The 72089-nt window shown below is 36.8% G+C and overlaps 1 protein-coding gene across 1 annotated transcript; it reads right to left on the bottom strand.

Annotated features, from left to right (window-relative positions):
* Positions 1-14432: 14432 nt before the first annotated feature.
* On the bottom strand, positions 14433-47542 carry LOC149837531 (uncharacterized). Its single transcript, XM_090007411.1, has 4 exons — positions 47464-47542; positions 47071-47304; positions 37947-39506; positions 14433-14802 (listed from the first exon to the last, which is right to left on the bottom strand). Exons 1-4 carry the CDS (start codon positions 47476-47478, stop codon positions 14773-14775), a joined length of 1839 nt encoding a protein of 612 aa, XP_089863537.1. The 5' UTR covers positions 47479-47542; the 3' UTR covers positions 14433-14772.
* Positions 47543-72089: the final 24547 nt, after the last annotated feature.

The raw sequence follows: 72089 nt of genomic DNA on the forward strand, positions 1-72089 counted from the left end.
TGGGCTGCAATTAAGTGAGGTAAACGTTTTAAAATTGTTTACAATCGGTTCAGCATTTATCATTCAGTATTATAAATCGTTGTAATGTTTAGCATTCTTAAGTAATCATCGCTGCAGGATTTTGTCTTCCTTAGTATATATCGTTGTCGCCATATCATTCTTAAGTAAATTATAATATATTTGTCACTCGTTATTAAAAAAAATTATCAATGTACAAGTTTTGTGGAGACCATATGGAGATGGGGATGACGATGACCAAGACGTTGCAGAGGCTGCTAGATTGTCTGATTGTGATTTGTGGCTGTTTTGCAATTATGAAGCCGAGTTGCAGCATGGTAGTCGAGTTATTCTACAATCTGGCTTGGGGCAGTCTATCCCAAATAAGCCTTTAGAAGTGAGAAGGAAGATGAATAGTGGTAGGGGCAGGAAAGTGAATTGGCGCGAACGCTACAGGAATGAATTATTAATTTGGAACACACGTGGTGCCTGTGTCGTATCATATGATTATAAAGGACGACAATTTGATCTCTTCTATTTCCAAAGGTATTGGGAACCTATGCGACGAAATCTGGAGATTGAGAAAATTGTGAACCCATGCCTCCCAACTGCCCCCTTTCATGTTGCATCCCAGCATCAACAACTCGTTTGTCGTCTCTCTCCGGTTACAACATCGATTCTCTCAGTTACAAATCACGATGAAGAGCGAACATTTGCTACAAAAGAGAACATTGTCTCCGCCGCAAGGTTCGAACTGATGAAGAGGAAGAATAAGAAATTAAAGACAGATGTAAGCAATATGGGGATACAATTGAACTCAGTGGTAGAGATGATGACCAGTTTTTAATAAGATGGATGCAACCAAGAGGCCACCTAGGATAGATAGTCCACTAAGAAAAAGAAAGAGATGAGTCTATCATATTTCATCTGATTCGTCAACTGCCATGGAATAAACCGTAGGTATTCTTTTTTATCATGATAGGTATTTGTTGTAATTCTATAAGTAATTGTTGTAACGCAACATTCTTTTATTATTCAATTCTTTTTCATTACATCTAACAAACATGTTTCGTTTATGAATCTCGTAAATAAATAAACTGTAATTGAAAATAGATGTTTGTTGTTCAAAAATTGTGGCATTGCCTAACCTGCTTGATTGAATGAAAATCGCAATATAACTCGCAATATAACTCGTCGCTTTTTAATGAAAATCGCAATAGATGTCTGAAAGACACGAATATATTGTTCATAAATCGCAATATAACAACCTCCTTAATGAAAATCGCAGAACACATGCGATTTATGCGTTCAACAAGGTCCCGTAATCGACGTTAGGAAATGATTAAGGTCAGCATCGATATAATAGATCATTTGTGTTCAGCAATCGTTGTATTTGTCTCCGCCTTGATAGAAAATTACAAAAAGGATTTGTGATGTATAGCTTTGAGGTATAATCACATATTCAATTTTTTGACAGCCTTAGAACACATGAGCATAATCGAATCACATATATAACTTTTTGCCTGCCTTAGAGCACATATGAGTATAGTAGAATCACATATAGAGTTTTTTGTCTGCTATAGAGCACATATGAGCATGCTATAATCACATATAAAGTTTTTTGTCTGCCTTAGAGCACATATGAGCATGATAGAATCACATATAAAGTTTTTTTGACTGCCTTAGAACACATATGAGCATGTTATAATCACGTATTCAGTTTTTTAACTGCCTTAGAACACATATGAGCATGCTATAATCACACATTATGTTTTTTGACTACCTTAAAACACATATGAGCATGCTATAATCACACATTCTGTTTTTTTACTGCCTTAGAACATGTATCACTCATGATATAATCACATATAAAGTTTTTTGCTTTACCTACCTTAGAGCACATATGAGCATGATAGAATCATATATAGAGTTTTTCTTACAGCCTTAGAACACATATGAGCATGCTATAATCGCATATTCAATTTTTTGACTGCCTTAGCACACCTATGAGCATGATCGAATCACATATATAGCTTTTTTTCTGCCTTAGAGAGCATATGAGCATGGTAGAATCTCATATAGAGTTTTTCTAGTTGCCTAAGAACACATATAGAGTTTTTTTACTGCCTTAGAACACATCATTCATGATAGAATCACATATAAAGTTTTTTGCCCGCCTTAGAGCACATATGAGCATGATAGAATCACATATAAAGTTTTTTTACTGCCTTAGAACACATATGAGCACATGATAGAATCACATATAGTGTATAATTTATTTCAATATATTTTGTTTATCAATACTGATTGTTCTTTTCTTGTGTAGGTTGTTAGCGATAATCAGCGGAGCGGAGCTGAAGGGACAGATCAAGGCAATGAACAAGAAGACGCACAAAATCTTGGTGATGATTAGATTAATGTGTTGAAGAAGTTCTATTTTTTTCCAAAATTGTAATTGTTGAATTATAAATAATTAAACTTGTTAATTTTAAAGTGGAACGATTAATTGTTGTAGATTCCTTTTATTTGAAATTTTATGTGTACTTTGTTTTTTATTTACAGAAAATATAAATTATACAGGAAATAAAAATTGTAGCATTCTCGATATTTAATTTTCAAATAAATTTTTTTATTTTTTTTCCTTGTTCGCGATGGATTAGTGACGGATATATCCATCACTATACATATAATTTAGCGACGGATATAAATCCGTCGCCAAGCTGAGGTCGCCGTTTAGTACCGTCGGATTTGCAAAGGAATCCGTTGTTCGTTATTCCGTCGCAATTAGCGACGAAACTGGCGACAAATGTATTCTGTCGCTAGCTAGCGTCAAAAAATTTGCGATGTAAGCTGACCGTCGCCTCGTCGTCGCTAATCTGTCGCTAAGCCGGTTAGCGACAAAATAGCGATGGAATGAGGTCGTCGTTAATCCACTGCTTTGTTATGGTGCTAATTTCATTAATGCGGAATCTATTTTATTTGAGATTTGCTCTGTGTTTATTAAAACTGTCATATTTATTTGAAAACTAGTGGAGGGTGATAGGACGTTTCATTTATATATGAATGATACATCCCACAAGTTAAGGATGTGTTCCACTTTGCTTCGTGAATAAGAAACCGACAAACCGACGATTCCTGCATAAACGACTTGTTCTTGAATTGAGTCTATAAGCGGCTTCGACGCAATTGAGGTATCTGTCTAGACTTATTTTAGATGTCTGCAAACTCATAATTAAAGGAAACGTTGTCTCACAATCCAAAATTTTTTAAATTATTACACAAGATTTCATGGTAGTAGCAGTAAAGATGACATTAGACCACGATTTCTGAATAGCAAAGTTGTCTTATCGTTGTGTACTATTTCTAATTACGAAAGCAACATTAATGGCTCTTGTTGACCGCATTCATTGCGAATCTCTTTTGCGATTTTCATTATGTGAGTGTCAGCAATAAAGCGATATGTAAACATTCAACATTTCCTATCAATGTTGACTATTATAATTTCAAACATTAGAAGCCTTTGTCGATTGCATACATCGCAATTTAATTCTGCGACTGTCAATTATGCAGGTTGAGGGCACATCTTTTATTAATTAAAAGCTTTCATTACTTGCGCATGCTTACCGTATAAATCCCATGTTTTCCTTGCGAATTGCATTCAATGACGATGAAGAATATTGCGATTGCAGAACAACAAATGTTCATTGTCGTTGTTGAATATTATTAGTTTTGGGCGAACATATACATGTTTTTTTAGAGCATGCATAAATCATGTTTGTTGTAAGATATGCGCTCATGATAAAGGTCAATAGCGGTAAGATATGTTTGTTGTTTAGGAATCGCTCTTTTGCTGAGACACTTTAAATGTAAACTGCGAAATAGGATTGCGATTTATGCGGTCAACAACGGCTTGTAATATTCGGTCGAAATAGGATAGATTACACACAAGTTGGTTGTACCCTCTCTAAAATCTACTTGAAATAGACGAACATGAAATTACTCTGGCGTAGTGGGCACCGTTGTTCGTTGCCTTTTAGATCCTCGTGGCGGTTGCGTTAGTTTCTCCTCCGCAATTAGAAAGGTCGTCAATTTTTTCAGAGTTCTTCGCGGAATCCAGGTATATCAATCTGCAAAAAAAAAAACGGTAATGTGGAACCAATAGACATGCATTTAATCCCCAATAACAGAGGCCAAGAAATGACATATAGCATAGAAACAGGGTTCTGCACCATTGTATATCACTTCAATATACTTCATTACAAATACACCGTAATCAACGCCATTATTTTGTAAAGGAGCATGGTATGTCGTGCGATAGATCCACTCGCTAACATCGACTCCCAAAATGCCTTTGACGAAACCGATCTGAGAATAATGCGAACGAAAGTAAATTCAATACCCCAGTACAAGACACGATACTCATATAGATGGAATCTTACGAGATGGAAAATGTCAAGTCGTAAACCACTGTCAACTTTCAAGGAATTGTAACACCATAATTGTTTTTCATGTAAATCCATCACGTATAAGACCCAATGCTTTTCAGATTGCCAGAGTGTAGGAATCAATATCTGCAAATGGATTGTAAAAATGTTGTTAGCACTGTTATGTTGTAACCTTGCACTCTAGGTTTGTTTACTTACTTTTTTACTTGACAAAAGGTCTCTACAATGATTACCGTTAACCCAGTAAGGTAGGCCGTCTTTAAATCCACTGGAGTATGGCAAACGACGTAAGATAGTCTGCAAACCGAAATATTGTTAACAACAATGTTAAAATACGAATCAACTAGACTAAATCAATAACCAAAAACAACATAAAATACAACCGATATATCATGAAATACGGGATGACGATGCTTATAGTTTTGCTTGGTGCGTTGCTTTTAATATAACTGACGAAATCGGATATAATTTGTTTGCAGCAAATATGATGTTGTTAATGTACGTACACATGGCTTACGAATATAGACAACTCCTACTAGTTTCATACGAACAAAATTACTGATCATGTTGCACTGTGTGAATTCATCGTGTCATTTTCTTAGGATTTTGATTATAGAACTACTACTTTTCATCCTGAATTTTTTAAAACCCCATATCTTGTCCCATATTTTGGATCATCGAATTCTCTCTCTTCTAGTTTTAGAAGAGGTGGACAAAGGAGATTGAGAACCCGCTTGCACATACCGGGTGCCATAGCTCAGATATATAGTGAAAGGTCCAGTAAGAAGGAATCCCAACATATTAAAACTTGTTGAAGTGGCCTCGCAGATCCGTAGAACATTCTAGGAGATTCAAAAAACCTGATTTTTAAAAATTTGATCTAAGTATTGTTTGATTTGTGTGGCCTCGTGTTTGTTAATAGATCTCATACCATGGTTCAGAAGAAGGATTCTATAGATCCTCTTAAGAACCCGATTACATCTCAGCTGAGACAAGGTCCTGAGAACCCTAACCTGCATATGCAACTTGAGTCTATGACCCAAGATTCACCTAAGAATACTAAGAAAAAACCTAGAGGCATCCAAGGATTGTGCGCCTTGTTGGTCGAAAGCTCACTTCAAGAAGTGGAGGCAATCCTTCTGTCTGTAAAGGGATTCCTTCAATCAATTGTTTATGGAGAAATTACATGGCAAAAAGGAAGAGGAAGATGATGCCTAGTATAAAGAATAAAAAATCAGCAAATAGGTAATCCAAGAATTTTCAAGAGGATATGTTTTGAAAGAAGTGAAAACTTTCAATGCCATCTTAAGAATATTAATGCAGAAAATACAACAAAGATTCTTGAAAAATAAAGCCAAGTTGAAAAGCTATAAATAGGTCCATAAACAGAACAATCAAAATGTGTCTGTCAGAAAGGTCAAGTCCATCACTATTCCAAAGATAGTGGTCCTGACAATCAAAACTATGCCATCACGCTCCAATAAGTATAAAGAGCGAGTCTGCAATCTAAAAGAAGAATTGAGGAATGTGACTCGACAGATGAAAGGAACCAAGGGAGAAAGGAGGCCTTATGGAATTCAAAACTTGGTTTTAAGTCAAGATATTGAACCTTTGGGTCTCACTTCCTAGAAGTTTGTTAAGTTCAATAGAGTTGCCCTGTTTTTGAATACCTGCTCAATTTATTTGAGGAATGGGCATGCCTTGATTTAGTGGTTTTCGAGGAGTCTTAAGGGGGAGGCCTTGCCCTAGTTCTCTATCTTGGATGTTCGTGAGATAAGACAATTTTATTTTAGACCCTCGTAAACTTGTTCATTGAGCAATTATGGTTCAAAATGGATGTCCTTTTAATGATCAATCAACTTTACAGTCTTAGGTAGAAGAAATATGACACCCAAGACTTCATAAACATGTGAAGATTAGTGTATCTTCACATGAAGAACCCCATCCACGAGTCTTATGTCATTACCCTTATTATGAACAACTTCAATCAGCCTCTCAAGGGCCTCTTGTCTACTCAAAGATGCGAGACCTTTGTGGATCTTATTAATGTTGCCACTTGGATGGAAAAAAAATCTTAAAAGAAACATGTATGATGAGATTTTGGTTAATACTAGGTCTAAAAAAGATAGATCGAAAATGAAAGAGTTACCTACGAGCTAGGTTAGTATGGCTACCCCTCGAAAAGAAAAGAAAAAGTCTGCTTCCTAGACAAAACAAAAAGCAAACCCAAAATCATAGATGGCCTAATGATAGAGAGTTCAATAAGATCCAGCAAACTCAATCTGAAGTTCTGTATATTTTGCTACAAAATGAGGATTTTAAATTACCTAAAGTGTTAGATCCTCCTTTAATCAATGGAAAGGATACAACAAAATTTTGCAGATATCATCATGCTCTTGGCCATGATATTGATGAGTGCATTCCTCTTATGTACATAATCTAAGACCATATCGACAAAGGTAAACTGATCTTGGAAAATAAAGAAGCTCAAGAGGAACAAAGTTGCATTCAGAATGAGAAAGTTTACATAATTAGCAAAGTTGAACCATTATTGAGAAATTTTGTCATAATTTTTAAAGTCTACATTGACTTTATTAATCAGAAAGAAGACCCACAGTTGTCTAAATCAGCATAGTTTGCTTACATTCATGTTCACTAATGTGAGACTCAAGTCAAGAAGAAAAAAAAATGTTTTTGGCCAAGTTCCAAAAAAAAAAAATGTGCCTGAGTCATCCATTGAGGTTGTTACTATAAAAGAGAAAGAGGAAGGCCCTACGAAAGTTGCAAAAGAGAAAAGTATTGTCATGGATCTAGAAAAAGAAGCTTATATTGTGATAGAATCCCAGTGCTCTTAATTTAGAGGAAGAAGAGGTGTCTAAGACCTTGAATATGTTGATGCGATGAAAGACTTCAACTCCTCAACTCGACAGATGCAAACAATCATGCTTAGATGAATTGTCTATATTATGTTATAGATAATTCAAAAACTGAAATTCCCCATGCCTCTTTAGAAGAAGAAAGTTCTACTAATAAAATTTCTCAGGATAACTCAAAATTTATTGAGAAAAGATGCAACTTTGTCATTCTCATGCTCATGTTGTTCATCAACCTTTTGATCTTAGCTTGGACCATGGGTGGCATCCAAGAAAGAACCAAGATCCTCACATACTCAATCCGAGTTTCTAACTCTAATGATAAAAATATTCAAGGAGTCACTTGCAATTTGCACTATACAAAGCAAATTTATGTTGAGACAAAAGAGCCCAAAGGTTAGCAAAAAAATTCAATAATATGGAAGATCAACATAATATGTCATTTTATAGAGCCACATCTGGGGCAACAATAGAGAAAGGTCCAGATCTCAATATTTTAAAAGATCACGGTTAAAAGGGAGGAGGACACAATAAGAATACGGGTCACACTATGCCTCAAGAGAAAAATGACATGGACTTATCCTTACAACATTTGCAGTCTACTGCTATGGCAGATCCAAAGCATACCTTGTTCTCTATATTGTGTCAGAGAGTCACAGGAGGAAAAAATTGTATCATTTAGATCAAGTTTGTTTTCAACCTCTTACCTTCCAAAGTCATGTAGTCATCATTCTCACATATTTTGAGAATGTGAGTGCTTTGTTTTGATTGTCTTTTGTAAATAGCTATTTAAAAAATTCAAAAAAAATAGAAAGTCAAAAATCTAAAAAAAAAAGAAATGTTTGAAAATTTAAAAAATCAAAAAAATTAAATTTTTCAAAAGGATTGCCTCTTTTGCTGCAAAATTTTTGCCATTTGAAGGGATTTTGCCCAGAAGTCCTTGCATTTATGAGAAGTTCACATGCACTTCATACCACTTATTGTATCAGCAACAATGATCATTTTTTTTCATTATTGTAAAGAGAAAACTTGATGGTAGATCCCTTTATGAGAAGGAAAAATAAAATGATTGAGCTTGCAATAAAATATTAGGAATAATCTCCTTATAAAGTCTAAAATAGCAAAGAATGAATCATACAGGGGCATGATGAGTCTCATATTCTATGGTTGAAGACCATGATGATTTACTTAGAGGAAAAAATCTTCAAATTGAAAGTTGTTAAGACTATCTTTTGCTTTGTCTTTGCCTCTTATCCCCTCCTTTAGTCGTTCTTGTGGACTTATCCATCTTATATTTATCATCCCCTCCTTTGCTTTTAAGTCTAGTTTTCAACAACCTTGAAAATGACTAAGTTGGTCATTTTATTGTACAAAGTAAAACTTACCTATTTTAGCCTTATCCAAGGGAACATTTTATTTTATGAAGAGGAACATCAAGAAAAAAAGTTCAAAAAAAGTATTATTAAAAAAATATGGGAAAGCTCCAAAAAAAATAGTGTTTTCCCTATAATCAAAGATCTCAAGTAAGAGATGCCCAAGATTCTTTAACACCTTTTATTTTCTTTAAGCCTCACATTTAATAATGTCTTCTCTAACCTGCTTTGTTAGCCTCTTTTAAGCCTCGTGATATCCAAAGTTTAATGAAAAAAAGAAAAAAAAAGTTTATTTACTTAAAAAAATTATTAACATCACATCTAGTATCATCATCATTACGTTTCTCAATGTTAAATAACCCATGTCCTATTTGTTTCCTTCAAAGTCTTTGAAAAAATAGTTGGTCACTTAGAAATATTCAACATGGATAAGTTTGATACAAACTTTAGAGTGAGAGGATTAAAGTGCCTTAGAATGAAAAGTCATGCTTTTATGTGCTTGAAGCTCGCATTTTTAGGCTATATGGTCAAGGAGTCTTGATCATTTGAAAGTTTCTAGAGTCTTAATCTTTGTGAGATTAGATTGATAGTTATTAAAGCATGTGCTTATACATGTACTTCTATGACTAGTTTCTTTGAAATTTAAAGGTCAAACAGATGATTTATTATAATGAAGAAGAACGAGCTTGTTTATTTTATGATGACTTTGGTTAGGAGCACAAACTAGATAGTGAAGTCAGATTAACATTAGCAAAGAATCAAATTATTGCTAAAAGATGTAAGTTGCACACACTCACTCACTCTTCTTGTAATACCCAAAATTTTTAAATTCTGAAGAAAACTCAAGTTTTGATTTTGATTCATTCTAGATATGAATTATAGTTTTAAAACCCTGATATTTTTGGTAAGTATTGATTAAAATGGAGATTTGAATCTATAATTGAAATCCTGATAAAATTTTGTAGAGGTTTGTTCAAAAACTGGAATTTAGGGACATTTTTATCACTAATCAAATTGTAAGGATAGCTTAATAATTTTCCAATTCAGTGGCATTTTTTGGTAAAATACCCAACTATATAAGGTTAAAATAGTATTTTTTTCTTTTGGGGGCATTTTCAAGGAATTAATAGATTTGTCAGGGATAAAAATGATAATTTGCCACCCCAATGGTAGACTCGGTAATTTTTTGAACTACAGAAAGGAAATAAAGTAACTTCCGAATTCCCATATGGCATTTCTGAAAGATGGGATTTGAATTAGGGCATAATAGGTATAAAAAATTTATCAATCAAATAAAATATAATATTTTATATTAATTTATTCAAGAGACCATGGTTTTGGAAAACCACTAGCCCAAAACCAAGGGCAGTCATAGTTTTTTCAAAACCATGAGTTGACATATGTCACCTCATAGTGAGGAGGTGACACTGAACCCTCTTCTCTCTCTGATAAATGTCAAAAACAATTAATAAAATATAAAAAAATGACAAGTGTCGTATAAAAATTAATTTTTAATCAAATCAAGTGACAAATGTCACTTGAAATGGGATCCACTGGGGGGCATCTCCTCTCTCCCATATAAATAACCCCTCACCCCCTCTCTCTCCAAGTTTTGAAGACCACTCTCTCTCTAACCTTGAATTTCTCTCTCTAGTTTTTAAGCCTAAACATTTGTTGAATCTCAGATTTTTTCTGAGAAACCCCTTCTAGCTTCTTCTCTCTCTTTTTAGACGCGATCAATTCCTTTGTAGGAGTTTTGACGAGCTAAATCCAGCCCCAAGAGTGCTGCCTGTAGGAATTCTGCTAAATTTAGCAGAAAAACTAGTTTTGGACTGTGAAAGCACTACCCAATTTTTTTAAATCAGGTTAGCACTCAAATTCTTCTTCTGAATTCAAATTCGTAATTATAGGACCTCCTATTCTCCCTCCTATTTCTCTTTTGGATTCAAATTTTTGTAATTTCGCCAAAATTTAATCCAACCCCGCCTCTATACAGGGAAAGTTGTGTTCAAATTTTTTAAAATATTTTTAAGTATTCAAAACTATAATAGCAGTAGTTCTGGCAAATTTTTTTTAAAAAAATAGTTTTTATAGCAAAATTTCTGAAAAAAAAAATATTTTAAATAATTTTTGAAAAGTAGTATTAATATAGCTGTAATTCTGGTCAATTTTTCTAAATAAAAATATTTTGCCAGATCAGATTGATCCAGACCCAATTAAGGTACCCTAAGGTCAGATCTAATTGAGACCTGACCGAGTCTGCCCTATCAAAAGTATAGAAATGCTATTTGGTGAAAATATTCATGGAAGAGTTCAGTGAACGCTGTATATAAAGTGAAGTTGAATTCTTGCTCTCTTGTTCTCTGGCTGAAAAGCCGGATTATAGCTCTGTGATAGTGATTTGGATATTAAAAACTAAAATATTAAACTTCAAACGACTTTACATTCTAAAGCCAGAAAATAAACCGCTGGCTTGAGATAGTGGTTGAGATTTGCTTGCTCAGGACCAAGAGTGAAGAGAACTTTCATAGATGTATTTTTCAGGAAATGACCGTACTATCCTTAAAATTTTGTGTGTTCTCGCAAATACCTACTAATTTGCCAACATTCTCCACCTATCCAAAAATGCCGATTCCTGACATTTTTTTTTTTGCCATTTTATCCTTCACAGGTGCTTTACATGTACCTTCAACATTAGCACCAATATGTTGCAAATCTCCGATAGACCACCCGATCCTGTATAGTGGTTTGCATTTTTACAGAGGTATAGCTGTGGATGTGGGGAGTAGTGGTGGCAAAACCTGACATGACCCGCCAACCCGACTCTTAGGCGGAACGGGTCGACCCGCCTAACCCATTTATTAAACGGGTCGGGTTCGTGTTAGGGGTATGCCAACCCGCCAACCCTGCTGACCTGTTTAATAAACGGGTTATGCGGGCAGGTCAACCCGCCAACCCGTTTACCTGACCCAACCCGTTTAATAAACAGGTTGGCGGGTCATGTCGGGTTACCCGTTTAATAAACGGGTCAGGTTCGGGTTGAGGTATGCTGACCCGCCGGGTTGACCCGCCAACCCGACCCGATTGCCACCCCTAGTCGGGAGGTCCGTGGAAATTAAGTGCACATCTCCCCTCAGAGGTTTGAAAGACATTTTGCATTCTAACATTTGCCATTCATCAGGATCTTGTTGCTAATGTCAAGAGTACTCACACATAATTTAGGACAACTTTAACCTCATTACCCCTTAGTCATGAGAAACATTCGTGATTTTTTAGGGTTTTGCAGTGAATGTAAGAGGATTCAGACATAATTTAGAAAAACTTGTGAATTTCCTTTTTGTTTCAGCAAACGTCGAATTTTCTATGTTTGTGTGGGTCTTTATTAAGTTTTAATTAGAATCGCCTTATTTAATTTTAATACCTTTTTTTTTTAATTCAAATTTTTTGGTCATTCGCTAGATATATATTTGTGTGAATGTCTAGGATTCTACACAAATCTTCTCAATGAGTTTATTCCCTCTCCCATCATCTCCCCTCTTCTCTCTTTCATTTTTCGTGAATATCTCACCACCTTCAGAGTTTGGCTAAGCATCAAGAGCAGTGCAATGAAACCCTAAGAAATCGTTAATGTTCGAATGCAAAATGTTAGGAATAAGGGGTAGGGATGTTAGTGGATGAGGCTCGCAAGTTGTTCTAAACTATGTATAAATCCTCTGAAATTTGCTTCAAAACCCCAATAAATCGTGAATGTTCCAATGTGAAAAGTCATACAAATAAAGCTTAAGGTGGTTAGCAGAGAAGAGGCACGCAAGTTCAAATTTATGTGTAAATCCACCTGACATTTGCACTAATATTTTGCAAATAAGGGTAGGGATGTTGGCAGAGGTATACCTGCGAATGTCAGGAGGTTCACTGGAAAGGCTTCCCAACCTCTAAGGGGAGATTACCACGTAATTTCTGTGGATCTCCTGACATCCGATATATCGTAAAAATGTGAATCTGCTATTCAGGTTCAGTTCTAACAAAGATTCTCAACATTTTTGTGCAAATGTCGGAGGATATGCGAAGAATTTTGACAAATTAGTAGGTATTTGCAAGAATGTACCAAATTTCAAGGATAGTAGGATCATTTTCTGTATGTTTTTTCACCTGTGAAATAGCCTTTTTTAGTCATTTTGCTTTGAAAAAATGATTCATTTGTTTGCAAAAATCCAAAGAACTTTTTCACTTGATAAAAAATGGCCAACTTTCTCGTGAGAAAAAGGTTCAGAGGCGTTGCAAACTGGCCCCTAAGCATATCAAGATAAGTGACTCACTCTTGCTCTCAAAACATTTAAAATGCCAGACTTTCCTAGCATATACAAGCTCCAGCATCAGTTATATCCTATCTTAACCCTAATCCTAATCCTAAATATTATTAAAGCAGAACGGTAATAGGTGCCAAAATTTATAGGATTCATCACTTTTTCTAAATTGACATCAGTGCTATGTTTTCTAACAATGTCATTAAAATTTTTTTTGGCCATTCTTTATATGGTTTTCCAAAAAAAGTAATATGGAAATCTTGTAATTTTTTCAAAAAACTCGAGTTACCATCTCTCTCTCTCTCTCTCTCTCTCTCTCTCTCTCTCTCTCTCTCTCTCCTAAAATATCTCCACAAATCACTCCTTTCTTGTCTTTCTCATTGTCCATTTAAAAAAAATAAACTTTGGAAACCATAATGTCCTCAACATAATGCTATGTGTTTATTCATCTTATTTGTCATAAAAAATTTAATATAATCTAGGCCTGCCCATAGGAATGAACTATTACATTTTAATTTAAACATATAAAAAGGGTATTTATTTTCTTTAGTTATTTAATTTTATATTTTAAAAATAAGTTAAAATATGTTTTTAATATATACATATTTGTATGTCTTTATTTATTTATTTGTCATTAAAAAATTATATAAACATGATTTATCTAGGCCCGGCCATATGGACAGGCTGTTAAATATCTAGCGACTTATAATTCCTTTTCCTGTAAGAAACTCCAAATTGATCTTCAAGCCATTAGAATCAAGGCACAGACACACTAGCAGAACAAGCTCATCCTGCCGTGTTCAAGTTTGGCTTATTTCTCACCCAGTACAAACCCAAATTTACTCCTGAAATCTAGAGCCACCGTGTTGAATAAAAGGACAACTTTTTAAAGATGGACAAGGAGAATAATTGAACTTCCAAGCCTGTTTCTGCAAGCACGCACACGTGCATTCACGCACTCGCATGCACACTATGCCTACAATATACCATGAAGTAGTGACCAGTGAGTGAGGGATAACCATCACGATAGAAAAAGCAAACATTTAATGATTTTCTCTCATCTGTAACCTGTACCAGCATCCTTGTTTGCAACCAAGATGATGAGCATGCCAGTTTTGTTTTTGTTTTTATTGCATGATATGAATTCTCAAGGGGCACGATGCAAGGGCTAGATTCATAGAACAAGGCATCTTCACTAACATGTCATGGTTCAAGTGTATGTGGTGCAACACAGATCAACCAAAGATTGGCCCATCCTGTCCAAGCTTCCAACACTAGTAGCGTCTCATTGGTAACAGAAGTCAAGATCAGTTTGCATGATAAACAAGGTGTCATCCTTAAAGATTCTAGCAACGTCGAATTCTTAACAAAACCTTCCATGCTGTTACATAGGGACTAGTGACGTTGAAGAGAATGATGATGACTTCAGTCGCTCAGATATACTACAAATAAATTACAGGTTGAATCATTAAGATATAAAATGTCAAATACACTTGAGTAATATCTTGAGATGAATCGCAAAAACATATTTTACAAGGCCGATTATTCATGCTCACTAGCTTATTTGAAAAAGAGAACTCAGATTAATATAATCATACATCTCGAGTTGTGCTCACGCAACATTCCTTGGAGAAACTCTCCGCTCGAACTGAGGCATCTTTTTGCTAGGCGATTGGTCACATGGGGATATATTGCAAGGAATTAATTCCCAGATCTCCTGAAGTTTGTGTATGTGCCTAAAACAAGCAGTGCTTTATTTTTCCGATGTAGGAAACTATCATCACCATCGCCTCTCAGACAACGAAATAAGCTGCAAGCCCACAACCAGAAAGCAATTGTAAGAAATGTAGAGGAACAATTCTTAATGAACACAAACACACACAAAGAAATGAGCTGTGTTGACGTTACCAGATTGGAGAACCTAACGTGAACAGAAGAAGAAAAGAAAATAGAGAAAAAGAAAAGAGGGAGAGAGAGAGAGAGATTGCCCTTCATTAACCCTAATCACCTATTTAAATAGGTGATTAGTAATATTACACGTAGGCATACGTAATTGTTCTAAATTACGTATGACCACCTCAAGATGTGAATATTGCTTTTAACAATCCCCCTCAAGCTGGAGCATATATATCTATCATGCTCGGCTTGCTGCAACATCTTGAAAAAACTGCCCTTACAATAGGCTTGGTGAAGACATCTGCAACTTGGTCCTCAGAAGTCACATGACTAGTAGAAATATGCCCCGACTGCTAAGTCACGGATATAGTGGCAATCAACCTCAATGTGTTTTGTTCTCTCATGAAAAATGGATTGTTGGCTATATGGGTCGCTGCTTTATTATCACACATAATCAACATTGGTGATGAAATCATCACTTGTAGATCTTTTAGAATGGACCTAACCCACATCATTTCAGCAGTTGTTTGAGCCATAGCTCTATATTTTAATCCAGCACTCGAACGAGCTACCACAGTTTGTTTTTTACTTCTCCAAATAATTAAGTTTCCTCCTACGAACACACAGAACCCCGTGGTTGACTTTCTATCATCAATGGCCCCTGCATAATCTGTATCTGAGTACGTAAGTATATCAAGGTTGGAGCTTTGTTTATATAGCAATCCCTTTCCAGGAGAGGATTTCAAATACCTGAGAATCATCATAGCTGCCTGCCAGTGCACTCGGGTTGGTCTGTCCATGAATTGGCTTATTTTGCTCACAGCCAAGGAGATATCTGGCCTTGTTACAGTAACATATAAAAGTTTACCAACCAGGGATCTAAAACTACTATTGTCAATTGGTTCTGCATGTTCATCATACATATGAAGTTTAGGATCCATTAGTATATTGGTCGGTTTGGCACCTAACATCCCTGTTTCCTGCAGTAGGCCAAGTATATACTTTCTCTGTGATAAAACTAACCCCTCACTGTTTCTAGCGACCTCTATGCCCAAGAAATATCTAAGAGGACCGAAATCTTTTGTGACAAAGTGCTTCTGAAGATGAATTTTAGTGTCTGAGATGTCCTTTTCACTGCTCCCTGTAAGAATAATATCATCCACATACACAACCATAACCACAATACCAGCGGAGGTTTTCTTGATAAACAAGGAATGATCTGATGCTGACCTGTTAAAGCCAAATGCAGACATAATTTCAAATAACTTCTGAAACCATGCACGGGGCTCTTTTTTAGGCCATATATAGCCTTCTTTAGTTTGCACACCTTGCTACACTCCCCCTGAACCTCAAACCCGAGAGGTTGCTGCATGTACACAGTTTCAGACAGATCCCCATACAAGAAGGCATTTTTCACATCTAACTGGCATAAACTCCACCTACAATGAACAACGACAGATATGACCAAACGAATAGTCCCAAGACGGGCGACTGGGGAAAAAGTCTCAAAAAAGTCAACTCCATATGTTTGAGTATAACCTTTTGTCACCAATCGGGCTTTGTATCTTTCAATGGAGTCATCTGAGTTATACTTAATAGTGTAGACCCACTTACATCCGACGATATCTGCATCAGTAGATGGAACAACCAAGTCCCATGTGTCGCATGAGAGCAAGGCATCCATCTCAACCTGAATTGCTTGCTTCCACTTAGGGTCTAACAACGCCTGATGATGATTAAGTGGAACAGATGTTGCAGATAAAGCAAAGATAAAATTCTTCATGTGGACCCCAAGCCTTGCTTCAGTAACAAACTTGGAAATAGGATGTAATGTGCATTGTCTTGTACCTTTCCTGAGGGCTATAGGTTTGTCATCCTCAACATTAGACATCTCAATATTTTCAAACGAACTTACTTCTGAAGAAGGCAGTGATGTAGGATCTGATTCAGGTGGTGATCTGCGAGTATACACCAACGGAGGATTATGATACCGAGCAGATATGGGAGTCTGAGAATGGGTGAGAACCCCCCCATTCTCTGTCGGTGAAAACGACTCCAAGGGAACAGGAGGAACCGAAAGAGGCATGACATCACCTTATTCAACATGTAGTCTGGATGCAGTAGTAGAAAAGAAAGGAATAGATTCAAATAAGGATACATCAGCACTAACATACTCTCGACGGGAGATGGGATCATAACACCGGTATCCTTTTTTATTCTTTAGATATTCAATGAAGACCCACTTGATGGCTTGGGTAGATAATTTATCCCTGTTAGGTCCAAGTTTATGAACAAAGGAGACACATCCAAGGGAGAAATCGGGAAAAGTGGAGCATTAGGATAGAGAATTTGAAAAGGAATTTGCTCTTCCAATGATGAGGAAGGCATACGATTAATAAGATAACAAGAAGTGAGAATGGCATCCCCCCAGTATGACGGTGGCATATTTGATTGCAACGTAAGGGTGCGAGCAACATCAAGAAGATGTCTATGTTTCCTCTCAGCAACTCCATTTTGCTGGGATGTATGAGCACAAGTGGTTTGGGGGCGGATGCCATGATTTGACTTGAACTCAAGAGCATTATCAGTACGGATAATCTTGACAAGAGAATGAAATTCAGTCTTTATTTCAATGACAAAAGACATAAGAATGGAGGCAACCTCTTACCTTTCTTTTATTAAGAAAACCCATGACAATCTAGAAAAATCATCAACAATAACTACGTAATAACGACACTGAGATCTACTAGGAACTCTACTAGGTCCCCACTTACATCTGAGTTATACTTAATAGTGTAGACCCACTTACATCCGACGATATCTGCATCAGTAGGTGGAACAACCAAGTCCCATGTGTCGTTGTTCATTGTAGGTGGAGTTTATGCCAGTTAGATGTGAAAAGCGCCTTCTTGTATGGGGATCTGTCTGAAACTGTGTACATGCAGCAACCTCCCGGGTTTGAGGTTCTAGCAAGGTGTGCAAACTAAAGAAGGCCATATGGCCTTCTTTAGTTTGCACACCTTGCTACATTCCTCAAACCCGGGAGGTTGCTGCATATACACAGTTTCAGACAGATCTCCATACAAGAAGGCGTTTTTCACATCTAACTGGCATAAACTCCACCTACAATGAACAACGACAGATATGACCAAACGAATAGTCCCAAGACAACGACTGGGGAAAAAGTCTCAAAAAAGTCAACTCCATATGTTTGAGTATAACCTTTTGCCACCAATCGGGCTTTGTATCTTTCAATGGAGCCATCCAAGTTATACTTAATAGTGTAGACCCACTTACATCCGACGATATCTACATCAGCCAGTTGGATCTATGAATTCTGTGTCCGAGCAATCTTCCAGTTCCTATCAGTGGCACCTCCGTCTTGGTCATGTTCCTTTGCCAAAGCTTCGTAGACTTATTCCTCATATTTCTCCGTCTGACTCATTCCAGTGTGACGCATGTCAATTGGGCAAACATCACAGAAGCTCCTTTCCATCTAGTCAGAGTCCATCGAGTCAAGGATTGTTTGAGATTTTGCATGCTGATGTAGATTGTTGAGACTTAGATGTTTTTAGTAAATAAGTTTTTCTAAACTAGAGGTTATTTGAATCTTATTCTTTAATGAGGGACCTGGGTGTAATTTTGTTCTTTGGACTATCTCTATTTAATATAGAGATTAGCCCTAACTGAATAACAAGTATTCACTCTTTTCTAGTGCAGCCGTGCCGTCTCTCTCTCTCTCTCTCTCTCTCTCTCTCTCTCTCTCTCTTGATTTAGGACTCGGTGCATCTTCAACATGGTATCAGAGCCATAGTCGATCGTGGGAGCGTGATCGAGTGTGATCAAAGCACAGTCGATCGTGGGGGCCTTCGTGATCGTGAGAAAAACTTCGATTCAATGAATATTTTTCCAATCAGGTCAGCGATTAAATTTTTTTTGTAAGATCTGATGACAGATCTGGTCGTGGATGCTAGTTGTGGGTTTCGTAGCCCCTTGGTGTTGTTTTTCGTGGAAGCACTCAGATCGTGGCTGATCGTGGAAGCACTTAGACCGTGGGTCGTGTGATGCCGCTGGTCTGATTTAAGTCTCTGTGTTGTCAACACAGATTTTCACATAAAAAAAAATCTGATCGTTGCAAATTGATTGGATGTTGCGTGCTTCAAAACAAATTATCTTTGAAGTGTGGATGGTGGATAAGTTCAGATCGAGTGAAGATCTGATGCAGAGAAGTAGCGAAATCAAATCAAGTGGGGGTCGGTTCTGTTAAAGGCTGTGAAGAATCAGATACAGCAGAGATCTGATCCATTGTCCTTGGGAGCGTGATCTCGTGCCCTGCTCCAAGTTCGAGTGACTTCAGTTTCTAGCAATCAGAGGTATATTCGTGGTGGATGTGCAGTCGAGGTATGCTTCTCTATCTTAGTTGTGATATGCATCTCTATAGTGGTGGATGTAGAGTCGTAGTAGACAGCCTATTGTAGTCGTGGTATTCAGCCTGTCGAGGTCGTGGATGATGCAGTCGTGAAGGGTGAAGCAGGAGGGAACCTTCTGCACAGGTCGTGTGTGCTGGTGTTGTGCCTGTATTACGTTGAGGCTGCTGCTGATCGAAAAGGAAAAAAACAGTCGTGAAATTGCACAGGGAAAATTATTATTTTTTCTCATGTTATAGCTGGTTGTGCTCAGATTGTATTTAGCAAGCAGCTGGGTGCTGTGTCGTGATCATTTTGACTCAGTTGATGGTTGAAAACAGCATGTGGAAAAACATTGTGTTCGTGGGAACCTTGTCTTTTGAAGTGAGATTCTGTGTTGGGTGCTGCTACTGTTTGTCGTAGTGGCGGATGTGTGATGGTAACACATTCTAAGTCGTGTTGGATGTGTGATCGTGATTTACAACCTATAGTCATCCTTGATTGAGGTGAAAGTTTTGGTCAAGTTTCTTAAAATTATATTTAAAGTTTGGATCTGAACAGTCGAAGGTTGTGTTTCTCAGATTTCATTGGTGAAGTCAAAATTTGATATAGTCGGATTTGTAGTTGATTGTGGGTATGCGCGTGTGGTTGCTCCTGCATTTTGTGAATCAAGCTCATTAGTTTATATTATGGCTCAAATGGTTAAATCAGATGTATTCCTTCAATGATTGTGTAACTCTTAGCAGGGCTGAATATGACGAGCTCATGTCTTTACGATCATCCAATTCGAAGTCATTTGTTGCGGAGGTTGTGTGCTCGGCAGGTAATGGCCAATCGACTCAAGGTGGTAGGTGGGTCATTGATTCTGGAGCCTCGGGTCACTTGTGCGGAAACTCGAGTAACTTTTTGAGTTTAAAACCTGTGACAGGTCAAAAAGGGGTACGTCTTGCTGATGGTAGTTCTTCCCCAATTGTAGGGCAGGGAAACATGTCTATTATCCCTACTCTTCAATTGTCGCATGTTCTTCATGCTCCTTCGTTTCCACAGAATTTATTATCCGTCAGTCGAATGACAAAAGAGTTTAATTGTAGAGTGATTTTTGATCCTATGGGATGCACCTTTCAGGACTTGATGACGGGAAGAAGGATTGGTGGTGGCTATGAGGAAGGTGGTCTGTATTACCTACACCAACCAGAGGTTTCTGCCTATTCTGTTGTTACATCGTCCTCAAGTCCTCTATTGTGGCATCATCGTTTGGGTCACCTTCCAGTGACAAAACTTCATCGTGTCATTCCTCATACACCTCCCTCAGTTTCTTTTCAGTGTGAAACATGTCAATTGGGAAAACATTGTCGAAGCTCTTTTCCCTCCAGTCAGAGTCCATCAAGTCAAGGATTGTTTGATCTTCTTCATGTAGATGTGTGGGGTCCAAGTAGGATTCCGAATAGGTCTCAGTGTCGTTATTATCTAGTTATTGTTGATGACTTCTCGAGACTATCATGGGTGTTCCTGTTAAAAGATCGGTCTCAAGGTCCTGTCATTCTTAAATCTTTAATTGCAGAGATAAAAACTCAATTTGACATATGTGTTAAAATTGTTCGCACTGATAATGCTCTTGAGTTCAAATCCAAAGACTTACTTCAATTCTACTCTGTTAATGGGATTCAACCTCAATTTACATTTCCCCATACCTCCCAGCAAAATAGGGTGGCTGAGAGGAAACATAGACAAATCCTTAATGTTGCTCGGTGCCTTATGATTCAATCCAATATGCCTGCTACATACTGGGGCGATGCGGTTTTGACAGCCGGGTTTCTTATAAATCGCATACCATCAAGTTCCGTAGAAGACCAGATCCCAATTCAAATTCTCCATTCAGAGGCTCCTCTCTTTCCTATCCCCCCTAAAGTTTTTGGATGTGTGTGTTTTGTGCATAAACTGGGTCCTGATCGAGATAAACTTGCTGCGCAGTCTATTAAATGTGTTTAACTTGGGTATCCTAAGAACCAAAAAGGATATCGTTGCTATGATCCTATATCTCATAAAGAGTATGTCAGTGCGGACGTTACCTTCTTTGAGTCTATTCCTTATTTTTCGAATCCTACTCCAAGGTTACAAGAAAGTCAGGGTGATGTTTTTCCTCTGCCAATTCCCCCTTTTCCTTTAGAGTCATTCACTCCAAAGCCTGTGGCTCCATCCTCTGGGGAGACTCGATACAGAAACCCTCCTATAGTGTATACTTACAGGTTACCACCTACCTCCATGCCCCCAGTATCTCCTTCTCCTGAGGCAAGTATCTCTGAGCATCCTGAAGTTTCTGCTATTGATGAGGATCTTCCTATTACTCTGCGAAAAGGGAAAAGACAGTGCACCCTTCATCCCATTTCTCAGTTTGTTTCTGAAGTTAATCTTGGGGCTTCTATGAAGAATTTTATCTCGGCTTTGTCTGCCTCCTCTGTTCCGCTTCATCACAGTCAGGCTCTATTCGACTCCAAATGGAGGCAGGCTATGCAGGATGAGATGGATGCCCTATGCTCTAGGGGCACTTGGGATTTGGTTGATCCTCCAACTGATGCAGATATTGTTGGCTGCAAATGGGTATATACCATTAAATATAACTCGAATGGGTCAATTGAACAGTACAAAGCCCGGTTGGTTGTAAAAGGGTATACTCAGACTTATGGTGTTGACTTTTTTGAAACTTTCTCCCCAGTTGCTCGTCTTGGCACTATTCATCTTGTTATGTCTGTTGCTGTGCACCATGGATGGCCCTTGTTTCAGTTGGATGTCAAGAATGCCTTTTTGTATGGGGATTTGCATGAAACTGTCTACATGCAACAACCCCCAGGCTTCGAGGTTCAGGGGGAGTGTAAGAAGGTGTGCAAGTTGAAGAAGGCTATCTATGGCCTGAAGCAGAGTCCAAGGGCATGGTTTCACAAATTATTTGAGGTAATGTCGAGTTTTGGCTTTGTCAGGTCAGCTTCAGATCACTCATTGTTTATCAAGAAAACCAGTACTGGAATTGTTGTTATGGTGGTATATGTCGATGACATCATATTAACAGGGAGTTGTGCCCAAGATATTTCTGCCACAAAAGATCATCTTCAAAAATACTTTGTTACTAAAGATCTTGGTCACCTTCGATATTTTCTGGGTATCGAAGTTGCAAGAAACAAAGAGGGCTTAGTATTGTCTCAAAGAAAGTATGTGTTGGACTTATTAAAAGAGATTGGAATGCTAGGAGCCAAGCCAGCTAATATTCCAATGGATCCCAAAACTCACATGTTCGATGAGAAGTCTGAGTATGTGGACAGTGCCAGTTTTAGATCCTTGGTGGGTAAGTTGTTATATGTGACTGTTACTAGACCTGACATTTCATTAGTTGTGAGTAAAATCAGTCAGTTCATGGACAAACCTACAAAAGTTCATTGGGATGCAGCAATGATGGTTCTCCGGTACTTAAAGGCATCTCCTGGTAAAGGTCTATTGTTTAAACGAAATCCATCTTTGGACGTTGTTGCTTACACTGACGCAGATTATGCAGGATCTGTTGAAGATAGGAAGTCAACATCTGGATTTTGTGTGTTTGTGGGAGGAAATCTTGTTACCTGGAGGAGTAAGAAACAAACTGTTGTAGCCAGGTCAAGTGCTGAATCTGAATACCGAGCAATGGCCCAGACTGCAGCTGAGATTATGTGGGTAAAATCAATCTTGACTGAGCTTCAGGAGAAAGTATCCCTACCTATGTTGATGATGTGTGACAATAGGGCTGCTACATATATTGCCAACAACCCAGAGTTTTATGAAAGGACTAAACATATTGAAGTTGACTGTCACTATTTTCGCGACTTGGTTCAGGCTGGGTATATCTGCACCGATCATGTATCTTCCGAAGATCAAGTAGCTGATGTTTTTACCAAAGCCCTGGCGAAACCAAATTTCTCAAAGTGTTGTGACAAGCTGAGCATGATTGATATCTATGCTCCAGCTTGAGGGGGAGTGTTGAGACTTAGATGTTTTTAGTAAATAAGTTTTTCTAAACTAGAGGTTATTTGAATCTTATTCTTTAATGAGGGACCTGGGTGTAATTTTGTTCTTTGGACTATCTCTATTTAATATAGAGATTAGCCCTAATTGAATAACAAGTATTCACTCTTTTCTAGTGCAGCCGTCTCTCTCTCTCTCTCTCTCTCTCTCTCTCTCTCTCTCTCTTGATTTAGGACTCGGTGCATCTTCAACATAGATAATAGACACCACCCTCCTCATGGCCTCCACCAATCCTCTTCCCCGTCAGCAAGTCTTGAAAAATACAACACACAGGATCAAATATCACCCTACAGTTATGCTCCTTAGCAATACGACTGACAGACAGTAAATTCTGAGGAAATGAAGGAGCATGAAGGACATTAGTCAATTGAAGTGTGGGGGATATAGAGATGTTTCCTTGGCCTATGACAGGAGAATATCTCTCATCCGCAAGTATAACATTGCGAGGTTCAACAATAGGATGTAACTTCGAAAAATTATAGGGAGTCCCACATAGGTGTCTAGAGGCACCGGAGTCTATGATCCATCTACTACCTTGATAACTCGGGCTATCACCTGTAGAGCATGCAACATCAGCAACAGGCATAGGAGCACTCGAACTAGGAAGCCGGTGAGACAACAATTCATCGTACTCTGCACGACTGAGGATAACTGGATCGTTGGAGGATGTAGTGGTAGTCTCTGCCTCAAGTTTAGCAACTTGAGCATTGGACACATTTGGTTTGGGCGATGGAATAGGAGGTCGACCAGTCTTATCCCAGCACCTATCTTCAAGATGTCCGAGTTTACCACAATATGTACATTGAAGCCTTCCTCTTCCTCCTGTACTGCGACCGCGACCTCTACCTCGAAAATTCAAGAAAGTACCTCTTCCACGACCTGAGGGAATAGCTAGAGCTGATGCCTGTGATTCTGATTGGGTCTGAGGAAGAGTGATGGCAAGCCTACTCAGACGATTGTAGGCTTCTGCAAGAGTAGGAACATCAGACCCGGTTAGCATTTGAACTTTGGCAACAGAAAAATCAGATGATAACCCAGTAAGGAACCGGGCAACCATAGTCTGCTCCTGATGGGTCTTCTATTCAGTGCAGCATAAGGGTCTGTGTGCATTTAGCCTCTCAAATGCAGATTTAACTGAGGCATAGTATTGGGCCAAAGTCTGTTCTCCTTGCTGCAACTGGTAAATTTCCTGCTCAACTTGTAGAATATGACTCACATTGGTTTCATGAGAATACGCATCACAAAGATTATCCCACATTTGTTTAGCTGAAGTATAATAAATCAGTCCATCAGCTATATGAGGTTGTATACTATTCATTATCCATGACATCACAATGTCATTGTCTTCATCCCAAGTGACATATTTTCTGGTTCTTTCAGTAGGCTCCAATTTCAACAGAACATGTTTTTTTCGATGACCAGAAACCGACATCATGAAGGTGCAAGACCACCGTGCATAATTAGTATCATCTAGCTTAACTGAAGATCCATACGAAAATGGATTCGTAAAGGCTTTATATTCACCAACTACCTCTGCTTTTTTATCATTATCTAGAGCATGTGACTGAGCCATGATAAAAAAAAACTTGCTTACTAAGAACAGCTAGACAAAAAAAACAGATATTGCTGCTCAACAAAGAGACTCCTGCGCAGTTTGCTTCTAGATCTGAATAGCGATCAGATCGTCTCCATGACCACAGAATAAATAAATAAATAAATTAAGGAGAGACAATCAACTTCACGACTGGAATATTCAGCAAGACTACCAACTTTGAGGCTGAGATCCTTACCATTTAATTTCAACGATAATGATCTGATCGCAGGCATTCAACAATAATAAAAACAATATCAAGACAACACCATTCAGATCCAATCGCAGTCAAGACAACACCATTCAGATCCAATCGCAGTCTTCGGATCTGTGTGCTTCTCATTATGCGTCACAAAGATCAGATGCAATCTGAAAAAAAAATACCTTCTTTTTATTTTTTTTAATAATCCACGAGCAGATTACGATGATCAGCGACACCCACTTCTACCTCACCATTCACGACTGGCAGCAATCTGATCACGTCAAGCAGCCAAGGCCCCTGAAAAGAAATACCTTTTTTTTTAATCCACGAGCCGATCACGATGATCAGCGACACCCACGTCTACTTCACTCTTCACGACTGGCAGCAGCTTGATCATGCTAAGCAGCCAAGGCCCCATTCCACTAAGCAGGAACCTGACCACGATCCACGATCAGAATTTTTTTTTTTAGCCGATCACCCACTTCTTCTTCACCCTTCACGACCAGCAGCATCCACGAGCAACAACAGCAGCAGCGTCATCCCAGAGGGGAGACCCGCTCTGATACCATGTTGACGTTACCAGATTGGAGAACCTAATGTGAACAGAAGAAGAAAAGAAAAGAGAGAAAAAGAAAAGAGAGGGAGAGAGAGATCATCGTCCTTCATTAACCCTAATCACCTATTTAAATAGGTGATTAGTAATATTACACGTAGGCATACGTAATTGTTCTAAATTACGTATGACCATCTCAAGATGCGAATATTGCTTTTAACAAGCTGAAAGGACCAAAATAAAAAAGAATCTCCAAGAAGATAGACAGAAATTTTTAATGCACTCACACACACCAGCAACAACTTTTAGTGAACATTAACTACATCATAAAGTTCTTTTCTCTCAAACTACTGTTGAAATACCATTTTGGAAGGACGACTTACATTATCAAAGTACAACTGACAAAGGCAATTTTTGTTAACTCTGTGTGTGTGTGTGTGTGTGCACGCGCGCACCCACAGCCTTCAATCGACATCAACAAGTTTGCCAAAAAAAATTTACAACTAAAATAGTTTGAATAATGATGGTTACATACATTCATTATCACCATCAAGGGTAAAAAGATAATTCCACGCAAAGGGAATACCATCAGCTTTCTGCCTCTATGCCTGGAGGCATGTGCCTGAACGTGTTTTGAGCCTAGAGAGCATCGTGTATGTTCCACAAGCATGACTTGCCACATAAGACAATTTATAATGACAGTTTTGGTATTTTTATAACTACAATTTTGGTCACTCGTTATTGCCTAAATACCTCCAACCGCACCATTTTGTTGTATTAATATTTTCATGCGTATTGGGATTACTTTTACATTAAATTTCATACAATTGTCAAACTTTATGCATTTTTAATTTTTAATACTTTAGTTTCCTTTCCACAGCTAAGATCTTGCTACTTGATACTTTCCAAAGCTAACTTCTTGCTTCAAATTACTGCTGAGGCTGGGAAACGAGATCAGCTGCTCATGGCTTGAGTCATTTCAGCTAGTAAAGAGCTCGTTCCAACTTGTGAAATAGGCTCGGCAAGCTCGAGCATGAACAAGCAATGTTCAGCATGGTTCGGCTCGTATAGGCTCGTTAATTAATAATAAATACATTTTACATATTTGTATATCATAGAGTAATGGTGAAGTGTTTGGCATGTAAGCAATAAGTTTAGAGTTCAAATCCTATTGCTCACAAGTTTGAAACAATTATTTCTTTTGTAAATGAGCCAGTTTAAGCTTTGGTTAGTAGGTTTAGGGTTCAAATTCTATTATTTTCAACTCTGAAAAACTATATTTTGTTTTGTAAATGACCTAGCTCATACTCAGCTCATTTAGCACAGGCTTTTCATTTGAGCTCAGCTCTGCTTGACACAATAAACGAACCGAGTTTGAACACCCTCTGTTCAGTTTGTTCTCATCATTTACCAGCCCTAAAAGCTGCCATCAAAATGAAATCCATGTGTGCCTATGTGTAGGGTTCATATATTCCTTATTTTGAACCACTTATGCATAGCCATATTGTGTATCTCGATACGAATGTGTATCGTACCTGTATCGGATGTATAGTATGATACACCCCGATACATGGTGTATCTTACGATACACAATTAATGCAGTTTAAGTTGCACTCAGTTCAATTTTTTTTTTAAACATATAAGATCCCTTAAGGTGAGTTCATATTCATTCCAAAAAAACTTGGGAATGATTTGGGGTTGATTTCTTGCAAGAAGAAGTCTCCATTCTTGTTTGAACTTTGAAAAATTTTGGTTATGTAAAATTTTTAAGTAATGAAAAACACGTGATTTTGTTTTTGTTTATGTAAACATGCAATATTATGAATCTTGTGACTTATTAGTTTAGTTTTATTGTTTAATATGCATATTATTTCACAGTTTGCATTTTTTGTGAGATATGTATGTCATTCATAGCATATTATCTTGATTATGGAATGTTCGATGTCTTATGCAACTAATAATTATTTGATATGTGATATTATGGTCTTATTTATCATTGTTTCATGTGTCATAATTTTTTTAGAAAATTTCCTGATTTTATCTTATTTATTTACATTTTTGTGGCTTTTTTATTAAAAGTATGATTTTTTACGATACAATGTGATAAGTGTCTTATTTTGGGCCCAGCTGATATGGGTTATGATATGCTTCTTACATCCTGTCGAAAATTTGAAACTTCTCTGCAGTAATCGGTGGGATCGAAGCTTGGAGGTGCGCAGCAATAGCACTTTCTTTAAAAGTGAATTGCCCCAATAGGATTGAACACAACCTCGCTTCAGGGATATAACGAAACCTGCACCTCACATGCAATACCAGTCAATCACTCCTAGCATTGAGTAGACTAACCACCACGACACGGCTACCCTGAACAACTTCACATGAAATGAGAGAGAGAGCACAAGAAGAAAAAAAAGTAGAGAAAGGTTAAGCTCACTAATAGCTTGACCTGAGAGAGTTGGGGTTTACATAGACCCCAACAGAATGGTCTAGAGGATGGTTTGCATGGGTCCATAAAAGCTAAATTGGTGGCATGTACCCATTAAGGTCCAAACGGGTAGCATGCACCCATTAAGATCCAAACGGGTAGCATGCATCCATTAAGGCCCAAACGGACACCTAAAACAGGCTGCATGCGCCCACTAACATCCCAATGTGTCTAGGGGCTAGTCATTAATGTTAGGTGTCGCCCCCATTAAGGTCGCAAATGACCTTTGACTACCTTTGTCAACCACCAAAATGTTTTTGAAAACAAAAGCTTTTTAAGAGGCTTTTATAAGGTACAAAATTGTCCAAAAATAAGTGATAAAAAGATTTGTCAAAGTCAAATCAAGACCAAACCGGACCGAACCAAACCGAGCCAAATACGAATCCGAATCCAAATCCAAAGTCAGAGTCAAATCCAAGTCAGAGTCAAATCCAAGTCCAAGTCCAAAGCCAAAGCCAAATCCAAATCCAAATTCAAATCTAAGTCCAAAGACAAAACCAAATCCAAATTCAAGTCCAAGTCCAAAGTTCAAAGTCCAAAATCCACAGTTCAATTGACAAACCCCTTGAGGGCCTTTCCCCCTAAATCAACTCTGCAAATTTTAAACCCAATGTGTTTCTCAAAAAAGTTCAATGTGGGACTAAAAAATATTTCACAAAGTAGACTTTCCCCAAAAAAACTATCTCCCAAAAACCAAGTCAAAGTGGGGGTTATTTGGCCAAAGAGCTTGGTTCAAAAAGCTATAAATTTTGAGTCAAACAACACCAATCCCTCACGTGGGTCAAAATTATAACACAAAAAACATGAAGTTGTTTGTGGAAGTCATATGCACAAATGAAAGTACTTTTGAGTTTGAACCTTCACTTAGTGTGAACAAGATTCAGACAGTCTCAAAAACTAAGTAGCTAAGCTTTGAACTTGGTCTCTATTGTAGACTTTCTAGGCTCATTTGCATGTAGATTCCTTTCAGGTAATCATATGTGTCATCAATATATAAAAGCTACATATATTTTAGAGTCCTATATAGTATCCCACTTCATGAGTGCTCTAGAGACACTTCAATCTCATAGAAGGTGACCCACACCTTCACACTCATATAGGCAAGTCTGTCAAAAGTGAAAACCTGCTTAAACCACTTTAGTCAATTTTTGCCTACAGATCCCATTAAGAGTAATGAGACTCGTCAGCATATCACAGGTTTTTGAGCATTTACATCAAAATGGGACATGAAGATACTCTCTATCTTCATATATTCTTTAGTGTTCACCAAATTACTCCAGTGACTTGTTTTTCCCATTGAACTAAGAACTCAATCGGCCCAACTAACTTGGTTGGGTTTCCATTACGGGTAATTTCTTTACTAGGTTTTAATCACATTCTCTTATATGATTTTTAATGATTTTTCATGAAAGGCCTTTCGCAAGTGGATCTACCAAATTTTGGCAAAATTTCTCATATTCTACTTAAATTACTCTTTGTTTGAGTAAATTATTCACAATATTATGCTTTGGACAGATATGTCTAGATTTTTCATTGTATATATTGTTTCATGCTTTATATATAGCAACTTGGCTATCACAGTGAACCATTATAGGAGGCAAGGGTTTGCTACACAATGGAATCTCAATTAAGAGATTCATCAGCCAATTGACTTCCATACTAGTAGATGTTAGTGCTATAAGCTCAACCTCCATAGTGGATTGGGTTATGATGATTTGCTTCTTAAATGCCCAGGATATGGACCTAGATCTAAGGGTAAAGACTCATCCACTTGTGGATATAAAATCATCCATATCTGAATTCCAATTTGCATCATTATATGCCTCAAGGTTAGCGGGTTTCCTCATATAGAATAACTCATAATCCAATGTCCCCTTAAGATACTTCAGGACCCTTAAGATTGCATCACAATACTCATGTCCCGAATTACTAGTATATATGCCTAGTTTGTTTATGCAAAATGTCAAGTCTAGTTTCATTCATAGCATAAATAAGACTACCAATAATACTAGCATATTCAAGTTGGAAAATGCATCTTCCAATGTATTTAGATAATTTAACATTGGGATCAAACAAAATGTCAACAACCTTGCAATCAAAACAATTAAATTTTGTAAGCAACTTTTCAATATAATGTGATTGAGTCAAATCATAACCATGCTCATGTCTAACAAGTTTGATTTGAAGAATCATATCAACAAGCCCCATATCTTTCATATCAAAATTAAATGACAAGAATTTATTGGTGTCATTTATGCATTCTATATTATTGCTAAGTATCAACATATCATCTACATATAAACAAATTATGATGATCAACCCTAATATAAATACATTTTTCATATTAAAGGGTGTTAAATCCATAGCTAAAAATCACTTGGTAAAATGTCATTGTTTTTTAGCTTGTTTCAATCCGTATAAAAACTTAAGTTGTTTGCAAACTTTGTTTTCTTGATTAGGAACTACAAAACTTTCAGGTTGTTCCATATAAATCTCTTCTTCTAAATTGTCATTTAGAAAAATAGTTTTAACATCCATTTTAAGAATTTCAAGCTTGAAGATTAAAGCTAAGGCTATAAAAACTCCAATTGAAGTAATTCTAAAGACTAGAACATATATGTCAAAATAATCAATCCCAGATTTTTGTTTAAAACCTTTTGCTACTAATCTCGCTTTAAATTTAGCAATTGATCCATCGGCTCTAAATTTTCTTTTGAAATTCCATTTACAACTAAGCAATTTAAAACCAATTGGTAATTCTGCTAAAATCCATGTTTTATTTTCAAGAATAAAATCAATTTCACTTTGAATAGTTTTTTTCTAAGATGCAGCATCAGGTGAGAACATAGCTTCAAAAAAGGTTAATGGATCTCTATCAATCATGTAGAGATGAAAATTTGTTCCAAAATCCTTTGGTTTTCGATTATCTTACTTTTTCTAATTTCTAGATTTTCATGTTCTAAAACAAGTTTTTTGGATACGGGTTCTTAAAAAGTAGCGAGAAAAAAAAGAATTTGCATATCTTTGAAAGGTAGATCTTCTCTAAATTTAGCTTCTATAGTCCATTTGAACGATAAAAATAGAACTTACTATATCCACTAGGTTCTCTTCGGGAACTTCTGCCTTGATGCCTTGTCTCTTGCAATGACGACACTATCTCGCATAGTGCCCTGGTTTGCCACATACATAGCAGGGAATAATCTCACGTTTAGATTTCTTAAAATATTTGGGTTTCTTATTTTTAGACTTCAAACCGGGCTTGAACTTTGGCTTACAATCCATCATATTCACTTTGGTGCCAACGTTAACTTTCTCTTTCTTCTCTCTGACGAGTTGCTTATTCAATTCGAAGATGAGAAAGAAGTTGCTCCAAAGAGAAATTCCTCATTTTTATGTTTTAACATATTATGGTAGTTTTTTCATAAATTGGGTAGTTTATCAATTATCGCAGCCACTTGGAAGGACGCATCAAGGTTCATGCCTTCTACCTTAAGTTAGTAAGCCAACAATTACATTTCATTAACTTGAGGTAGAAGTGGTTTTGTCATAAAAAAAATTTTAATCCACATATTTGCTAACAAGAAACTTACGGTTACCCACGTCCTCCGTGTTGTATTTATTTTGAAGAGCTTTCCAAAGCTTTTGCAAAGAGTCCACTTCTAAGTAAAGATTGAACAACGGGTTGGATAGGACATTCAGAATGTGCCCTCGACACACAGTCATCTTCCTTCCACTTGCGACCCTTCCTGTTCTCAACAATAGTTTCTTCTCATTTTGGAAGACAGGGTTCAGTCAGCACGTACAACACCTTAGCCATGGTAAGAAACTTAGTTGTCAAAAATTGCACCTAGGCTCCGCCTAGGAGTAGGGATACCGCCTAGACTTATGGGTCTAAGCGGTAGGGTCCTATTTTTTGACCTAGGTTGTCCCCGCCTAGGATGGCCAACATAATTGTTATGTTTTTTTAATTTTTATCTCCTTTTTTTCTTTTTCTTCTTCTTCCCGCCCTAAAAGCTTTTTTTTTGTTCTATCCTTTTTTTCTTCTTTTGTTTTTCCTTTTTACCTCATTTTTTTTTACCTTATCTTTTTTTTCTTCCTCCTTTCACCCCTCTGACTTCTTCTTTTTTTTCCTCTTTCTCTTCTTCTTTCTTTTTCCTTTTCTTTTTCTTTTTTTTTCTTTTTTCTTCTTCCTCCTCTTGTCCCTCCACTCTTTTTTTTGCTTCCTTTTTCTCCCTTTTTATTTTTTTTTCTTCTTTTTTATTTTTGTTGTTTACATGTATGCATGTCTTTTTGACACACGTATAAAATCTGTTTTTTCATCTCTCTCTCTCTCTCTCTCTCTCTCTCTCTCTCTCTCTATATATATATATATATATATATATATATATATATATATATATATATGTGTGTGTGTGTGTGTGTGTGTGTGAGAGAGAGAGAGAACGGGGTTCATCCTATCCCCTTTTTCTTTACGTCACTGTTAAGGCCCTCCAAATATCGAAGTTTTAAGTGTTTTATGCTCAATTTGAACTATTAGATGTGTTTATCAATACTTATTTATTGATAAACAAGCTTTGTTTCAAATTGATATGATGTAAAAAATGTGAACATTTTATCATGAAATTTTAGTAAGATATCATCCGATGATTTTTTTACCTCTTTAAAATATACATCTGAGCATAAATATCAAGGTTGTAAGTAGCATATCATTAGTCGTATCGATCGTGCCAATAGTAACACTGTATAGTATTGTATCGTATCGTAAATTTTTAATAAATAATTTTTAAAAATCCAAAAAAATCAAGAAAAATCAGAAAAAAAAAATAAAAAATCTAAAAAAAATCATCACATCAAATAATGATGAATTGCACAAAATACAATCATAAAATCACATATGAAGCATTTATGTCTCTATGAGATGCATAAGACATCATCAAACATCAACTATCTCACAAGAACAATGCAAAATATTAAATATCTTGCAATTAAGAACATGCCACAAAACTCATACTTCCATACTAAAACAAAATTATTATGGTAATAGTTACACTTGATTTTTAATCGGTTTTCATTCATTACTTGAGTGCCCCATTGCCACGCCGGATCATCTAATGTCATCTTTGTTAGAGGAGTGTGGAGCCTGATTTCTACCTTTATATAAATCTTTAATTTTCGCAAGAACCCCCTGAGGCAAAAAAAATTAGAAAGTAGCTTTGTAATTTTACTTATAATAAAGATTTTTTACCATAACCCATTTTCTTGAGTGAAAAAATGGTAAAAATGCATTTTTTTACCTTAACCCACTTATTTGGGTGAAAAAACAGTAGAAATGCACTCTAATGGCCTCTAGACAAATGGAGAAATTGGCCCTCAAAAGGTAAAACCCAAAATAAAAAATAATTTTTGGCCTTTTAAAAGTGCGCCGAAGGCATATGATAAGACACGATACAAGGGTGTATCGTATGATACACCAGATACGGGTACGATACACACTCGTATCGCGATACAAGTGTGTATCATATCATAAACCCCAAAAGTAACGATATGTATCATACCTTATTGTACGATACGGACAACCTTGATAAAGATGCCTAATCAATTACATGTTCTCCACTCAACAATCATAAACACATCCTAACGGTTCAAAACCAGTATAAAACATCTAAAAACTATGAATTTTGGAGGGTCCTAACAGTGACCTAACGAAACAATGGCAGAATAATCCCCATTCTCTCTCTCTCTTCTTCTCTTTATCTATCTATCTATATATACGTACGTATGTATGTATGTATATAAGTAATCGGATGGTGTGCTCCAAATTTTGGTGTATGTTTAATATTATGTCATTTCATGAATTTTGTAACATGTAACACTGAATTACACATTTCATCCCTAGTTACAATCATTATGTTTCTTACTAAATTTAACTATTTATTGTAATATTTTTGTTTTTCTTGATGTTTTATTTTTTTTTTTTTTGTCCCGCCTAGGCCCCAACTAGTCCTTTAAGGTGTCTTCCGACTAGCGCTTTTGACAACTAAGGTAAGGAAAATCATTACTTTATTTTGTCATCGCTTGAAATTGGTCCCATCAAACTGGGAGAGCTTAGGAATTTCCTGGTTTTCGACCTTCATCGTTGATGTCATTGAGCTAAGATGTCGCTTTTAAATTGTTGGAAATTTGGAATTTCTCTGTAGTAATCGGTGGGACCGAAGCTTGGAGGTGTGCAACAATCACACTTTCTTAAAAGCAACAGTTGCCCACTAGGGTTGAACCTAGGTGAGTAGGGTTGAATAAAATCTTGCTTCAGGGATATAACCAAGCCTGCACCTCATGCGCAATACCAGTCACTTCTAGCACTAAGTAGACTAGCCACCACGAGACGGGTATCCTGAACAACTTTACGGGAAATGATAGAGAGACAGCACGAGAAGAGAGAGTAGAGAAAGGCTCAACCCGCTGATAGCTTGACCTGAGGCAATTGGGATTTATATAGACCACAACAAAACGGGACCGTTTGCATAAGTCCATAAAAGCTAAACGGTTGGCACGCACCCATTAAGTTCCAAACAGGTAGCATGCACCCATTAAGGACCAAACGGCCGCCCACAATGGGTTGCATGTGCCCATCAACATACCAACATATCCAGGGACGTTGAGGCTAGTCGTTAAGGCTAGGTGTCGCCCCCCAATAAGGTCGCAAATGATCTTTTACTACCTTGGTCAACCACCAAAATATTTTTAAAAATAAAAGTTTTTTAAGAGGATTTTATGAGGTATAAAATTGTCCAAAATAAGTGTTAAAAAGATTTGTCAATGTCAAACCAAGACTGGACCGAACCGAACCGAGTCGGGACGAGCAGAATCCAAATCCAAGTCTAAAGCCAAAGCCAAATTCAAATTCAAGTTCAAGTCCAAAGCCAAAGTCAAATCCAAATCCAAATTCAAGTCCAAACCTAAAGTCCAAAATCCAATTGACAAGCCCCTTGAGGGCCTTGCCCTCTAAGTCAACCCTACACATTTTAAACCCGATGTGTTTCTCAAAAAAGTTCAATGTTGGACTAAAAAATGTCATAAAGTAGATTTTCCCTCCAAAACCTATCTCCCAAAAACCAAGGCAAAGAGAGGGTTATTTGGCCAAAGAGCTTGGTTCAAAAAGCTATATGCACTTGTTTTGGGTATAAAATATCATGAGTTTCAATCCTGTCATCCTTAAATTGGGCATGGAATAATCATGTTGTGTTGAAGCACTAAAGAAATACAATGGAAATGATAGAAGATCTGATTAATCAAAAAAGGGAAGAAGTATTACTGAACACATCTTCTCAGGAGGCCAAATACTGTCACGATAGGTTCCAAAAAAAATAAACCTGTTAGAACTCGTGGGTTGACTTGAACAAAATCTAGAGCAACCTACACAACCTTGATCCATCTCATTCCCATCAAGGAATGGATTCGACTTGAACCCAACTATAAATAACCCCAGAACCCAACTATGGATAACCCAGGTCTTAATCAAATCCTAGATCAATTCATATAAGTCTGACTTATGCCCAATCTGAACTCACATGTGCTTGACCTAGACCTACCTCTGTCTGATTTAGATCTCAGGAATGATTTTGACTTGTACTTGACTAGGGTCACTTGAATACAAAAAAAAAAACTTGACCAAATACCGCTGGGTGTAACCTATACCTGTAACTTTCCTTGATTCACCAGTAGGTAAGAGAACGGTGCATATTTAACATTTTTCTAATGGCACCATTTGAAGCTTTATACCCCAATAGCAGTTAGATCTAAAGCAGCCAAAATACAAAGTACCTATATATATATAATCTCATTCTTGAGAAAATCCCACCAAGTGAAAATCTTGCAATATTTAAAAAAATCTGGTTTTTCTCAGGAAATATTGGTACGTGAAAAATATAAAATATATAATATATAAATATGTATATATAACTATATAGTAAACATATAAATAACACAAAAATTTTGAAAAACGACGTTTTCAGTGTGATACTAACAAGTTGAAAATGTGGTTTTCTGAAATAGGATTTTTTTTAAATAGCACATTTTGAATAGCAAAATAATGGCCATTGTATCCTGTTAAATTCATGATATTTTCAAAATATTGGCAATATTTGTAACATAGACACACTCTTCTCATATAAAAGAAAAGCATACATTTAATTAATTATTACAAGCGTCACCATATAGGGATATATACTAATTTAGCAAGTAAATTTAAAAATGTACTACTATTTGTTAGGGAATTAGGGAGAATGACAAATAGGTTATTGAAAACCGCAATGACATCTGACATGAAGACAGAGACAATTTAGGAAGGGGAGATTAAATATACAAATGACTGATATACAGAGTCCTAACATAGCAAGTCTTTCTATAGAGAAGGGAGAACGAGATACAAGTGACATAGCAATAGAAAATTCATATTTGTTGGAAATCAAAATGACCGCTAACATACAGAGATAGGAAAACATATGTTGATCAAGTGTTTAAATTATTATATAGGATGTCTGTGTGTGTATATGTGTGTGTGCTTACATGCACGCGTGTATATAGAGAGAGGGCCAGGGATGAGGGAAGATGATTTAAATTTGTTCATAATCACAATGACCCCAACACAAAGATTTAGGAAGGATGGCCATTTTCTTCTCCTTGATTGAGAACTAAAATTTTCATAAGTAACAAATTAATGAGTCTTAAGGGATAGGAGTATAGGAAACTTTAAGGGATAGCTTTCCTATACAGAGCTGATCTTTGGTTGAACATCGTCTAGATCTAAGAATTCATATCCATCATAATGCAATTTCTTATTTGTCTACTGAAAATTATGAAGAGTCAATGGATTCAGTATCAATGTCATCTCAAAGACCATGAAAATAATACAATTATATCTTAAAGCTCATATTATAATCCCAAAGGGAAAGCAAGATAGGGAGAGTTTTGAAACATTCAATGACATGGCATCCACTAGCAAGCAAATCTGTTAAGGGCATGCTATACCTACTCCTCTAACATACAACCTTTTTTTTACCCATTCTTAGTGGATGCTACTTTGCTTGACAATTAACATTTGTTGTGGACTGATGAAACCCATCAATCCTCTTTTCTAGACTTACTATTACTCTAATTCCTAATTTTCATTGTTAAAATCTCAATATCCAAATGTTTATTTGCAAAGCTCTCAAAAATTCAAAAGCTTCCATGTGATTGAATATTGCATATTTCTCATCCATCCAAATCTAACTTGATCCTTGTGCCCTACGCACAGTCAGGACCATGACTCATGCCTGAAGATGGATCTGGGGATCTTGTTCCTGGCAACATATGTAACGGATCCAGATTTATGATCAGTACATTTGAATTTTCATTCTTAAAAACATTGGTACCCAAATTATAATGCTGATCTTCAAATTCTCAATGTTGCATTTTGGATTTTACACATCTAAAGCCCATCTCTAAGGTGTGCAGTGTCTCTTTTTAAGGCAGCTAAGCTAGTGATAATCCCATATTATATCAACTAATAGTACTACCCAGCATAATTCTTAGCTACCAATTAAAGATAGCAGGAAACTAGCAACTTACAATTACCTTTGCATATAATGGGCACATGCCATTGTAACCATTAAAAAATCTAGCAACATAACATACACCACTTCACAATTACGTGGTTGAAATAAACAACAAAGGAAGAAAACCTAGCGAACTGCACAATAGCTAATATATTCAAGAAAAAAGAAATTCACTAACCTGACGAGCAACCTGTACCAATCGCCTGCTGTCCCTAGATGACTCCATCACTGTGCCAGAGTTACATGGCTTGTGCATGATACGGCGTCTTCTGGCTGTCCTCTTCTTTGAACATGGCTTCTTCTCCTCAACAATACTTTCAGTCTTGTTACAAAAAACTCCCCTCTTACGTTTCCTATGAAAAGTATACTTCAGAAGCTTATCATTCACAGGTTGGACAGGAGCAGTAACAGATTCATGTTTTTCATTCACATCAGAATTCTGTAATAAAGCATCAGAAGTATTGAAGCTCTCTTTCGTAACAGCAACACCTAGACCATTTGCAACTTCAGAATCTTGCTTGTTGGATGCTATATCATTACTAATTTCCTGTTCTTGTGCATTGCTGTGAATATCTCCAGTTTCAACCACTGGGTTCTCTACACTGTTATTTTCACATTCAACACTTCCACCACTTTGGGAACCAATAGCAGGACATCTAGAGGTATGTTCTTCCAGAACTTTATCCGTCTTTGTAAGAAATTTAGAATCAAAGCAGTCAACGGACGTGGTCAGATTATCCAATTGCATAACCTTAATCTTGCCCATGCTCCCACAGTAGTCATCACCTGACAGAACTCCCACATGCTCGTTACAGACTTTAGGGGTTTTTTTATTACTTTCAGCAGATATCGATTGTAAATTAGACTCGGAGTTATTATCAAACTCTTCTGTAATGTTTGTCAAAATATTTTCATCTGTTGCAGTCATATTAGCACTTGGTATGGTTTGAGAAAATGGTTTACTATAGCAAAGATCATCAATCAAGAGTTGATCAAAAGGATTCGCCTTGTTAACCTTGCTATTCTGACAGAGAATCTTTCTTCTCCTTGAAGAAAAACTCTTAAATGACTTATCAGCTTGTCTCTTGTCAGTGTTGCTATCAACATGGACCATATTCTTGGGACATGTTAGATTTGCATCCTTGTTTCCTGTGTCATTGTGTTTGTTCATGCCAGATGGAATAGCAAAAGGTTGTTCTCTTGCACTAGTTTCATCAAACTCATTCTCCACAAAGGAGAACTTGTTACTATTTCTTTCAGGATGAGGCCAACGTTCAACAAGTAAGTTCTGTTCAAATGCATGAATCTGTTGAGTACACCCATTCTTATAGGATTCTGTTTCTTTATGTCTCATAATTATTGAGGCTAAGTCTGGGTTATGTGCATTAAAGTTCTCGATAGATGCATTATTCACTGGAACGCTCTGCAATCCTGAAGATCTTGAATTCATGTCCATGGCCTTGACTTCAGAATGCACCAGTGGTTCACATTGGGAAGGAACAGAATCTAATGATTTATAGTTGCCTCCATTACATGCAGCTTGAAAGAAAGGGGTTACCTCTTTTAAAATCCGTTCATCTAATGCCTCTAACATGTCATTTCTCTTGTCAGACTCTCCTGAGGCTGTCCTCAACTCAGATCTAAGGTTCTTGATTGTGTCTTCTGCTACCATGAGCTGAGATTCAAGCTCCTTAATCCTTCTGCTTTGAACTAATGATAATTTTTCTGGTTCAGCAATCTGAAAACACAATGATCTACATAATCATGCTTTGTGCAAATTATCACAAAAAATATTTACGCAGAACCATATTGAAACTCAAGTAATAAGCTCTCATGTTATTAACTAAGTTGAAGCAAGACTCTTACCAGCTGCAGTAAGCAATCTTGCAATAGAATAAAGAATAACAAGAAAATGGAAACTATACAAAATCTTCCTTTTTGACTTATAAGACTAATCATTACCCAATCACCAACAATAGAAACTCCTAATCATATCCAAATGAAAAGTTCACTCTTCAGTATTACCACAATAAACCAAAATTCTACAGAATCTCTAGAGATACAGCTGACTTTCGCTAAAATAATAGATAAGAATGAAAAAGCACATGCATTAAGAATTAACAACATAATAATAGAAAGATTGGGCACACTTTAGCCACCATGCAAACTCTAGAAAATAAAGCTAGCTCAAAATGTACACCAAATTAACAACAATTTACTCGGTCAATAAGTGTTAAGAAGAAAAGGAATCTAGAAGCCTAGAAAACTTATCAGGCACAATGTCTGTAAAAAATACAGCAACAGAGATGGAACCAAAGTTACAAACTATGTATTCAAGCACAGGCCAACCTAATAATCAGATGGGCAACAAATCCAAATGATAAGTGGATCAAGCTGAGGCATGTACCATGGCTGGATAAGTAGCAAATCAAACAGATTCCATAACTGTGAAGCAAAAAAGGATTACGCAAGACAAAGCTCATATTGCAATGCTACAACAATGTATAGTGACATGTATAGGCCTCCCCAGAGTTAGATCATCATCTCTTATCCATAGAGGTCCCTCTGATCCATTGAAAAGACAGCAAACATGGTTGATAACATATAACTTCAATATGAATATACAATTAGAATTGTCCAAAGTTCTTCAGAGCGCAGGCTTCATAAATTGCTTCCAGACATCATACTTAGACCAGCATGCTTCATCGCATATACATCATCCCTTTGTCATTCTTAGCTCATCATGGAGGCATGTTAGTCTCTACTATACATTTTACTCATACTATTAAGATGTACAACATGAAGAATGGTGACTCAAGAAGCTGGCTGGCTCGTGTTAATCAGTTAAACATATAAAGCTATTTTCTGCACTTGCTTTCATTCCTAGACAAACTGAAAGAGTGTCCCTCCTCAAGGTACATTACAGATAGGAATATGTTTCAGTGTTTTGCAAGAAATATTACGAATGTGAATTTCCTGTCTACACTGTTAAAATGTAACCCTTCATATATATACATATACACTATGTATATATGTACATCTCTCTCTCTCTCTCTCTCTCTCTCTCTCTCTCTCTCTCTCTCTCTCTCTCTCTCTCTCTCTCTCTCTATATATATATATATATATATATATATATATCATTGTAAAACCCGACAAGGGTATTTTTGTCTTTTTACCTTTTACACGTATTTCAATTGAAATATGGTTGTATTTTTACATTTCTTTTTCTTTTCTTTTTTTCCTTTATTTCTCTTTTTTATTTTGTCTTTTTGTATCCACTTGGAGGGGCTCCAATGTGGTCGTTGGAGCCCCTCCAATGGTCACATTACAAAAAGACAAAATAACAAAGAGAAATAACTGGAAAAAAAAGAAACGAAAAAGAAATGTAAAAATACAACCATATTTCAATTGAAATATGTGTAAAAGGTAAAAAGACAAAAATACCCTTGTCGGGTTTTACAATGATATAGCAATATATATATATATATAGAGAGAGAGAGATGTACATATATACATAGTATATATGTATATTTATGAAAGGTTACATTTTAACACCCCCCCCCCTCAAACTTTGTGTGGGAAAACAAAAAGATTGAAGAATACAAGAGGCAGAATCTCAAGGCTTCAAGAGTCTTCTGTAAGAATGCCATTGAAATTTGTAAATGTCTTCCTCCAATTGTCTTTAATGGTGAGCACCTTCCATGATCTATCCAAGGTATTTCTTTCTATCTCATCTTAAAGATCCTATAGAACAAACCAAAAAAAAGATCCAAGTAAAAAATATCTTTGCACTTTAATCAAGTAGAATATTCCAAACAAAATGAATCAACAAGACCATATCATATGATTCATCAAAAAACAATGATGCAAAAAGATATTCTATGCATTTTAATAAAAGCATAATAAAGCACAGGATCTACCAGGACAAGATAATTACTTATGCATGCAAAATGTTTTTAGAAGACCAACTTTCAAAGTCATATACTTGAAAATAGGTAAAAGGAGAAAATTTTAAAATGTATGCGGAAATGTATAATAAGAATGCTTAATACATTCACACGATCCAATAATGGACAATCAAGAACCCACAATGGGAAATATCGAAATAGTCTACGGAGGGACAACATAAAGAGCCTTCAAAGAGGCAACACAAAAAATATATGAATCTTTGTTGAGTGAGGGCTTAAAAAAAAAGGCCATTATGAGCATATGCATACGATATTATGTAATCAAATGAATCAACACTAAAAGAGTCATTAATGAACATGCTCCAATCATACTTTAATCAAGTATATTACTTAAGCTTGCAAGATGAGAGAAAAAAACAAGTGTTATTGAATAGTGCAATTCTCTTAAAGGAGATTTCATAAAAAAAATGCTCAAGAGCATATGATAAAAGAGAATGTATGAACCATAACTAAGTGTATAAACACAAGAGTTCAAAAGTTTTACGTCCACTTATGAGACAAAAAATAGTCAAAAACAAAAAATATATATTCTTTGATTCGAAAATCATGTGCACGTAACAATTGTGCTATAAAATGAACATGAGTTAGAAAATCTCATATCAACATCCAAATTTCAAGTTTTCATAAATATGGAATTTTACAAGTCTCAACAATAGTTCATCCACTACAAGCAATCACCTTATTAAACCTCCAAAACCCACAAATCAAGTGTATAAGCGACTAGAACAAGAACATAAATATAATGTCACCAAAAGGCCAAAGACACACACAAAGGTGTGTATAAACACCTCTTGTCTACATATAATAATATTTGAAATGAGTGTATCAGCGACTAGAACAAGAGTACAAAAACCAATCATGGGCTAAAAACACATAAAAATGTGAATAAACATCTCTTGTCTACATATAATGACACTCAAAATCAAGTATGTTCAGCTACTAGAACAAGAGTACAAAGCCAACCATGAGCTAAAACACACACGAAGGTGTGAGTAAACATCTCTTGTCTACATAAAATGACACTTGAAATGAGTGCATCAGCGATTAGAACAAGGACAAAAAAGTCAACCATGGGCTAACATCACACACAATGGTGTGAAACAGCAAGCCTTGTCTACATATAATGACACTCAAAACAAGTGTGTTCAGCTACTAGAACAAGAGTATAAAGTTAACAATGGGCTAAAAACACACACGAAGGTGTGAACAACATTTCTTGTCTACCTAAGATGACACTTAGATAAGGGGCATAAAAAGGATAAAACACTTGAGGTAAGAAAGCTTGTAATGGAAATACAATTAAACAACATCAATTTTTCAATATACCTCAAAACACTATGGTTTCAAACCTTAGACATCCATCACAGGTATACATAATTAAAAGCATACATAAAATCAACGGCCAAAAAACAAACGAGTGACACACTCATAATCAGAGATCACATAACAAATCATTTAGAGTCAAACTACAAGTTGACAATCTAAAATGACATAACACGAGGTGCACATAACTCACCTTAACAAACATCTCTGATATAACAATAACAAGGCCATAAAAGACTGATGCATCATATAACAACTTGTGATGGACAACAATACTCTTTAAAAAACAATATTCTTTTTTAATACGCAATGCTTATGTGAAAGAACCATTTTTGGGATAATCAAGAGTAAAACCAAGCTTTAATATTCTTTGATTGTAATGAGATATGTGGAAACATAAAAAGTGTTATAATCACTTACAATGTCCTATAATGGACAAATAAAAGAGTCAATAGCCAAGTCCAATACATACACAAACCTTGAGAAAGGCACTAAAATATAAAAGTCTCTTTAAAGAGTATTCAAACAAGCATTAATGCTTTCACAAAAGATGTGCACGAAGGCACTCAAGCTACACTTGAACAAATACGCACAAAGGCGTAAAATAGTGCAAACATGCCCAAAGGCATGTAACGAAATATATTCGAAGAAAGAGGAGAGCTTGAGACTCTCAAGCTTTAATTATGCAATTATATGCTAAATAAGTATAACTCAATGCAAGAAAATGAGAACATATTACGACCAACGTAGGCATCCTTTAATAGAAGTGATACAATCAAGAGGTTTGGAAATCTTATGTGAAAAAATACAAACAAACAAGTTTATAAACTTGCACCATTTAGAAGAAAATCCAAACTAATAAAATCTTTTATACCAAAAGATCTTATTATGCAATAAATACAATATGAAATTTTAAATAATGCATATTAAGATTCTATATAATGTGGGAAGTTCTTTTAAAAGATCTTTCTCAATGGTTCATACAACATACTACAAAAAAATTTCAAGATTCTTTAAATACACCAAAAACATTGAAGGACCTTTACAATCCTTCTTTTCACAAGGATCGCGGAATTCTCACAAATAGTTATCATTAACAAGAACTACTTAGGTTCATACAAAAAAGAAAGACAAAGACTTAATTCAAATGTGAGAAATTCATATTCAAGAATTACCAAATTCATATATCAATTTTTCGCAAAAAGTGCACTAAGACACACAAACAAGAGAGAACCTCAAAACAAATTAGGTTTCATATGAGAGTCAAAAGTATTAAGCAAAGACCAATAATACTCATTTAGCAAGAAAACATATATAATTTTATAAGTTAACTTATAAGTTAATCATGAAACAACTATGCAAAAATCATCAATCTTGTATAATCGAAGGCAATTTTGAAAAACATCACTATATAAAGGATTCTTCATAAATTACTATTATATGTGATGGGTAATCGATGAAGTGTAGAGAAGTATGTGAATTATCATAATCCTTCATATACTAAAAATTTCAATCTCAACCCAACTTTCTTTAAGAGCTTCGTACATATATAAACGAATTTTATCACAACCATGTATGTTTATTCATGCAAAAATCTCTGTATATAAAAAATGTTTGTGTATAAACACAATGCTAACAAACAAGAAGTGTGCACAAAGGCACAAGGAGAACTCTCACAAATGCACAAATGCACAAAAGCACGGATACACATGCACAAAGACATGGAAAATATGAACTTCAAGCTTTTAATACTTGAAGTCAACATAATGATAAAAAACTCCTAAAGTCATACACGAGTTCAAATAGGATTGACATCAAATTTTAAAAAATATGATATATGACCCATTTTTTTAGCAATCATATATCTAGAAAAAAAAAACAAGTTTACCAATTTTTAAAAGGAAATATTTTAGAACATGCGAACAAATGAAATGTGATATGTGAAAAGTAAGGGTTCTCAAGTACCACAAACACTAAATGTGCAAAACATAATGATAACGAAAGCACATGCAAGAAAATAATTTCATAATGCATAATACTTTAAGAAAAGGGATACATACCAAAAAACTTCAAGAAAGAGAAGAAAAACAATGAATACTTCACCATTCTTTAAGGTTTCTTGAGTGAGACGCTTTCTGATGCACCAAGGGACAACCCGATCATGACCTCGCTCTGATACCATGTAAGAAAACAAAGGGTTTGATAATGAACCCATAAATGCACACTTAGGTGCAAATACACAAACCCACTAAGGGGCAACCCAAAGCACATAAGGTGCTAAACCCATAAACCCACAAAGGGGTTAAGCCAAAAGGCTAAAAGAATATTTCTTTATTATGAAAAATAGGGTAAAAACCCTTTTACAATGGAGCTAAAGCTCCCTCAAGTATTTCTTAAATACAAGGGAAAGTCCCTATTTATAACAAAAGAGGAGCCACTTGGGTGGGGGGGGGGGGGGGGGGGGGGGGGGGGGGGCAATGTAGTCGTTGGAGGGGCCCCCCAAGTGGCTCCTCTTTTGTTATAAATAGGGACTTCCCCTTGTATTTAAGAAATACTTGAGGGAGCTTTAGCTCCATTGTAAAAGGGTTTTTACCCTATTTTTTCATAATAAAGAAATATTCTTTTAGCCTTTTGGCTTAACCCCTTTGTGGGTTTATGGGTTTAGCACCTTATGTGCTTTGGGTTGCCCCTTAGTGGGTTTGTGTATCTGCACCTAAGTGTGCATTTATGGGTTCATTATCGAACCCTTTGTTTTCTTACATACACCATGCCACAGCGGCTTCAGCATTGTTTAAGGCATGAGTCTGCATATTCTAGCATTTTAGGCACATCTAACCACAGCAATAATAATACCTTAAGAGATCCCTCTAGGTAATTACTTATCTAGCATTCATAAACAGAAAGGTTAAAAAAATCTTATGATCATTTATTTTTCATCTTAAGTGTGCTTATGAGACTCATCCGCTGAAATCTCACAGGGTGTATAGCTATTCTATGGTACAAATATTCACTAATGAGACAATGTTTGCCTGCATTGTGGGTTTGTCTTCAGTATAACCTTTTACACCTGGATTAATAAATGCCAACATGGCCCATTCTAATGAAAGCATATTAAGAACTGACCAACACGATTGTCTCTCGCAACTATTGACTTGCATTCAGAATCCAAAATCCACAGTCCACATTCCTTGATACATTATTTGCAGCTTCAATCGAAGCATTTGTATTAAACTTGCTGCCAGTACGTATTTCCAGTTTTCCACCAAAGGAACATGAATATCACACCAAAAGAGACGCAGACCACGAAAACAAAGTCACACCAATCAGATCATAAAACCACATGAAGTATCCTCCAAGATTGAAAATGAACAACATATTAGCATCCAAGCTGTCACATCGGATTATAGGATACAAACACTTGACCCTATCCATTATCAACAACCAGGAAGCAAAACCTCTCAAGAACAAACCTTTATGAGCAATACAACAGATGATGGTGAACAACAAAGAAAGAAGGAAAAAACCTATAAAATATCGGATAGATCCACAGGCCTATACATTATCACCAATCAGAAAGATTAAACCTTTCAAGACCAAACCTTCACATCAGATAACTGTGAGCAACAAAGAAATAAAGAAAATACCAATAAAACATCGGACAGATCAAGTCCCGAATAACACAACTAAAATTCCACTCTGAGAAAACACACCACCCAAACAAAAAGATATGCGTAACGTTCCTAAATGCTCACAACAACAATTATGTTCATCACACAAGCTGAAACTGTCACACCAAAATACCATGAAAGAAAGACCAAACAACAATACATTAGCAACCATAAACAAACCCATGAAAAACAAGAAGAAGAAGAAGAAGAAGAAATATCCACAATCTTCACAAAAAGACTCACAAACAACTCCATCACCATCAGCCAAAAACGCACCCCAGCAACCAAGTAGAAGTAAAACAGCACAAAAAACCCAATTCCGAGAAGACCAACCATCTCTCACCTTCAAATCCATCATCCCCTTCAACCGAACCAGCATCGTGACAGCCTCCTCCTTCACATCAGCCACGTCCTGCTGGAACCGAACCGCCTTGCGCTCAGCGACCAGAATCCTGGCCTCCGCCTCTCTGGCGACGCTCTGGACGGTATCTGCGGAAACCCATCTTGGAGGAAGCCTCAGATGGTGAGAATCCATCGTTGGTGATGCAGAAATGGTGGGTTGCAAAGGAACCATCACCTACAAAAACTTAGAGAGAGAAAGTGAACGCAACCCTAAGAGAATGCAATGAAGGGATAGAAATCTGAGTGAAGAAGTGGAGAAAACATGAAAATACGAAAAGGGTCTCTATCTTTCTGAGGATAGAGAGACAAAGTTGGGAGCTTTTTATCAGCTTACCTCTGCTTCCTCCATTGAAGGGGAAGAGAGAGAAGGGAGAGGCTGATTCAGTTCTCAGGCCAACCGTGAAATGGAGTTCGGTGGTTGTTTTTCTTGCTGCTGTTACGTAACAATACAATTGGAGTGAATTTACACAAGCACCCTCTTTCACGTAACGAAGTAACCCTCCCCGCCCCCCGCCGCCTCTACAAATGGCTTATAGGTTTAGGGTGTCAGGCTCTGACCTGGGTTCATATGGGCCACTGGATCGTTGTTAGTGAGTGTGTTTTTGTAAGACCCGTGTTTTTCTTCAAACATAAAAAAAATTGTTTAGATTTAGGCTGGACCTCACCGGATCCAGGTTGGATCCTGCCCCCCCCCGTGTTATTCTATATAAACACGCAGGGGGTTCTCTTTTTACTCAAAAAGGGAACCCACCTCCCACCCACCCCACTTTCTCTCTCCTCCCGCTCGTTCTCTCCCTCTACGTTGTTTCCCTCTCCGCCCCTTGTCTTCTTCCCTCGACTCGTTAGCGGACCCGACCCCCTCCCTCGTCGGAGCCCTACCTACGTCGGCGACCTCTCGTCTCCCTCTCTTCGACGCTATCTCTCTCCCCCTGCACTCGCTCCCTCTCCATTTGTCGAAGTCGTCGATCGTTCGTCGAAGCTACCTAACCCCACAGGTATGCGCCCTCTCTCTCTCTCTCTCTCTCTCTCTCTCTCTCTCTCTCTCTCTCTCTCTCTAGGTTAGTCGGCAGGAGGGCGCCACCCCTCCTGCTCTCTCTTAATCTTTCTGGTGAAACAATGGCAGGGGAGGGGTGTCGCCCCTCCTACAGTCTCCAGCCCTCTCTCTTCCCCTCGTTAATAGGTCGGGGCAATGCCCCTGCCTCCTCTTCTCGTTAACAGGCAGGGGTGATGCCCTACCTCCACTTCTCGTTAATTGGCACGGGCAACGCCCCATCCTCTTCTTCACGGTTAGCCGGTAGGAGAGATGCCCATGCCTCCCCTACTCGAATAGCAGGCAGGGGCGACACCCCCTGCTTCCTCCTCTTCGCCATCAGCAGGTAGGGGCGACGCCCCCTGCCTCCTCCTCTTTTCTTCGAGCAGGTCAGGGTGATGCTGAAAGTGCAGTAGGATCGAGGCAACGAGCACTAGAGGGGGGGTGAATAGTGCTTTTAAATATCGTCTTCGGAATTTTGAAGAATTTTAAAATTCGCAAAGCAATCACACAAAGAACACAAGAATTTATCATAGTTCGGTCTTTCCCGACCTACATTCAGTCCCCAAGCAAAACCAGCTTGAGATATCCACTATCAACCTTGTGTAACTACAAGATCATAGAGACCAAATCTGGTCTCACTTTCAGTAACACACCTACTGAAAGCAAACAACTCATTTAAACCAAGGAGTCCTTCCCCTTTACAGAAAAAGAAATAAGTAACAACTTACAAACAACCTACGAGCCCTTCTTATGAATGCAATTAGCTTTTGAGGTTGTTGAAATACTCAACTCACGAATTCACTGTCTCTCAAAAGAATTTGAGTGAAAAATATCAAGTGAGTGAGAAAATGAATATGAGTGAAAAGCAAGGAGTAATTCAATGTAATTCAATTGGATTGCATTCAAATCGATGTTTTTGCATGTAGAATGCACTCATATTTATAGTTGAATGATTTCATACGTTGAGGGTATGAAAGGGTGTCAAAACAGTCCATTTTGAATGATTAAAACGTTTGAAAAATGAAAAGACACGCCTTTTAAAAGTTTTAGGAAAAACGACAAAATTAGTCGACTGGAACAGTAGTTAGTCGACTAATTTTCAAATATTAGTAGACTGACAGTTATCGTCGGTCGACTAATGTGTTTAACATAGCCGTTTGAAAATCTGAAGTTTAAAACTTAGTCGACTAGAGAAAAAGTTAGTCGACTGATAATATCATCAGTAGACTGAAAACCTTTCAGTCAACTGCTGCTAAACTTTTCTAAAAATACATGTTATGTTCGGTCGACTAATAAAATCATTAGTCGACTGCTGCTAAATTTCTAGAAACCAGACATTCTGTCTGGTTGACTGATAAAACCTTTGGTCGACTAATTTGACAAAAACGATAATTTGCTTAGAAAATTTGGCGTGAAAGGATTAGTCGACTGGTGAGTTTATTGGTCGACTAATAAACATGAAAAATTAAATAAAGAGTTTTCTAAAATTATTTTCATGAATGGTTCTTTTAGAAAAGTTTTTCTAAAGACTTTCTAGGTGAAATGCAACCGAAATATGCACTATAAGTAAGGCTCTTACAAGAATCTAAGACTTTTAATGAATTTTACATTTACACACTAGTCTTCAAAGATTCTTCATCGAATTCTTCAATTCTTGTCATATTTCTTCATTGCCTTAGCTGAAATGCAGTTGATTCACTTGTTCATCATCAAAATCTTGTACTTGAAGTATCATGTACGGCTTCATTGTCGTAACAATCTCCCCCTTTTTTATGATGACAAACTAGTTAAAGATGGAGCATTTAGATGCATAGATGGAGATTTTACTCCCCCTATCAATATGCTTCAAAACATTAAAAGTTAGTATAATCAAAGCACATATATCACATTTAGATTGTTTTGCATTTCCATCATTACTGCATGCATTTCTAAAAAAATTTCATGAATGCAATTTTCAATGCTTTCACATGATGCAATTTTCATGTTTGTCCTTTTCTCCAATTTTCAATTTTCATGCAAGTTCTATCTTCTATGCAAGTTCTATAAGTTCTATCTTCTATCTTTTCTCCCCCTTTTGTCATAATAAAAAAGAGTAAGGGCAGACATAGCATAAGCAAAATGCAAATTCAAAATATTACAACTCATAAAGTATCAAAGTTCAGTAAGGACAGTAAACAAAGATCAAGAGAAGTGTTGTTTGATCATCTCCTTGAGTTCAGCAATATCTTTCTGAATTAAAGAAAGTTGTTGAGTCACATCTTCACAAAAAGTCTGTTGATGCAGCTCCAAAACTTTCATTCGCTGCAAAATTTCATCATTGTCTTGACTAGTAGAAAATTTATTTCATTTTGCTTGAGATGAAGGTGTCACAGAAGATGGTGAGGGTTCAAAGGGTGATGGTTCAGATAGTTCAGTTTGATCAAAGTTTAAAGGAGGCAGATATTTGATTTTCATACGTTTAAAAATAGTTTGATCAAAGAACTCCTTTTGTTCAATATATTTCTCATTGGTGAATGGTACTTTGAAATATCTGAAAATACGAGTAAGAAGACATCCATACGATAGAAAAGGTTTTTGTTTCCACAAATTAGTAAAATACACGTTGGCCCAATTTACAGAAATATTTCCAAATAAGACATAAAGAGTCGTAGGGAGATCTGTGGAATAGTAATCAAAAGATTCAGTTTTAGGTAGAACATTGTGGGCAAGAATTCGTCCAGCAATGCGTGCGCGAGTTTGAAGATTGGTATTTTTGAAAGGAGGACAATAAGGTGCACCGGGAAGAAGAATTTGTTCAAAAATTCTTTCATCATTAAGTTCAATAGTATTGAAAAGAGTTTCTGAAGGTGGAATATCTAGGATTTGTTCAAGCAGTTTAGAATCAAATTCAATTTCAACATTGCGAACAAGAGAGGAAAGAAATTCAGTTTCATGATCAATTTGTAAATTTGTGTAAAATAAGTGGATCAGTAAAGAATAATGAAGGGGGTCTGCACCGGCGTCAAAAAGGTGTGAAATGCCTTAGAATAATTATCTGATTTTGTAACGAGAAAATAGGTGAAACAGGACATTTCGGTCTGGTAAAATAGGAAGTGCAGAAATCGATCCAAAAGTATCATATAAAAGAGGATTTCTGAGTAGTTCGAGAGAAAATCCATGACGTGCTTGTGGTGTAGTTGGAGGAGAACCTTGTGCGGATGCAGTCTTCTGACGAGGCATGGTTGATTAAACACGAAACAGATTCACCTGAAAAAAGAAAATCACAGTTGCAGTGTGTGGTTGATCAACACAGTCGTTGAGAGTAACAAGTGGAGATGTTGTTGATGTCGGCTTCCAAATGCTTTAAAAATGACTTCCGGCGGGAGGAAGATATTGTCCAGTCGACTGCTGCTAAACTTTTCTGAAAATACATGTTTTGTCCGGTCGACTGATAAAATCATTAGTCGATTGCTGTTAAATTTCTAGAAAACAGACATTCTGTCCGATCGACTGATAAAACCTTCGGTCGACTAATTTGACAAAAATGATAATTTGCTTAAGTAATAAACATGAAAAATTAAATGAGTTATGCGTGCGTGAGTAGTCGACTGGTGAGTTTATTGGTCGACTAATAAACATGAAAAATTAAATAAAGAGTTTTCTAAAATGATTTTCATGAAAGGTTATTTTAGAAAAGTTTTTCTAAAGACTTTTTAGGTGAAATGTAACCGAAATATGCACTCTAAGTAAGGCTCTTACAAGAATCTAAGACTTTTAATGAATTTTACATTTACACACTAGTCTTCAAAGATTCTTCATCGAATTCTTCAATTATTGTCATCATTCTTCATTGCCTTAGCTGAAATGCAGTTGATTCACTTGTTCATCATCAAAATCTTGTACTTGAAGTATCATGTACGACTTCATTGTCATAAGAGATGCCCCTTGCCTCCTTTTTTAGATCAGCAGGCAGGGGTGATGCCCCCTGCCTCCTTCTCTTCTCTGCCTTCTACCTACTAGACGGACGTAGTCGAGCTGAGCCCAGCTAGCACCGAGCCCAACTTAGTTCACTTACGACATGAGCCTGACTCAGCCCAGTCTGCTTGAACCATGTTCAGGTTCGCCCCCTAAGATGCAAGCATTTTTTTGTCCAATAATGTAAAAAGATTTCATCATTTTTTTTAGCACATCCCATCGGCGCAACAGACTCTACGCATGCACCAAGAGTCATTTATCACTTAAACTCAAAATCGACAGTTGAAGCCAACAATCTCTCAGGTATGGGAAAGTTGCATATAAGACAATGACAGGACAATTCTAAAACATATGTATATACATATTATATATATACGCTTTTAACTTAAGGATGTAGTTTTGTGAATCTTTGTTCATTTATCTTTATGTCCTTTACTACGTTGTTGCGCCGTAATGTGCACAGACTTATGTTTTGATATACATATACTACGTCATTGTGATATAATGTGCAAAGGCTTACGCTTGCTTTAAAGACGTAGATTTGCGCATGACTCACCCAGTCTTTTAAAAGGGGATTTCATGCAAGATTTTAATGTTTGAAATATTCGTTGTTTCAAAAAGCAAGAACGGATATCTGGTGGTTGCCTATTCGCAATCAAGTCTTTTCCCTCAACCATGTGTTTCCCTAAGAGGTACATACGGTCTTTTGTTATGATATCTAAATGACTCGGATATCCCTGACCCAAAGCATGAGAGTTGAGATTTCAAAATAATGTTGGGGTTTCTTGCTGAGAAACTGATATCCCTTTCATCGTAGCAGTACTATCACATATGCGCAGCATGTTAGTACTATGATGATTTGGATGAGAGGTTTATGGTAACCTCGTAGCATGAAAATACAAAATGATAAAAATAAAATCATATAAATAGTGATAAATAGAACATTGAAATTTATAAATGATGTTGGGGTTTCTTGCAGAGAAACCAATACCCCTTTCATTGTAGCGGTATTATCAGACATACGCGGCATGTTAGTACTATGATGATTGGATAAGAGATTTATGATAACCTCGTAGCGTGAAAATGCATAATACAACAACAACAACAACAACAACTACGCCTTCATCCCAAAACAATTGGGGTCGGCGATATGAACCAACAAAGAAAATCATTATGGGTCTTCCACATGAATCCTTCTGCTCCATTCATTTCTATCCAATGCCATGTCCTCGGTGAGGTTCAAAGCATTCATATCCTTTTTTATCACCTCCATCCATGTCTTCCTAGGCCTACCCCGACCTCTTTTAACTAATATATTTTCCCATTTCTCCATCCTTCTAACTGGAGCATCATTAGGCCTTCGTCGAATATGTCCAAACCACCGTAAACGATTCTGTCTCATCTTATTTTCAATGGGTGCAACACCTACCTTCTTACGTATCTCCTCGTTCCGAATCTTATCTTTTATTGTATTTTCACACATCCATCTCAGCATACGCATCTCAGCTACACTCATTTTTTGAATATGATGTCTCTTGGCAGTCCAACATTCCGTACCATATAGTAAAGCGGGCCTAATAGTCATCCTATAAAACTTTCCCTTCAACCGCAATGGCATTCTACGATCGCACAACACTCCAGTTGCACTCTTCCATTTCATCCACCCAACCTTTATCCTATGATTTACGTCTCCATCAATTTCTCCATACTTTTGAATGATAGATCCCAAATATTTGAAAGAATCATCCACCGGTATTTCGTGCTCACCAAGCTTCACTACACTCCCATCACTACTTTGTTGCTTACTAAATCGACATTCCATGTATTTTGTCTTACTCTTACTCAACTTAAAACCTCTTGCTTCCAATGTTTGTCTCCATAATTCTAACTTAGCATTAACCCCAACTCTAGACTCATCAATCAAAACAATATCATTAGCAAATACATACACCACGGCACATTTTCTTGAATTGATCTCGTAAGCTCATCCATCACTATAGCAAATAGGAAAGGGCTTAAAGCAGATACTTGATGTAACCCAACCGTTATAGGAAAATTGGTTGTCACCCCTCCACAAGTGCGGACATTGGTTACTACTCCTTCATACATATCTTTAATTATACTAATGTACTTGAGAGAAACACCTTTCTTCATCATTGTCCACCAGAGAACGTCCCTAGGTACTCTATCGTAAGCCTTCTCCAAATCAATAAAAACCATATGCAAATCTTTGTTCATCTCTCGATTTCTCTCAATAAGTTATCTAAGAAGATGCATAGCTTCCATAGTTGATCTTCCAGGCATAAAACCAAATTGATTCTCCGATATCATGACAATCTTCCTCAACCTAGACTCAATCACCCTCTCCCAAAGTTTCATAGTATGACTCATGAGTTTTATACCACGATAGTTTGTGCAATCTTGTATATCACCCTTATTCTTATATAGAGGCACCAAAGTACTCTTCCTCCACTCATTAGGCATCTTATTTGTCTGCCAAACCTTGTTAAAAAGATTTGTCAACCATTCTAAACCTTTCTCTCCCAAGCATTTTCAAGCCTCGATAGGTATACCATCTCGGCCAACTGCCCTTCTTGATTTCATTTTCTTCAAAGCCTCTGCAATTTCTTTCTTTTGAATCTTGCGCATGAAGTCACAATTCATCTCATGAAAAGGAATTGAAAAGTCTCCAAGATCCTGAGCATGACTTTCATTAAATAGCTTATCAAAATAATCTTTTCATCTCTCTTTAATCTCCTCATCTTTGACTAAAACCCTTTGCCTTTCATCTTTGATACATCTAACCATACCCAGATCCCTCGATTTCCTATCTTTCATCTTTGCAAGCCTATAAATATCCTTCTCACCCTCTTTGGTATTCAACTTGTCATAAACCTCCTTATATACCTTATCCCTCGCGTTCCGAACTACTTTTTTAGCTTCCTTCTTTGCTATCATATACTTCTCCAAATTCTCATTATCACGATTTTTACTTAGATTTCTATAACACTCCCTTTTAACCTTAATAGCCAATTTGACATCCTCGTTCCACCACGATGTATCCTTACCTAGCGGTGCACCGCCTTTAGACTCACCCAATACCTCCTTAGCCACCTTTCTCATGCCACCCGCTATCTTATTCTACATAGATTTTGAATCCTCCTCGAGACACCAATCAACTTCCTTAACTACCCGCTCTACAAACATTCCTTGTTTAGCTTCTTTTAGTGCCCATAACTTAATTCTAGGATCTATCATATGTCTATCCCTTTTGCGGTATTGTCTAATTCTAAGATCTAAAATTAAGACTCTATGTTGTGTAGCTACACTTTCTCCCGGTATAACCTTACAATCGATGCAACAACCCCTATCTCTCTTTCTAAGTAGGAAAAAATGTATCTGACTCGTATTAACCCCACTTTTAAATGTTACTAGGTGAGACTCCCTCTTCCAAAACCAAGTGTTTGCTAAGATCATATCATAGGACAAACCAAAATCTAAAATCCTTTCTCCACTTTCGTTTCTTTCTCCTATACCATAGCCTCCATGGATACTCTCAAATCCATCCCTACTAATGTCTACATGTCCATTAAGGTCCCCGTCGATGAAAAGCCTTTCTCTATAAGATATCCCTTGTACTACTCCATCTAAATCTTCCCAAATTGACGCTTAATGAAATCATCTAAACCTACTTGAGGTGCATAAACACTAATAATATTAATAATATTCGTACCTAATACTAATTTAATAAGTAAAATCCTATCACCCTTCCTACGGACCTCAACTACATTATCTATAAACTCACGACTCATAACAATCCCTACTCCATTCCTATTCCTATTTATTCCTGTATACCAAATCTTATATCCCAAAGGTTCTATCACTTTTGCTTTCTCACCTACCCATTTGGTCTCTTGTAGACATAAAATATCAATCTTTCTCCTACACATAACATCTACTAACTCTACCAACTTACTAGTTAAAGATCATATGTTCCAAGTGGCTAACCTAATTTTATGGTCTTGGACTAACTTCTTTACCCCCACCTGTCCAACAAAGTGAGGGAACCCTTGCCTATTTGACACCACACCCGGGCGCCAGTGTGACGCGTCGCTTCCGGGCGACGACCTAGCAACCCTTGCCCATTTATCACTGCCTCTGGGCCTATAGAGTACAGTGCGTTGCTCAGTAGGGAATGTCCCAACGAAATTCTCATATTGGTTTATATTCATAGGGTATGACTAAGTTTTTATGCTGACTGTCATAGGCCTACCGCAACCCTCCTCCTTTATCCGGGCTTGGGACCGGCAGTGTATAACTAAACAATTATACACAGGCGGAGTTAGCGTGAAAATGCATAATGATGAAATAAAAATCACATAAACGGTGATCATCGCCTTCATAGGCAAGATGCTCAAGTTGGTTTGAAAGACCAGAGTATGTAGAATGAGTCATCAGTTAAAATAGAACCTGAGTACCCATTCGTCTCATGGTTCCGTCAAGAGAGAGGATGAGATGGTACAAAACTCTGATTGACAGGTTGTTAACAACCACTCTTCGAACAAATGACTTAATGTCTCCAATCATTGAAGTTAGGAGACAGGGCTACCAAAAATTATCTTAGGTGGTAGTTCTCATGAATTTTTGCATAAGTTGGATGCATCCCTTGCCACAAATGCCTCTTGGGAATTCTTTATCGATTAATGGTTGTCCCTTTAAAAACAGACTCAACTAGTTATCTGAGGTATCAAAATATATAACATAATAAACCCCAGAACAGTCTCAGTTGTTTCTACATTTTTTTTCTGCGTACCTTCAGGACAACTAATATCGAAACAAAGTTATCATGTTCATTTTAATTATTTTGACTTACACACTGCAAAAGGAATAACGTATATATTAGTTTGGTTTTGAATTTTGTTAGCATACTCATTATGCTCATTTTGTCAACTCTTCGAATACTTCTGATAAAAATAGAACGATACATAAACAAGATTAGCATACTCATTTTGCTTATTTTGAACAACATATCATGAATAGAATTACACATGTGTTAGTCTTATGTTGAATTGTTATATCTATGCACCTATCAGTTTTTTATCGATCTGACTTCATTTCATAGGTATAAATGATGATTAGGTCGGTACATCCAACGATGACACGATGGCATGATGATATCAAGATAAGACTTTTTCTTGATGTTTTGTTATTTGGGATATCTTTTATAATTTAGTAAAAGGGTTTCTTTGAAATTTCACTTTTCGTATAAACTTGTAAACCTCATTTTGAATCTATTTGTTTTAATGAATGTACGCAGTTACGAATATGTTGTGTAATGGAAAAGGTTCACCCATAATGCACCCAAGGTCCATTGACTTGTTATTTCAAACATATTTTTTCGCCAAACGGCTATTTTAAACTTTGATAAGTGAATGATTACAAGGCTTTAAAAATTTTCCTAAAAAGTTATAGGTACAGGATCTTGGGGGTGTTACAAGTGGTATCAGAGCAATAGGAAAAATAGTGATTTTTTATCATCCCACATCTACATCATACTGTAAGTATTTTTTATCAGATTATTTTTTTTATACTGTTCTCGTAATATATATGTGATTTTTTGTCTTGATCAATTTAAAAGCTTATATGTTTGGATACACACACATGTTATGCATCCTCGTTAACCTCGATTAACTTAGACTACGATCTCTACAGATTACCTCTGAAGGATATTTTGATGACGAAATGCTTTTAAGAGGGGTAGGTTATAAGACCCAAACCTCTCCCCTCCCCCCCTTCTGTTTTTTTATATAAATACGTAGAGGGTTCCTTTTTTACGTAAGAAGGGAACCCTCGGCTCTATCTCTCCTCCCGCTCATTCTCTCCACCCTGTGCTATTTCCCCCTCTGCCCCTCGTCTTCTTCCCTTGACTCATCAGCGAGACCCGCCCCCTCCCTCGCCGGAGCCCTCCCTATATCGATGACCTCCTGTCACCCTCTCTCCGATGCTATCTCTCCCCCTTGCACTCGCTCCCTCTCCGTTCACTTGAGCCGCCAGTCGTCCACCGAAGCTACAAAACCCCATAGGTACGTGTCTTCCCTCCCTTCTCCCTATTTATTCTTCCTCTCTCTCTCTTTGGGTTAGCCGGTAGGAGGGTGCCACCCTCCTGCCCTATCTCTGTGTTTTTGGTGAAACAACGGTAGCGGAGGGTCGCCGCCCCTCCTATCGTCTCCAACCCTCTCTCTTCCCCTTGTTAACAGGCAGAGGCAACACCCCTGCTTCCTCTTCTCATTATCAGGCAGGGGCAACACCCTGCCTTCTTTCCTCGTTAACTGGCAGGGGCGACACCTATGCCTCCTCTTCACGGTTAGTCGGCATGGGTGATGCTCTTGCCTCCCCTACTCAGTTATCCAGCAGGGAAGATGCCCCTGCCTCTTTCTCTTCTCTGTTGGCAGGCAAGGGTGACACCCTTGCCTCTTTCTCTTCTTTGTTAGCAGGCAGGGGTGACACCGAGAGATGTCAGTGGACCGGGGCAGAGCAAGGGACAAGGTCTCCACCCATGCCCCATTTTAAAATCTGAACCTCCATCCCCGCACGAGGATGAATTTTAACCTACACCTTCGCTTCCATCCCCGTTTCATGTCCTCCATCCCCGGTCCAAACGGGGTCGAGGTGGGTGGGGCCCCGTTTCCCCTTAGTCTATAGTCATCTCTTAAAGGATTGGGGATGAGCCGGGGCGGGGCTAAGTGAGGATTGGGATGGGGCGGGGCAGGAAAAAGCCTAAGTCCATCTCCGTACGGGGATAGATTTTAACCTTTATCTCTGCCTCCATCCCTGTTTCATGCCCTTCATCCCCGATCTAAACAAGGCGAGGCGGGGAGGAGCCCCATGTCCCCTGGTCCATTGCCATCCCTAGTGATGCCCGTGCCTCTTCTTCTCATTCAATAGGCAGGGGCGACACTCCCTGCCTATTCCTTTTCGCGGTCAGCAGACAGGGGCGATGCCCCCTGCCTCCTCTTTTTGTTGAGCAGACTGGGGTGACGCCCCTTGCCTCCTCCTCTTTTCGGTCAGCAGACAGAGGTGATGCCCCCTGCCTCCTCTTCTCTGCCTTCTGCTCGATAGACACAGTCGAGCTGAGCCCAGCTCGGTTCACTCATGCATAAGCCTGGCTTAGCCTAGTTGGCTTGAACCAGGTTCGAGTTTGGCCCCTGCGATGCAAGCATTTTTTTATCCAATAATGTAAAAAGATTTCATCATTTTCTTCACAGCACGATAAAATACCCTTTAGCGCACCCCATCGGCCCAACAGACTCCACGCACGCACAAAAGCACGAGCCATTTATCACTTACACTCAAAATCGTCAGCGAAGCCAACAATCTCTGAGATATGGGAAAGTTGCTTACGAGACAATGGCAGGACAATTCTAAAACTTATGTATAAGCATATATAATAAATATATAAATATAAATATAAATATATACATATACATATACGCTTTTAACTAAAGAACACAATTTTGTGAATCCTTGTTCATTTATCTTTATGTCATTTACTACGCCACTGCGTTGTAATGTGCACAGGCTTATGTTTTGATATACATGTATTACGTTGTCGCGCTTTAATGTGCACATGTTTATATTTTGATATACATATACTATGCTGTATTGTGCACAAGCTTATGTTTTGATATACATGTACTACGCCGCTGCGCTATAATGTGCACAAACTTATGCTTACTTTAAAGATGCAGATTTACACATGACTCACCTAGTCTTTTAAAAGCAAATTTCATGCAAGATTTTAATGTTTGAAATATTCGTTGTTTCGAAAAGCAAAAACAAATATATGGTAGTTTCCTATTTACAACCATGTCTTTCCCCTCAATCCCGCATAGCCCTAAGAGGTATGTACGGTCTTTTATTGTAATATCAGAATGACTTGAATATCCACAACCTTGAGCATGAGACTTGAGATTTTAAAATAATATTAGGGTTTCTTGCTGAGAAACTGATATACCTTTTATTGTAGTGGTACTATCAGACATGTGTGACATGTTAGTACTATGGTGATTTGGATGAGAGGTTTATGGTAATCTCATAGCATGCAAATACAAAATGATAAAAACAAAATCACATAAATAGTGATAAACGAAACATTGAAAATTTTAAATGATGTTGGGGTTTCTTGTTGATAAACCAATACCCCTTTCATCATAGCGGTACTATCAGACATATGCGGCATGTTAGTACTATGATAATTGGATGAGATGTTTATGGTAACCTCATAGTGTGCAAATACGCAATGATGAAATAAAAATCACATAAATGGTGATCATCGCCTTCACAGGTAAGATGCTCGAGTTTGTTTGAAAGACTAGAGCATGTAGAATGGGTCGTCAGTTAAAATAGAACCTGACATACCTATTTGTCACTTGGTTCCGTCAAGAGAGAGGATGAGATGGTACAAAAACTCTGATGGACAAGTTTTTAACAACCACTCCTTAAGCAAATGACTCGGTGTCTCCAGTTATCAAAGTTAAGGGACAGAACTACCAAAAATTATCCTAGGTGGTAGTTTTCATGGACTTTTAAAGAAGTTGGATGCATCTCTTGCTACGAATGCCTCTGGAGAATTCTCTCTGAGTCACTGATCATGCCTTTAGGAATGAACTGAGCTAGTTGTCTGGGGTATCAAAATACATAGCATAACAAACTCTCAGTCAGTCTCAGTTGTTTTTACGTTTCTCCTATGCGTACCCTCAAGATAATTAATATCGAAACAAAGTTATCATATTCATTTTACTTATTTTGACTTACACACCACGAAAGGAAGAACGTATATGTTAGTTTGGTTCTGAATTTTGCTAGTATGCTCATTATTCTTATTTACTCACTTTTCAGAGACATCTGATAAAATTGGAATGATACAAAAACAAGATTAGCATGCTCATTTTTCTTATTCTGAACAACATATTATGAATGAAACTAAACATGTTTTACTCTTATTCTTAATTGTTATATCTATGCACCTACCAGATTTTTATCGATCTGACCATGTTTTATGGGTAGAGGTGATTCTTAGGTTCGTACAACTAGTGATGGCATGATGATATCAAGATGGGGCTCTTTTTCTGACGTTTCACACCTGATGACATCTTTTGTAATTTGGTAAAAGAGTTTTTTTGAAATTTTACTTTTCATATAAACTTTAAAACCTTTTTTTGAATCTATTTGGTTTTAATGAATGTATGGAGTTACGAATCTGTTGTGTAAAAGAAAAGGTTCACCTGTAATACGCCAAAGGTTCGTTAACTTGTTATTTCAAACACCTTTTTTTGTTGAACGACCATTTTAAACTCTGATAAAGGAATGATTGCAAGGCTTTAAAAGTTTTTCTAAAAAGTTACAAGTTCAGAATTTTGGAGGTGTTACAGTTTTAGCTTGTTGGGACTCACAAGTCTCCTATGTCACAAAGATGCGGGTATGACCCTTCATGGATCACTAGTTCAATGTGCAAGTCAGAATATATTTTGAAAGAGTACACACTGCCTTGGACACGAAATTTTTTAATATTTTATTAAAAACTTTATTTTGATATCTTAATATTTAAAGTTGCACTTTTATTGAAATATCATTTATAAAGTATTACAAATGTTAAAATGATGTCCATGTCAGCATGTCTGTTCGAATACATAAGTAATTCAAATAATGCACGCTTGATGTTCGAATCAATGTGAGCAGACAACCAAGTCAAAAAGTTGAAACTCTAGTCAAAAGCCCGCTTAGAGTTTTACTATATACCTCTAGTGAGTCATTTCTAGACTTAGCTAGGTGAGGTTACAATTGCAACACAATGCTACAAAGACGGTACGTTGAGTTTCACAACTGGCTCAGCTCATCTGGTAGGGCCAACTTGTGAATGTCATCAAGTTGACCGGACGCCATATGTTCGAAACCCACGAATGGTATTTCTTGCTGCAAGGTCGAAGCTGAGTGTACTCTCTGGTGGAAAGGGAGGACCTTAGGGTGGTTTTACCAACCGGAGGCCAACCAATGTGCAGTCGGTGATGATGAGGGGGTGTTCCTTTGAAGTATAAAAAGAAAACTTCATATTCATCTTTGCTGCTCCTTCAAAAGCTGGGACTATGTGATTACAATGACTCGACAAGACCTGGACTCACTAAGCTAACAGGCCAAGGTTACATATACATTGATTGAGAACCCGAGTTAGTGCATGGAACCCTTGTTAGATCAAATTGATTAAGTACTTAACGATTTGGTTAAAAATGCTTGTTGCCTAACTGTGGACTTGATGGGATCTCAAACACAAACTACTAATTAACATTTAGATTTAAAAACATTGGTTAATATGTAGGGTTTAGAGTTTTAGAAGTGCCCTGAAATAATAATTACAACACAATCAACAATGTGTTGAATGATAGGGAGCGAATATGCAGCAGGCATCACACGATAAAAAGGGGGGCATGATAATTCTGTAATTTATGGGAAGAGCGTGGGCAGTTTTGGCGGGGGAAGGATTTGAGGGAAGTTCGTTGTTGGTAATGCACAAATATTCGTGCAATCATATTGTACCTAATTTTTTTCACGAGCGAGAGAGGATTGTTGTTGACTTCTAAAACTTGACGGACGTGACTGTCTGACCGACGTACGGGTAAGATGTCAATGGATCGGATTTGGTTCCGATATCCGACCAATGGATTTCGGTTTAGTTGGATTCGGTAAAGGCTTCTATATACAATTAACTGAATGTGTCAGATTCGGCTTTGGTATTTTTATATCCGAATCCAAATTCAAATCTAGATCTGATTAACATCCGTATCAGAATACATGTAAAAGTGTTCTTGGTTAGCTATTCCAGATTCTGCAATACCTTTTCGTAGCAGTATCCAGATCCAACTCCCAATCTGATTAAGCGACTGGCTATTGAGTGGTGCCTACATCAAAACGGACTCTGGCACATTTGGATCAACCACGATGTGGTCCATATCCAATTCATTTGAAGCTCATCCATAAAATGGTTTCAACAGATTGAATATGCGCCAGTCAGGGGTTGACCTAACAGTAATCTTGTCTCCCGGGAAACACGTGCGTGGAAGGGTCGGGCGTGGCCTGGGGCAGCAAGCTGGGACACTATAGCAGGCTGATGCGCAGCTGCAACTGGAGATGGAATGCGCAGCTGCACAATTTAATTAGTACTCATGTGCTCCCACTTCTCTCTCTTGCATTACCAACTAAGCTCCTCGTTGCAGGCAAGGGATGGATCTCTCTCACTCTTGTCGAACGTGTAGGATGTGATGAATCCAAAAGAGGCATATAAATTGGGTTTTTTTTCTTGTTAGGGTTGTTGAAAACTTTACCTTAAATTTAGTGGATCAGGCAATTGATATTAAACTAGTGAGCTCGGTGGCACACGAAAATGCACTATCTTTGAAGTGATAGTTGTCTCACTTAGGATCAAGTCATCAATGTAATGGGTACACGTACAACTATTCTTCCAAGATATAACTGAACTTTCGCCTACTCGAGAAAATTCAGTCCATGCTCTGCATTGGGTGATACAGATAACCTCGACACGAACCACCTTGAACAACCTCTTGACTAGGATAAAAAGATTTCAGTTCGAATTGGATATGGATTTTGAGTTTAGATATAGGTATAAATTCAAATTACAAGTGGATATGGATCCAAACAACAACTGAATCGAGATCTTAGTAATGGTTCTGCATACCGACTGGGTATGGATAGCATATGAATTTGAATCTGAGTAACAATTGGATATAGATCTGAACTAGATCTATATCTGAAGCTGAATAAGATCTAGATTCAAACAACTGGATCTGGATCTTGATTCAAACAATAACGAGATATGGATTCGAACTAGCTATAGATTTAAGCTACTTGATATGGATCTAAACAATAATTGGATCTAAATTCGAACTAGATTTGGATTTGAACTTAATCTAGATCCTGTATGAAGATCCGAGCAACCAGATATGGATCATGGATAGGGATCCAAACAAGAATCAAATATTAATTTGGATAAGGATTCAAACAAGAATCGGGGATCATAGATAGTGATCCGAATATGGATCTTGTATAGATATCCGAACTGCAACTCTGAAACCAAAGAGAGAGAAAAAATATAGCTCATGAGAGCACTTGAGAGGGTGAGAGAGGAGAGAAGAAAGAGTTTAAGATGAGATGAGAAGAATGGGAGAGGGTTGGGGTTTATATAAGCTCAAGCCCAAGGCCACCCATAAAAACCATAAAGGGCCTTCAAGAGGCCCAAACTATCAACAATTATGGGTCATGGCTGGCCAAAATGGCCAGCCATAAAGGCCCAAACCATTGCATAAAGAGGGGCACCAAAAAAAGAGTCAAAAATGACCCTAGAAGGTCCACGAACGATCTTGATCGAGTCAAAAGGTTAACGATCAACAACTCAAGGATAAAGGGCGGCTACTGGACCGTTTTGAAACATAAATGCCCATGCAAAAATGTTAGGGCAAAGTCCAAATAGATCCGGGTCGATCAAAGTCAGTTAATGGGTTGATCAATGGTCAGTTTTAGGCTTGGGAATTAGATTTATCCCAAGTACTAAAAAGGTAATTCAAAGCCCAAGATCCAAGTTCAAAGTTCAAAGTCAAACATCAAGAGTCAAAGGTTAAGGGTCAAGAGTCAAGAGTCAAGATCAAGGTTAAGCCCAATATCCAAGATCCAAGAATAAGTAATGCACAAGCCCAAGATCTAATGCCCTTGAGGACCTTGCCCTTTAAGGCACCAGTCCTCTATATAAGGACAAGAGTTTTTTCAAAAACTTTCAATATGGGACTAAACTTTTGTAGAGAACATATTACCCACAAACTTAGGAAAAAATGGAATTAAGAAGAAAAACTTAGGGATAGTTTTGGGTCAAATTTTAACAATCCTCCACATAGATCAAAACTATAGAAGAGGACTTAAGAGGTTGTTCGCGAAGATTTACTGCACAAGTGAATATACCTTTTGGGTTTGAACCCCCGCGTTAGTGTTACTTAGTCTTAGTCAGTTTGAAACCTCAATAGCGTTAGCTTTGAATTGAGAATCTTAATTGACCTTTGAGGCACTGCAACACACACTTTTAGTTTAAATAGTCATAGCATGTCTACCAATATATAGAAGTCGCATATTAAGGGCCTTGTGTTGTATCCCAGTTTCAAGAGTGCTCTAAAGACAAAGTCCAAGTCCCATGGAAGATCACGCTCACCTTAACACTCACATAGGTTAGTTCATCAAGGGTGTAAACCTATTTAAAACACCTCACCATAAGGCATATAGATCTTATTAAGAGTTCAATTCGAACTCAACCTCCTTATATAAGTTTCGAGCATTTGACATCAAGAATGAAAAAAATATTAAGTGCTCAATCCAATCACTCAAAGACTTGTTCTTTCCATTAAACCACTCGATATGGTTTGACCTTTATCATGTCGTTGAATTTTCGCTAACAGTGATGGATTTTATAGACTTTAACCTCATTCCCCTCGATGTCTTAAATATGATATCTTGATAAAGTTCTTTTGTCAATGAATCCGCTAAGTTTTGACAAAATTTCACATATTCAATTGAGATTACTCCTTACTTGAGTAAATTATTCACATAATTATGCTTTAGACTGATATGTCCAGATTTTTTACTATAAATATTACTTCCAGCTTTATATATAGCTGCTTGACTATCTGACTTATCTCCTAATGGTATCTCCATTAAGAGATTATTTGGCTACTCAGCTTCCATACTAGTTGATACTAGTGATATCAACTCTACTTTTATTGTAGAATGGGTTATCATAGTTTGCTTTTTGAATCCTCAAGCAATTGCTCTACATCTAAGGGTAAATATCTAACCACTTGTGAATAATGATTCATTGAAATCATAATTTCAGTTTGCATCATTGTACCCTTCAAGTTGGGTTCTCTTTCATATTCTAGAGTTTCTCTCAAGTACTTCAGGACTCGATATTTTGCGTCTCAATGCTCTTGTCTTAGATTACTTGTATATCAAATCAACTTACTCATGCTAAAATCTATGTCTAGTCTACTTTCATTCACAGCATACAAAAGACTATCAATAACTTGCATACTTCAATTGAGATATGCTTCTTACAGTGTAAATCAATAACTTAACACTAAGATCAATCAAAGTAGCAATATCATAATGATTATTTTCTCAATGTAGTGGGATTGGGTTAATGCATAACCATTCTTGTGTCTAATCAACTTAATATTAAGTTTAACATCAACCTAAACTCAGATCTTTCATGTCAAAATTTAGATAAAAGAAATTTGCATTCTACATTATTACTCGTGATTAACATATCATCCAAATAGAGACAAATAATTATAACATGATTGTTTTCTACTTTGCTATATATGCACTTATCAAAGTCATAAATTCTAAAACCATATGAAATGATTACTTTATAAATTTCTCATGTCATTGTTTATGTGATTGTTTTAAAACATACAATGACCTTAATAGTTTGCAAACTTTCTTTTCTTGACCAGTATTTTGTCTATGTATTCGACAAATTTCACAAAAAATTAATGAACTCATTTAAAAGATTTTCACCACCTCTATCATATCTAAAAGACTTAATTTTGTAACTATGAAAGCTTTCTACCACAGCTTGGAAAATTTTAAATTATTTTTCAAATGATTCATCTTTTGTTTTTATAAGCATAGTTTGTGAAATCATCAATAATAATTGTTACTCCCATGAGTTGGAGTATTTTTTAAATCACATACATCACTGTGTATTAAATCTAATAATTTAGATATCATATGTCCAGATTTGCATTTATGAATAATTCTCAAGTTACCCATGTTTCTCAAAAGATTTATAATTAACATGTCCTAGTCTGTCATGCTATAAATCATATGAGTTAAGCAAATAAACAAAAAAAAAATCAACTTTCTTACTCAAAGTGAGTTTGAACGTCCTAGTGGTGGCGTAGCCTTTGCCTAAAATCTTATGGTTCTTTGACAGTACAATATTGTCGAATTCCAATACAATTTTCTAACCATGAGTTGTAAGAAAATAGTAAGATACAAGATTTTTTTTAATGATTAAGTACGTGATACACATTTTGGTGGGTTAAGCTTTTCTCAAAGGTGAGGTTCCATACTCTCTCTTCCATGAGCCTTAGCTTCATGTTTATCATAGATATAAATCATATAGACTTCCCCTACGGTTTTTGTATGTTTTAAACATACTTTTATCATTGCATGAGTGGATCGTTGATCTAGAATCTACATATCATCATTTATCCAAAGTAATCATAAATATCTCACTAACTACAATCATCAGGTCATCATCGGATTTATTAGCTTTATTGCCTTGAATTTCTTCATGTGTCAACATTCTCTAGCATAGTGATCTGGTTTTTCACAAGTATAGCAGGAAACATTATTTTTCTTCTTAACAATGAACTTGGATTCTTTGTTCTTGTTTCTAGGTTTGAGTTTGAACTTTGGTTTCCATTCTACCATGTTTACCTTAACACAAACTTAGTTTACTGCATCTTTATTATCTCGAGATCGAGCTTGAAAATTATTGGAAACTTTACCTTAACTTTAGTGGGTCAGGCCACTAAGATTGAACCAGTAAGCTCGAAGGCAAGTGTAAACCTGTTGTCTTTCAAGCGATAGTTGCTCCACTTAAGATCAAATCCTTTGTGCAATAGGTACTCGTGCAACTATGCTCCCAGAATACAACCGAGATTTTGCCAAGTTGTTAAATTTTGATTTATGCCCTACACTGGGTGAGACCGATAACCTCAACATGAACCATCATGAACAACCTCTTAACTAGGATAGGAAGATCTAGGTTTGAATTGGATATGGATTCTGAGTTTGGATATGGGTATGGATCCAAACAACAATTTGATCAAGATCTTAGTAATGGATCTGAATATCAACTAGGTATGAATATCAGATGGATCTAGATCTGAATAACAATTGGATCTGGATTGGATTTTGATCCAAATAACTAGATCTAGATCCAAACTAGATTTGGATATGAATTGAATCTAGATCTTGGATAAGGATTTGAACAACCAGATATGGAACATGAATAAGGATCCAATCAAGAACCGAATATAGATCTTGGATAGGGATCTGAACAAGAACCGAATATAGATCCTGAATAAGAACTTAATCTAGATCTTGTATAAGGTTCCGAACTGCAACTCTGAAATCAAAGAGAGGGAGCGAAAACACAACTTGCGAAAGAGCACTTGAGAGAAAGAAAGAAAGGAGAGAGAAGAGAGTTGAGGATGAGAAAAATAGGAGAGGGTTAAGGTTTATATAAGCCTCAACCCCAACCCACCCATAAACTCCATAAAGGGCCTTTAAGAGGCCTGAATGGTCAGTAATTATGGGTCATGGCTGGCCAAAATAGTCAGCCATAAAGGCCCAGACTGTTACGTAAAGAGAGGTGCCAAAAAGGGTTGAAATTGACCCTGAAAGGTTCATGAATGACCTTGATCGAGTCAAAAGGTGAACAGTCGACAAGTCAAGGATCAGGAAGCGGCTATTGGACCGTTTTGGAACATAAATGCTCATGCAAAAATGTTAGGGCATAGTTTAAATAGATCTGGGTCGGTCAATGTCAATTAATGGGCTGGTCATACAAATTTCAAGTTTGGAAAGGGAGGCCAACCCATGAAGGTTGACCTACCCCCTTTCATATATATTTAACTACACTATAATAAATATACTATGTTATGTGTATGGTATATATATCATATACTATGCTAGAAAAAAAATGAATAAGAAAAAGAGAATTCAAAAAAAGAGAGAGAAAAGGCAAGTAAAATACACTTAGATTTGGAAACTTAGCCTAGATTAGATAAAAGACTCATATTAGCCTAGCCCTTGACCTAATGTAAGGTATATAAAAAGGGAGGAGGGGCTCACGCCCTGCCCCCATTTTTTTCCCAAATCCCCTTCTCTTCTCTCTCTTTTCCCCACACTAAGCCCTTGATGTTTCACTTGGGCTCATCAAGGGAGGGTTCCATGTGCGTGCGTGGAGCTTTAGGAGGTCATGTGCAAAGCCTTGGTTTATGTGAAATGGCCAAATCGTGTGAAAAGATAAACCTAAGCTCTTAGGAATGAATTTCATCAAAAAGGTAAGGGGATCTATGCTCTACTTGTGAAACAGAATTCATGGCACTAATTTCATCAATTTTTCATAAGTATAGACCTCAAACCAAGCCTCAGTCACATGGGTTTATCTTAGGTCTATCAAAGAATGAAAATAGAAGAATGGGTTTTAGAGAGTAAACCCTTTTTGAAAACATGTTTTTTCCCCAAAATCAGTTTTTCAAAAAATAAAATTGTAAATTTTCAAAATACTTAAGTTATGCCATGATTTTTCTGTAAATCTTGATTTGGGTGGTCGAAATCCTTAGATATTGCATATTTAGCTTTATCAGGTTTCTTAGAAAAAAAATCAGTAAATATAGGGAAAACCATGATATACTTAATTAAGTCTATGCAAAATTTAATTATAATTTTTAGAGTATGTGCATGGAAATTTTTATAGAGTATGCGCATGCTGATGTTCTATAATTATTGTATAATTTTCTGATTTTTATTCATAGAAAATTTTTATGTTTAACTTATTAAATTATATAATTTATCGAAGTTATTTCTGAGGAATCAAGCCATGTGTAAGACAGATCTATTTTTTCAGCCAAATAACTGAGAAAATAGATTTATTCATTGTAGATTATGTTAGCCTAGTAAGGTGTGATTTGTATAAATTTTTTGATTTAGTTTATGCCAAAAAAATAGAAATATGGATTCGGGTGACCTATTTTGGCCCCACACGAATACATATACCAGGTATTATGATTTTTTGGCCTGACACCGACCAATAGATCACTCATATCTCTCTCGTCTAGAGGAGTTTTGATGAGCGGTTTATTTTGTTGAAAATGTAACAAAATTTTATATCTATTGTGAAAATTTGGGCTCTCTTCATGGATTGAGCACTATTCTGTGATACTCAAAATAGAAAGGTATAGGTCTATAGTAAAACATTCATTACTTTAGCATAAAAATAAATTTTTATGAATGGTTTGTGGCTCTAGAAAGCTAACAACTTTTTTTTAATTATAAAAAAATTAGCTCTTTTCTCCCATTGAAAATTTTTCTGTAAACTCTACAACAGTCTGACAAAGTTGGATCTTTCGCAAGTTTGGAACCGGTCTAAAGACTGAACCTCAAACACTTGCGTAATTTCTTTTCATGAATGAGCATACCATTAAGAACAATATGCAAACAATATATATGTTGTAAAAGTCTGTTTATATACTGGGAATGATATGCCAATGCTGAGGCATGAATGCATGTTTAATTAATGAGATATGTTAGCCTATGTGACTAGGTGCTTAGGGACCAAAAGGTTCGACTTGTGTATTCTAGTGTAAATGTTTCAATGCTATCCCTGCTGTATATTTATGCATATCCTTATAATGATGGTAATGATGATGATGATAATGCTGATGATGTAAATGTGTGGATGCATGCAAATCATGAATGTTTATCGCATTGCTTATGTACATGTACGTGTGTTTGCAAAGCATAAAATGAATGTGTTATCAAATGCAATGCTTTAATAAATGCATCAACTGCCCTAAAGTGGTCGAATCCTCATGATGGATTCCATGATAATGTTGCATATAATATATTAATTATTTAAATAAGTGAAACATGCGACATTAAAGTAAGGGCTTGCAATGAGATGACAAGTGGTACATTCAGTTTTGTGGAACTCTATTTTGAGCACGGAAGGTTGCTCCTCCCCACCCACGAAGATAAGAGAACCATCTGCATTAGACTGCAATATAGGGAGAAGAAACTCATGAATGAAATTCTGATGCATCGATATAGAGATGTTTGGAGTCTCTCTCACTTTTGTTGTCCCTCACCTGGGACTGGTGAAAGGTGTTCGACTAGGCTAAAGTCACTCCTGTATGAAAATATCGCTTGTGTCATGGTCATGATCCAGGTGTCTGCCTGTGCTTATACCCACGAGGCTAAGAAATGAAACTTAAATATATGTGCATTAGTTAGGCATAACATGCATCATCTAAGAAAGAAAATATAATTAAATATAAGAATTGGTTTATGCATACGAATGACTTCTGCATTGGTAAGTACATACATTTTTAATTGTTCACGCATTTTACCTGCTTAAGTTGAAATGAATGATGCATATTTGATGTTTTTGTTAATAGTATGCTCACTTGAACTATTGAGATGCATGTTGAAATAATTTAGATTTAATTTTATTCATTATAAAAAGTTAGATACAATTTATGCTTTTGTGAATTCGCTTTACTTGTTTAGTAGAACTCTACCCAACTGAGACATTGTATGTCTGATCCTTTGATTTTAATGTTTTTCATGAAGTGAGTAAACTTATGTGCGATAGTGAAAGGTTGTGACAGGGACCAAGCCATATCTTTTCTATACCTCTGACGTTTTGAGACTCTGATATTTTGTTTTGATTTATTTGTAAATGAGATTATTGTAATTAATTATGGATGACTATGGACATTTAATTTAATTCATGAATGTTTGAATTTTTATTTTCATAGTTGTATGGTTATGAATGTATACGAGAAGTAGCACACCAAGTACTAGTCCTGACAAAATTTTTCCACTGCTATTTTACTATAAAATTTACAAGTTTTTCAAAAAAAAAGTCTACCATTTTTTTAGATTTAAAATTTTGGGTGTTACAACTTGTATAAGAGCATAGGGAAAGTGTGGCTTAAAATTCGTTCAGCCGACCACTATCGTTGTAAATATGTTTCATTTTTTTCAGTTTTGATGTTATGTTATAAAAATAATTTTCTTGAAATGGCTTACATGTTATAATTGTTGCAAAATTAGAACGTAGA

Source organism: Nuphar pumila, chromosome 5 (genome assembly GCF_984573655.1).
Source record: "Nuphar pumila chromosome 5, dmNupPumi1.hap1.1, whole genome shotgun sequence".
Taxonomy (NCBI): domain Eukaryota; kingdom Viridiplantae; phylum Streptophyta; class Magnoliopsida; order Nymphaeales; family Nymphaeaceae; genus Nuphar; species Nuphar pumila.

Coding starts and splice junctions, on each gene's coding strand:
- LOC149837531 (XM_090007411.1), bottom strand. Junction 39,507..47,070: donor AGGGGATGATGGATTTGAAG/GTGAGAGATGGT, acceptor TTGTGTTTTCAG/ATTGCTGAACCAGAAAAATT. Junction 14,803..37,946: donor TGGTACAGGTTGCTCGTCAG/GTTAGTGAATTT, acceptor GTGGGCTTGCAG/CTTATTTCGTTGTCTGAGAG.